This window comes from Haliotis rubra, unplaced genomic scaffold (genome assembly GCF_003918875.1).
Source record: "Haliotis rubra isolate DU_JTF1 unplaced genomic scaffold, ASM391887v1 Scf4, whole genome shotgun sequence".
NCBI lineage: Eukaryota > Metazoa > Mollusca > Gastropoda > Lepetellida > Haliotidae > Haliotis > Haliotis rubra.
Window position 1 is genome coordinate 262691 of NW_025767079.1, and position 68830 is coordinate 331520.

Below are 68830 nucleotides of genomic sequence, written 5' to 3' on the forward strand. Positions count from 1 at the left end.
TTATGCATTCTCCCCCAGCATTAGCCCTTCTACCCTGGGGACTTAAGTCATTATAATTAACGATGTACTTAACCTTGCACTTAATGCTGCAGCAGCTGAAATTGACGATCAGCTGATGAAATCGATGTCCTCTTCATGCACTCTGGAATCTGTTAAGTAGTGTAGGTAAATAACTGTGCTTACTTGTTTTGTGGTAATCTGAAATGGAAAAAAATCTCTTTCCTTATCGTTGTAGATGGTTGAAAGAAATTCCAACACAAGGTTTATGAATGACAAGATCTTCCGCTCGTATTGATTTTGGGAATAATGCGGGCTTTTTTATCTCATTTCTTCACAGCAATTGAATGTGTGGTTAATCCAAACTGTCACTGTAAGATATACTGGTCATATTAGACTTGTCAGCCTGTTAAAGGGGCAGTGCCCATCTCTTAGTTGTGTGAACAACACTGTCAGTGAAACACTGGGAGTAACAGCTCTCATTTAGACACAAATTGCTGTCATCTTTTGACACAGGTGATGTGGTCATTTAGAAAAAAGAAAAAATATAATTTTTGCTTAAAGGCATGTATTTGATATATTGTGCTTGATGAGATTGTTTTTGGGATAATTCAGTTGGTTTGCGTATCTAATGGCACTCATTTTTATGAAAGGGGATCAAATTAATAATTTCAAGAAAGGACTTGTTTCTTTCTTTACCTGATTGTAGTTTTGTAAAATAATTTGCAGTTTTCAAATAGGGACTGATTTATCAGTCATTGATACATTTACCTTCAAATTATATTTCAATTGCAATACCTGTTTGTGAACACTTTAACACACTGAAATCTTTTTTGTGATATCCTAATTTCCATGTATCCAATGTTTTTTAGAGAATTATGTTTGTGTTCCATGTGTGATGGTATGACCAATATACTGTCCAAAGCTATATATGTTTAGACTGACTGAGTTTAGTTTTACGACGCTTTTAGCAATATTCCAGCAACATCACGGCGGGGGACACCAGAAATGAGCTTCACACATTGTGCCCATGTGGGGATTCGAACCCGGGTCTTCGGCGTGACGAGCCAACGCTTTAACCACTAAGCTACCCCCCCGCCCCAATACATGTTTAGACCTCATTGGATTCCAGTTAAGAAATGTGTTAAAAGGTAGAATTTGGGAGTTAATGCCATGTGTGGTTGTTTACAGATTTGAATATCATGTTGAAGCAGAGTCAGTAATGTTCCAGGCCGTGGTCGATGCCTTGTGTGGTTGTTTACTGATTTGAATATCATGTTGAAGCAGAGTCAGTAATGTTCCAGGCCGTGGTCGATGCCTTGTGTGGTTGTTTACTGATTTGAATATCATGTTGAAGCAGAGTCAGTAATGTTCCAGGCCGTGGTTGATGCCTTGTGTGGTTGTTTACAGATTTGAATCTCATGTTGAAGCAGAGTCAGTAATGTTCCAGGCCGTGGTTGATGCCTTGTGTGGTTGTTTACAGATTTGAATATCATGTTGAAGCAGAGTCAGTAATGTTCCAGGCCGTGGTTGATGCCTTGTGTGGTTGTTTACAGATTTGAATATCATGTTGAAGCAGAGTCAGTAATGTTCCAGGCCGTGGTTGATGCCTTGTGTGGTTGTTTACAGATTTGAATATCATGTTGAAGCAGAGTCAGTAATGTTCCAGGCCGTGGTTGATGCCTTGTGTGGTTGTTTACTGATTTGAATATCATGTTGAAGCAGAGTCAGTAATGTTCCAGGCCGTGGTTGATGCCTTGTGTGGTTGTTTACTGATTTGAATATCATGTTGAAGCAGAGTTAGTAATGTTCCAGGCCGTGGTTGATGCCTTGTGTGGTTGTTTACAGATTTGAATATCATGTTGAAGCAGAGTCAGTAATGTTCCAGGCAGTGGTCGATGTCATGAGCATCGGGGAGGATGACACACATTCAGACAGAAATCCTTTTCAGTGGCTTTAAATGTTCACCTTGAGTTTGTTTCTAGGTTTGTCAGCAGTACACCCTGCTCAGTACAATACACTCTCACTCACTCACTCACTCACTCACTCACCCCAATCCACTCACTCAGATCCCTGTGAGGTATGGCAGGTATGACATGCTGTGAGGTCCATGTGTTCTAGAGTCCAGTCAACCCATCAAGCCCAGTCAACTACTCACTCAACCACACACCCATTCACTCGCTCTCTTGGTACAGCCTGCTCCAGCCCCCTTCATTCACACACTCTGTACATCACCTCAGCATATTGATGCAACTCTGATCATTTGTATCAAATTACAGATACCTGTCAGTCATCCTGTATTGATGTTTCTATTATTTTGGAAAATCAAAAACATTCTCACCAATTAATGAAATAACATGTTCCTATCATTCATACATTTCCATCTGTGGTGGATTGATCAAAAAGAAAAATGAAGCCCTTTTGCCATAAAATTAATTTAAAGGACCTCTTCCAATCTTATTGCCTGTGATTGATGAAACCAAGTTACAGAGCAGTGGCTCAAAAACATTCCCTCAAATCATTTCTTGTCCTTTTTGTTATCAGTTATCAGATGTTTCTTGAAAGCTTAATTGCATTTGAATTGAAAACTAATTGAATTCTAGATCTCCTCAAAATTATAAAAAATGTTTGAAACATGTGCATCTTTAGCTCATTGTTTGCCAAGTGATATTTTCTTGTTTTGATGCAACAGCTGTTTTTATTAGTATAGGTGAGCTATTTGTATTGTTAACTGGAAATCCAGGGTAGATAAAGTCGTTCATTTCCCATGTTTGCTTTAATAGATTTTTAAAAGTGTTGAGGAATTTCACTTTGTGATCTTACCCGTGAAGATCCGGGCTAGAATTGATCTTCAGTAACCCATGCTTGTCGTAAGAGCCGACTAATGGGATTGGGTGGTCAGGCTCGCTGAATTGGTTGGCACAAGTCGTCGTATTGTATTGTGTAGATTAATGCTCATGCTGTTGAACACTGGATTGTCTGATCCACACTTGAGTGTTAACAGACCGCCACCATGTAGCTGGAATATTGCTGAGTGTTGAGCTAAACAATGAAATCACTGTGTGACCTGGTTCAGTGTGTGTCATTGCATCCCAAAGATGAAGAGTTTGTGTTCATACTATCAACCACTGGTTTACTTGAACATGATTTGTTAATCATGCAACTTTAAGTGCCACAGTGGGGATTCATGGTGAAAAGTGGTCTCCAGGAATCTCTGATGGTTATAAAAGGCAACAAAGTGGAATAATGTTTAAAACAACTTCAGGCAAATGTCTTTAATCTGTGTTAAGGTATAGAGTTACAATCACAATAGTGCTATGATCACATTGTACGATGGTATTAAATTATGGTAACTGGATTGTCCGTCATTGCACTCCAAAGGTGGAATATATATATATATTTTCTCATAATTCAGGGCAGTGGGGTAGCCTAGTGGTTAAAGCGTTGGCTCGTAACGGGAAGATCCGAGGAATGGAGTTGTGTGGTTGGGGTCCATGGATACTGGGTGGTGTTGAATGGTGTGGTTGAATGATGTTGTTGTGGCTCAGTGATGTGGGCATGGTTGAATGGTGTGGTGTGGTTTGAGTGATGTCGACATGGTTGAATGGTGTGGGTGTGGTTTGAGTGATGTCGACATGGTTGAATGGTGTGGGTGTGGTTTGAGTGATGTCGACATGGTTGAATGATGTTGTTGTGGCTCAGTGATGTCAACATGGTTGAATGGTGTGGGTGTGGTTTGAGTGATATTGACATGGTTGAATGGTGTGGGTGGTTTGAGTGATGTCGACATGGTTGAATGGTGTGGGTGTGGTTTGAGTGATGTGGGCATGGTTGAATGGTGTGGGTGTGGTTTGAGTGATGTGATGGTTGAATGGTATGGTTGAATGGTGTGGGTGTGGTTTGAGTGATATTGAATGGCATGGTTGAATGGTTGAATGGTGGGTGTGGTTTGAGTGATGTTGACATGGTTGAATGGTGTGGTTTGAGTGATGTCAACATGGTTGAATGGGTGTGGTTTGTGATGTAGGCATGGTTGAATGGTTGTGGTGTGTGGTTTGAGTGATGTCAACATGGTTGACATGGTTGAATGGTTGAATGGTGGGTGTGGTTTGAGTGATGTCGACATGGTTGAATGGTGTGGGTGTGGTTTGAGTGATGTGGACATGGTTGAATGGTGTGGGTGTGGTTTGAGTGGACATGGTTGAATGGTGTGGGTGTGGTTTGAGTGATGTGACATGGTTGAATGGTGTGGTGTGGTGTGGTTTGATGATGTGGACATGGTTGAATGGTGTGTGGGTGAGTGATGTCGACATGGTTTGTGGTGTGGATGTGGTGACATGAGTGAATGATGTCAACATGGTTGAATGGTATGGGTGTGGTTTGAGTGATGTGAACATGGTTGAATGGTGTGGGTGTGGTTTTTGAGTGTTGAATGGTGTGGGTGTGGTTTGAGTGATGTTGGCATGGTTGAAGTGTGTAATGGAGTGATGTGTGACATGGTTGAATGGTGTGGGTGTGGTTTGAGTGATGTTGACATGGTTGAATGGTGTGGGTGTGGTTTGAGTGATGTGGACATGGTTGAATGGTGTGGGTGTGGTTTGAGTGATATTGACATGGTTGAATGGTGTGGTGTGGTGTGGGTTGAGTGATGACATGGTTGAATGGTGTGGTGTGGTGTGGTTTGAGTGGACATGGTTGAATGGTGATGTGGCATGGTTGAATGGTGTGGGTGTGGTTTGAGTGATGGGGTGTGGTTTGACATGGTTGATGGTTGAATGGTGGGGTGGTTTGAGTGATGTCGGACATGGTTGAATGGGGTGTGGTTTGAGTGATGTCGACATGGTTGAATGGTGTATGGGTGTGGTTTGAGTGATGTGACATGGTTGAATGGGGTGTGGTGTGGAGTGATATTGACATGGTTGAATGATGTGGGTGTGGTTTGAACATGGACATGGTTGAATGGTGTGTGTGGTGAATGGGTTGAATGGTGGGTGTGGTTTGAGTGATATTGCCATGGTTGAATGGTGTGGTGTGGTGTGGTTTGAGTGATGTCGACATGGTTGAATGGTGTGGATGTGGTTTGAGTGATGTCGATATGGTTGAATGGTGTGGGTGTGGTTTGATTGATGTGGGTCTTGTTGGATTATGTAAAGTGGGCTTCAGCTTTTCTTCCAACATAAGCTGCCACATGGTAAGAAAACTGCAGTCTTAAAGCCAGCTCAATCACTTATACAAGTACTGAAATACAGCGTTCTTCCAAGTGATGTATACAGTGTTCACGCGTTCACGTTACACTCAACACAGCCAGTGAAGAAGTAGAACTCAGCAAAAGCCACCATCATTTGTTGCTCATCCAACAGCAATGTGCAAATACTCAGTCTGACCTGTTTGTACCTGGGGACAAATCCTGAATATAACTATTTGCGAGAGTCATCTGAAAGACATGTATTTATTTGATCGGTATGATTTAAACATAGGTTCTAGTGCCCTCGAAGTCATATGACCTGTGATTCTGATGTGATTGTCAGATATCATGCGAAGCTTCTTTGACAATAAGCTCTAGGGTATGGCTGTAGCAGGCTGCATTTGGTCTTAGATGGATGATAGATATTAGATTCAGATAGATATGACCAATTTCAGTGATTATGATGCATCTTTCTAAGAATAGCTGAGAAAATGACATATCATCCATATTCAAGCCCAGGTTATGACATATATATTGAAAATTGGCATTCATTTCAGTTCCTTTCCATTGAGTTTTCGAGAAATATTTATTCACTTGAAAATGTCAGTTGCCCGATTTTCCTCTCTAACCATGCCCATAACTACTACTCCTTTCCCCCAGTGTATTCAAGGTTGCTGCACATTCAACCTACAGGCTATCCTAGTAAAAAAATGGATGATATGATTCTGGTGGTCAGGCTCCATTTATCCATTCTTGCTATCCACCCATCTCTTTTCTCTTCACTCCCATTATCCATCTGTCAGTACTATCCCCATGTCAGGTACTCATATCCATCAGTCCATATGACCATCCATCTGCCATTTGACTCCCCATGACCAGCACAGAATCCACATCCATCCATCCATGCTATCGCCATGACAACAAGCATTTCCACATCCATCCATGTTATCACCATGACAACAAGCACTTCCACATCTATCCATCCTTGTTATCGCCATGACAACAAGCACTTCCACCTCCATCCATCCATGTTATTGCCATGACATCAAGCACTTCCACCTCCATCCATCTTTCATATCTCTATGACAACAAGCATTCCCACCATCAACCTTCCCGTCTATTTTATCCCCATGGCAACAGAAACTTCTCTCTCCCTCTGGCTGTCCAGGCATGAACAAAACCTTCCTGACAAGGAGTGTACCATCCACTGCTGCCTCTTGGCTCCAAGCGTCTGCCACTAGACTAATGCTTAGTCTTGGAACATGTATATTTTTGATAGTAACAGCCCCAGTCAGATGGCAGATGAACTTGAGGAAATCTAGACTTGCTTCATTAAGGGCTTCACCATTACAGGAAGGGCTATGTAACAGGGAAATGCAGTTGAGGCAATGTGAGACAGACTGGGTCAGGGACTGAGACAGATTAGTTCTGAGACTAAGAGACAGACTTGTTAAGGGACTGTGAGACAGACTAGCTCAGGGACTGTGAGACAGACTAGATCAGGGACTGTGAGACAGACTAGTTCAGCAACTGTGAGACAGACTAGTTCAGCAACTGTGAGACAGACTAGTTCAGCAACTGTGAGACAGACTAGTTCAGCAACTGTGAGACAGACTAGTTCAGGGACTGTGAGGACAGACTAGTTCAGCGACTGTGAGACAGACTAGTTCAGCAACTGTGAGACAGACTGGGTCAGGGACTGTGAGACAGATTAGTTCAGAGACTAAGAGACAGACTTGTTAAGGGACTGTGAGACAGACTAGCTCAGGGACTGTGAGACAGACTAGATCAGGGACTGTGAGACAGACTAGTTCAGCAACTGTGAGACAGACTAGTTCAGCAACTGTGAGACAGACTAGTTCAGCAACTGTGAGACAGACTAGTTCAGGGACTGTGAGGACAGACTAGTTCAGCGACTGTGAGATAGACTAGTTCAGCGACTGTGAGACAGACTACTTCAGGGACTGTGAGACAGACTAGTTCAGCGACTGTGAGACAGACTAGTCCAGGGGCTGCGAGACAGACTAGTCTGCCACCCACCCCATGTACTTGACACAGGTAATATCCACTGTCATGTCTAGTATTGATTCTCAGCCAAAGGTCAGACCTGCATATTTACAAGGAAAGTTGTGAATTGCCAATTTATGAAGCAGTTGAGAAGATTAGCTGTTTTAGTGCCGTGAGAGAGTGAGTTAACTGCTGCTCATGATTAAATATAGCTGGAATGTATGTCATATCCTCTCAGCTTGATGTGAGGAAAGCCAAAAAGATGCAGGTACTTTTGATATACTTTCCAGATTACAGTTGACCTTCAGTAACCCATACAGAGGCGGTGGGGTAGCCTAGTGGTTAAAGCGTTGGCTCATCACGTTGAAGTTCGGGTTTGAATCCCCACATGGGTACAATGTGTGAAGCCCATTTCTGGTGTCCCCTGCTGTGATGTTGCTGGAATATTGCTAAAAGCTGCGTATAACCAAACTCAGTCAGTCAGTCAGTCAGTCAGTTACCCATACAAGTCACATTAAGCAGTAGGCAGGAAGACGCTACAAATATTATGCATTGATCATGATAAATAGGCAAATTATACACCTATTTGATGTTAAAATGGTGTGGTCTTTTGGCAACAGCCTTACTCCTAACATAGCTTGGCGGAACAGGACTCTGGTATTGGTTTTATAAATATTATGTCTGTAGCAGATGGTACCCTGTGTGATTGTACAGATGGGAACTGGTGTTTTTCTGAAAAGGAAGAGAACAGTTCAAGCAAATCTTTTTACTTTTTTTCACTTTCAATTTCATGGCATCCATCAAGTTTTGTTATAAAATGCAGATTTGTTTTGCAATATTGCTTGAATGTGCATGTTTTTATGCGTTGCGGGGGGTATTATTTTGGACTTCGTCTGTCCATCCATGCAAATTCGTCTTTTCCAGAGCAGAACATAAAAAAAACGTTCAATATTTCTTCACCAAACTTTGTACACAGATATGTCTGGTGGTGAACTGATATCTTTTGGTAGTTTTGAATTTCTGAATAAGATGTTTTTTAACATTTACATGGCAACAAGTTTGACTTTGACTGAAATTGGTCTTGGTGCTCTTTTCCGGAAACAGTGAACTTTAAAACCATTCAATGTTTCATCACAAAACTTGGCAGATAGATATGTCTGGTTGTGAACTGGTGCCTTTTGGTAGTTTTGGATTTCTGAATAAGATAAGTTTTGCATTTCCATGGCAACAAGTTTGCCTTCGACTGAAATTGGTGGTAGTGATCCTGTACGGAACAGAAATTAAAAACCTTTCAGTGTTCTCTTTCCACTTTGTGGGTATCCAAGAACCTAATGACATAAGTCAACAGTATCACTCTATATCAACATTGCTGACGTACATCAAACTGTACATTCGACATAGTTTTAACTAGTTAACATATTCATGAAGAGTATTTTACCATTGTGGGTGATGTTGATGACTTTGTCTTCTTGTTTTCTTCTTAAACACCAAGCCCCCAAATATTTCATGACTTCGTGATGACAAGGTGAGCTTCATGGTTCCCAATGGTGCGCTCTCTGGTTTTAGGTGTGTCTGCTGCTTTTAGGAATGTCTGACAGGTTCACACGAAGACAATTAAAACCCTGCATCTTGGGTTGGTGGGCCTCTTCCAGTTAGAGTTAATGCAGGAAATTAGTCTATTTTACCGTGTCGTTTTCCACAGTGAGCTAACCAATGTAACCCTTGCATAAACACTTCTCAATCTGGTATATACCTCTCCAATCTCCTGTGTTAATACCTTGATTATCTCCCTTGATGGACTCTCCAGACAAATGTGATATTTGGCGTGTGCAGACGATTTACGTCTGGAGACGACTGTCGAGAGACATCATCTCATTTTGCTGTGTCTTGGTGTCTGGGTTGGTGTGTAATTAGTCATAATTGATACATTGCAACAAGAGTGGTGTGGTATACAGCTCTCAACTGTAACACCTGTCATTGTTCGTAATGAAAGTCAAAACTGCCGTGTTTGTGTCGAGGATATGACTTTACTGACCCCATGTTCAGACCTCATTGGGTCGGTGGGGTAGCCTAGTGGTTAAAGCCGTTGCTTGTCACACAGAAGAACCAGGTTTGATTCCCCACATGGGTACAATGTGTGAAGCACATTTCTGGTGTCCCTGCCATGATATGGCTGGAATATTGCTAAAAGTGGTGTACAACTCAACTCACTCACTCGCTTCAGACCTCTTGGGGAATCCAACATAGAAATGTCTTAAAATGTGGAATTTTAGAATAGATGCTAATGTGGTTGCTTACAGATTTGGGTATCATTTTCAAGTAGAGTCAGTAATGTTCAAGCTAGTGGTTGATGTCATGAGCAGAGGGAAGGATGCTCAGTCAGCGAGGTCACACATGTTGTTAACCATGTCCAGTCAAAGAGGATGGGTGGTCTCTTGTTTAATAGTCTTAGGTGCCACAGAGTTGCATCCTTTTGGCTTGCCAGAAAACCATGATGGCTGATTTATTTTGTTCACCCTGAATTGTTTCTCACTCACTCACCCACTCACTCACTCACTCACTCACCTACCCACTCGCTTACTCACTCCCTCTTATAATCAAAGCTTGACTATAGAAAACTTCACAAAATGTTTCAAATCAAACATTTTGACAAGATTTGCCAGTCAGGTAATGCATAGTTCAGCAAATGCAGCTGAACACGGAAATAAGAAATATTCCAGTTAAATCCTGATAATATAAATGAACTAGTCAGGCGAGAATATACAAATGAATAAAAATGTGAGCAATGATCTTTCCTATCGGAGTAGAATGACAGCCATGTCTCCATTTTTAAATTACCTTGAATTCGATAACCTTCTCAAAGCTCCATGAAGCAATACAGCGAAAAAACCCAAAGAGGAACCAAGAATTTCAATTGCTTGTTGTTTTTCAACTTTTACGACATCAAGTAAATTATCATTTTCCATGAAGCATCATTTTATCGTCATTTTACATGAAACTTTGATGGGAGACATTAGACCCGATTACACTTTGTGTTTTTAATCATTTCACACCGGTCAGTAAACCAACCAGGATCTATTTCCCAAAGTTGCTCAGAGGTAGCGGTTGAGGTGGTTTGACATGGAAATCCATCATGGCAGTGTTAGTACCAGGATGAGTGAGTGACTTTAGTTTCACACCGCAATATTCCAGCTATGACGGCAGTCTGTAAATAATCAATCCTGGATCAGACAATCCAGTGATCAACAGCATGAGCATCGATCTACGCAATTGGGATACGATGACATGTGTCAACCAAGTCAGCGAGTCTGGCCACCCGATCCCGTTAGTCGCCTCTTATGACAAGCATGGGTTACTGAAGATCAATATTCTAACCCGGATCTTCACGGGTCTAGAACCAGGATGAAGTAAGGTTGAAATTACAAGATGATATGTAAGAGCTTTATGATATAGCATCAGTCCCTGTTCCATTCCCTAAAGGACATGGCATTGATCTGACATTTGTGGCTGCTGTTTGAATGCTCCTTCATTCAACATGAATGTTCTCCTCAGTACGATATGTCTTAAGGGATCTTCCATATTGTTATTTTTTTGGATTGCTGCGAGATCTCTTGAGGATCTCACCTTTTGTCGGTATTTATGAAATATATAACATCAGGGGCCCAATCCACAAAGCATTCACAGCATTACGTCGTTTATAAGAAAGTGATATAGTATAAGTCGTGACGTTACGAACGCTCTGTGGATCAGGACCCAGATCGATCAGCTTAAAGTACATAGGCTTGCTGAAGGGTTTTAAGATTTTATCAAGTGTTTGATATATTCATCAAAAGATACAGGTGTGATTCCATTTATTATCTTAAATCATCTTTACAACTTTTTCACTTTGTTATCAGTTTGAATCAGAGAAAGGAAGGATAACAATCAAGGAATGAACAAGTTCTTATTACAATGACAGCTACGTTTTGGTGTAGGTTCCAACACCGTCATCTAGCATTGATAACAATCTATGGATGAACAGCTTCTTTATTATAGTGATGCTTGATAACAGATTTGCGTGATAATGGCGTTAGAAGGCTCCAAAATATCGCTGACACTGTAATATAGAAGTTGTTCATCAGGGCTTGATAACGGTGTTAGAACCTGCTGACACTGTAATATAGAAGTTGTTCATCAGTGCTTGATAATGGTGTTAGAGCCTAAACCGAAACGTTGCTCTCACAGCAAAAAAGAAGTTGTTCATCCATAGCTTGTTATCCTTCCTTACTGCTCCAACTTCTAAACACATCTCAAAGACGAGCATTCGCTCGTCACACCGAAGACCGTGGTTCGATTCCCCACATGGGCACAATGTGTGAAGCGCATTTGTGGTGTCCCCTGCCGTGATATTGCTGGAATATTGCTAAAAAGCGGTGTAAAACCACTCACTCACTCACTCTAAAAGAAGATGGTATTTTATTACAGCTGCAGTGACTGTTGTGCATTTAAATGATTGGTTGTTTAACGCCACACAATATTCCAGCTATATGGTGGCTTTAAATGATTTGATCCTGATTTGTTCCTTAAAAGACAAAATCCAGATATTTAAAGGGAGCAGTAAATGAAACAGTTACAGTGTTTACAGCGAACAGACGGATATAACAAACTTACTTTTCGTCCTGTACGCTTACTTCATTGTTTAGTGAAATTGAAGTTATCTAACTACAATTAAAGTAAACGGTAATGATGGGACCCTTTTATTATTTTATGACCATAGTTTAAGGCACTGGTCTCCGTTCCTCAAAGCGATCGTAACCCTAAGACAATTGTAACTTCTATACTTTAACATAGACTTTGGACAGTTGTAGCATTACAGTTGCTTTGTGGCATGAGGCCCACTAGCTATAAAACTATATGATATGATATAAGTAGGTGTAAGTAGTTTATTACTCGTGGAAGATACTGCAGTGTAATATTTTTCGGGCGATATTACACTAATGTAATACCGCCAGATTTATGACGTCATAATGGTTTACAGTTATGACATCACAATGCTAATACCTCTGTCACAATGGTATAAGACCTTGCTTGACTCGTGGAAAGCTGAGAGCCATCACACTCTAGGCAGTTTTTATCAATGTATGTTGGAGCGTAATAAACAGAATACTTAACTCGCTTCCATGAAGTACCATTTCTATTAAACTCGCAAAAGATTTAGTATCAAACTCGCGATACCAAATCATTAAGTCATTGAATAAAAATAGTATTACACGGAAGGTCGTTTAGTATCCTCTATATATCTTACCAGCCTCAGTGGCTGTAAGACAAGTGATGTCATTTGATTGTGATGTCATTTGTTACCATCACAATGATCTCCAATTGATACCCGTGAAGGTCCGGGTTAGAATTGATCTTCAGTAATCCATGCTTGTAGTAAAAGTCGACAAACAAGATCGGGTGGTCAGGCTCGCTGACTTGGTTGACACATGTCATAGTATCCCAATTGCATAGATTAATGCTCATGCTGTTGATCACTGGATTGTCTGGTGCAGACTCGAATATGTACAGACCGCCGATATAGCTGGAATATTGCTGAGTGCGGCATTATACAACCAACCAACCAATGATACCACACATCATAATCCTGTAGAACCAGTTCGGGATAAAGGAACCTGATGGTTTGTGTGATTAAACATTAATCTACCTGTTATTGTTGTTGTTTGAATATTCCTTCATTCAATGCGACAAATCTCCATGGTATCATAGATCTAAAGAGAGGTCAGCTTGTTGTTGTTTGATTGCTGTGAGATCTATCGTATTATCATGCTTGCGATGAGTGCCTGTAATGAAACATTCATCGGTATTCTCAAGGGGGACTATTATACCAAAGTAACATCCCACTGATGGATGTTAAAGATGGACTTGGGTTGATGTCAGACACCACTTTACAATTCAGTCTAGACATATAATGTATGCCTTTAGAAAATCTGAGACCTTGTTTCTGTGTAGTTGGGCTAATCGTCATCACAAAATTGGGCGCAAAATGGAAGTCACAGACAAACAGGGAATCAAATTTACTATGACTGCCAATTAGCCTGGGAAAGTGCACCTTTAAAAAGAGACTGTTCGATATCCAAGCACCTTTTCCACTATCAGTCATGGTGTGTAATTAATGCCTTTTGTTAAATTTGAACTTTGAAGTATATATAGGGTTATAGTTAACAAGTGTACATCTTAAATGAAATGCTATGGCATGCTAGAACTTTGGGAAATGCGTAAATAACCTGGGCCTAGATTTTCGAAGCTCTCTTAGCGCTAAGATTGTCATAACTGCCATACATTAACATTACATTACGACAATCTTAGCGCTAAGAGAGCTTCGAAAATCTAGGCCCAGTTTTTTTTTATCAGTTAGTTTCAGAAATATGTCAGCGATATGAAGGCTGCCTGTAATTGAATGACCATCATTGAGCCATTTAACCAGTGGTGGATATCATGAGCATCAACACATGCCTGTGGGATATTATGACAAGCATCAGCCAGAAGAACAAATCTCATCACCCGATATCATGTTGGTCAAATATACTCTTACAAAAAAAGTAGGGAAACCTAAACTTTCAATTTGGATAGGAAGTGTTAGCTTTACCAAACTTGCCAAAGACAGACATCATATGAATGCACCACCATTATTCTTTATCATCGCCCATAAATGCAACGCATGGGATGCACGTGCACAACGCAGTAGCCCCATATATACGTGCATGATGTGTAATTCTTGATTTTGACGGTTTTCAAGAGGGTTGATAAATCACTGTAGACCATTAATTTTGACAATCATCTTGCATGACACACTTGTTAGTGTTTGTTTCTAGCCTTTTTTTTGTTTGAAAATGAAAATCGTACACTTGCATATTTCACGCAATACACCAATCATCTTTCAAGAGCGATTACTGTACAAACAATTGTGGTCATAAGGTAGTGTAAATGGTGATGTGCTCTCAAAACATTTATTATGATCATAGCAACATTGATTGACTCCAATATTTCAACAATCATGGGTTGCTAAAGACTAGATGAAAACTGGATCTTGACGACAACATAAAAAAAACATTATACAGAATGGTCAAGTATTCATGTGACAGACGGTGGTGTCAAACTTCTATCAGAAAGTGCACATCCAAAACTTGAAGGTTGCATTTGCCTTGTCTGTCTTAAAAAACATCAAAGTAATTTTCTCTGCCAAATGAACTTCTGCCATTTCTCATTGAAGAATTCATTCTTGAACTCTAACAAATGCAAATGTTTCTGGAGAATAGAGCAAGGATGTGTTGTTTTTCAGCAAAATGCATCAGATGTTTGTCGAATGGTTTATTCGCCATGGAAACAGACTGCTTTAGTTTTTACAATAATACAGCCTGTTGTTGCTTGTTCATTTGAAATGTGGCCAGATCATGTTTTGCCAATTAAGATGCAAAACACGAACTGGATGTCAACTGCAAAATTAATTGTGTTGTTCTGTTACAAGTTGAGTAAAACATGGTGATATCCGATCAGGCAAGGTATCCAGTACCCCATTCTTGTCAGTAGAGCAAGAAATGAATCACTCACTCACCCATAATTGTTTCTTATGAATTACCATATTCTCGGTTCCAGACGCCATTATTTACATGTTGCCATCACATAGTTGTTACACTACTGAATGTGGGTGTGGGTGTGATGTGTTTAGACTTTCTGGTGCTTGCCACTGTGATATTGCTATGATATTGGTAGAAAGGCAGTGTAAAAACATATGCAATATATCTTTCACTCTCCCTTCATTGTGTCAGGATCTGCTGAGCAGGGGTTGAATCCTAGGTTTGTCCCATTGATACCTGGGTTTTTTTTCAGTTTTTAATACAACTGATTTTATTATTTAATTTGCTGATCATCTAATTATCTGAGTTAGATACTGTTCAAAAGATGTAAATGTCCAAGTGACAAATGTTAAAGTGACATGAATGTTCAAGTGACAAATGCTAAAGTGACATGAATGTTCAAGTGACAAATGCTAAAGTGACATGAATGTTCAAGTGACAAATGCTCATATGAGAAATCTCCAAGTGACATAAATGTTCAAGTGACAAATGTTAAAGTGACTTAAATGTCCAAGTGACAAACATTTAGGTGACAGACGTTAAAGTGATGAATGTCCAAGTGACAAATGTTAAAGTTATTCTCATGATCCCATGTTATTCACCCCAACTGAGTGAAATCCTCTCTCTGTGCTTACATCACAAACACTATCACAAATATCTATCAGAAAGATTCAATCCATAAATGAAGTCTTACGGATGGGAAAATGAATAATTCGACCTGTTAATTTAAATTCCAATTTTTATTCAAGTAACATTATCAGTTCCAATAAGATATATGATTTACCGGTATGTTATTAATAATTCTGTGATGACAAAGACTTAATGCATAAATTATATTAATGTAAAGTCAGTGATCATATGGTCAGGTTTCTAACTTGTGAATCTCAGTGCTTGCATTTTCAGTGTGATCTCATTTGTTGACCCTTTGCCCTCTCTCCTGGAGCCTAATTGCAATTGACATTTGTGTGATTTGGAATCTGTTGATGGCATGTTTAGAGACGGGATCGCATATGTAGACTGATGGATGCTACTGTTTCATCCCCATGGGATTCTGGGTGACAATAATTCCTACGTCAGCCCCTGGTCATTAGAGATAAGGATCCTTGGTCAGTGGAGATCTGTAGGAAAATGTTGGGATCAACAAACGGGGATCTCATCCAGAATATTGCTGATTGCTGACTCTGACTAGATTGAGTATTTTGGTTGTCAGTGTCAATTGTTGCTCCTGCTATCCATCATTGTATTCTACTTTCAGGGGGCCATGGGGTAGCCTAGTGGTTAAAGTGTTTGCTCGTCACGCTGAAGACCCGGGTTTGATTACCCACATAGGTACAACACATGAAGCCCATTTCTGGTGTCCCCTGCCATAATTTTGCTGGAATATTGCTAAAAGCATCATAAAACTAAACTCACTCACTCCAAAAACATACTCACTCATTCACTACTTTCAGTTTTGGACAAACATGGACTCACCCTTCTCTACTGGTGATTGGGTCAAAATTGACCACTGGGAACAATTGGCAGACAAATTAATGGGATAATAGTCCACAGTTCAATTCTTGGGCACAAGTCATTCTTGGTTCAGATCAATGGGAGAGATAAAGAAGTGTCAGCTGGAACTAAATTGTCTGTTGTGACTGTCAGATTGACTTCTCACTGTCCTGATCCACATGAGGCGGTGGGGTAGCCTAGTGCTTAAAGCGTTGCCTCTTCACGCAGAAGACCTGGGTTCAATTCCCCACATGGGTACAATGTGTGAAGCCTCCTTTCTGGTGTCCTCCACAGTGATATTGCTGGAATATTGATAAAAGTTGCGTAAACCCATTCACTCACTTCCGATCCACAAAGCATTCATTACGACCTGTCGATAATTATTTAAAACATATTCCAGAAAAACCTATTTAGCCGCACCTTCGTATAAGAAATGAGAAAACCTTTTTTGATGGTTGAAATATTTCTGAATGACAGTGTATGGAAAAGAGGTACTCCTGTTTCTGGGTTTGGTGAAGTTGCCTACAGTGTATATTCTTATACGGGTTAGAATTTGTCTTCAGTAACCCATGCTTGTCGTAAGAAATGACTAAAAGGATCGGGTGGTCAAGCTTGCTGACTTGGTTGACACATATCATCAGTTCCCAATTGCGAAGATCGATGCTCATGCTGTTTATCACTGGATTGTCTGGTCCAGACTCGATTATTTACAGACCGCCGCCATATAGCTGGAATATTATAAGAGGTGACTTAAAGGATTGGGTGGTAAGGCTTGCTGACTTGGTTGACGCATGTCATCATATCCCAAATGGATTGCTTGGATTGAAATCCTGGGTTGTCTGGTACCAATTATTTACTGACTGCTGTCACGTAGTTGGAATGTGACTGAGTGCAGCGTTTTACAACAAACTAATCTTATCACCCCAAAACACACTAGATCACCTCTTTATAAGAGGCATGTTACTGTCTCTGTTGTAATGAGAAGTTCTCAGACAAATATTTTCAATGAAAACTGATAATTTGTAAATCTCTGGTTCATTGCTCCATTCCACAAAGCTGAGGCTGAGATAACTGTTACTCCCATACCCCGTACTTCCATATGATTGTTGGACCAAGATTGCTTTCTGGAATGGGGCCAAAGTATTAGCTCTTCCTGGGTTCGAATCCCTGAGTCCATGATGAACACTGTTGTTGTTTCCACACCATCATCATCATCATCATTGTTATATCACCAAGATTGCTTTCTGGAATGGGGCCAAGGTATTAGCTCTTCCTGGGTTCGAATCCCTGAGTCCACACCATCATCATCATCATCATCATCATCATCGTCGTCATCATTGTTGTATCACCAAGATTGCTTTCTGAAATGTGTTTGAATCACTGACACAATGACAAACTCTCTTGGTGTTTCCATGCCATTATCAGGTGAAGAGTTCTGACCATATTTGGATATTTCTGAAAAGTAACATTTCAATTCACCACCCCACCCCCACCCCCGACCCCCAACGAATTGTGAACATCCATTCCCAAACCTTCCATTCTGCATGGATCTGACATTTTGCAGTTTTATGTGTCAATTCCTGAAGGATTATGTCGACATGAGTGTATTTACTTTATATCAACATTACTCTCAGGGAATACAGGGCTGCTAGCTGAATTACTCAGCTGTCCACATGCACAATCCAATGATTCAGGGCTGTACCCATGTGAGGGATTATAGTTGTGAGTTGTCCGTCTGCTGCAACAGATTGAGAATATTTGAGTGGGGATTTTATTTCACAGCATCAGTTGACATAAATTTGAATATGTAATGGAGAAATCATTTGAATCTGTCTGTTCCAGAAGTAGAATTAATGAACGACATCATTTTAGATCCAGGAAACAGATTCATGTCATTTCTCTGACTGAAGCCATGGTTGACAAATATTTTCTCTGTACTTTTGCATGATGAACCATAGTTGCTCCTACTTGTAAATTGCACACTCAAAATGGCTAATATTGCTCTTGTGGCTTACAGCAACGTTTACTCACTCATTCAGAATAGCTTGTTAATTCCTGGCTTGGAATCAGCTGCAGTTTAAATTAAAACTAAAAGTTAAAAATTATAAAAATAAATTTTGCTTTGTAATTTTCGGTAAATTTCAGTTAGATTTCTGTCCATAATGTTATGGCAAAAATGTATTACAAATATTCTCACTTTTAAATGCACCCTCCGCTGACCTCATTACAAAAGTTGTGAGACGCTCAGCATGAAGCTGAGTTCTCAGCATGTTTCATTATGGCAGAATACAAGAAACAGATACAGCACCAAATTATTGACCTAATTTGCCCCGGATTTTCTCAGCTGTTAAAATCAATTTGAAGGGAAGTGTTCCCATTTTCGTCTTTGTTGTGACAGGTTCTTCATTTCCGTATGGAAATAGTTTTGTCCGAACCATTGCTGCCCAATCCTTCATTTACACTTGTTGAACAATTTGTTTCCATGTCAGCTTTTTTCAAAGCCTGAAATTGATTTTATTCATCTTCATATCAATTTATTTAATTTTTTCCCCTAAAACATGTTTATTAAAGTTGATCGATAAACGGTGGCATTAACTTTTTTGTTTAAAGGAGGATTATGGTGTCTGGGGGTGGCTGGAGTGATTGCTTGGTTAGAGGGGAGATATTTCGGGTTGGCGGAAAGTATCTGTCGAATGTTTGTTTAATATGATTGCTTTGCTGTACCAGGTGTACTTCCAATATTTGTATGGCTTGAAATAGGTTCAAGATTCCTGATGAGTGTTATGCAATAATCACTCACTCACTTACTCAGTATTTGTGAATAGATTTGCTTTGACAGTCAAGATGTGTTCTTTGTGAATACAAGATTTCTAATGCAAATGTTTGGTGTGTCTGTAAATGTGAATAACAGTGTCAGGAGGATGTGAGTGTAGGTGCCTTACTGTGTAAATAAAACATGAGGCCCATGGGTCTAAGTGAGGACTGAGTGATGGAAGATAAAAAAGGGTAAAATTAATAGAGAGAGTAGCAGGGTGAGTGATTGCATGTTGTTTTATGCATGAGATACAGTGATGATGCATTATGGCTGCGATGAAAATGATGGCAGATATTTTAATGCGAGAAGTTTCTTTTGAATGAAGGAAGATGGAAAGAAAAAATAAGAGGTGTTTAGGAGAGACAGTGCTTAATTTCAGTTGTTCAATTCAAGCCATGATGGTAGGACACTTGTTCAGTTGTCTCTTATATTTCAGTCTTCATTGAGCCAATCCCTATGACCCAGCGCCGTTGGGCACTGCAAGGGATCTCAGCATTCTGACACAGTAGGAATTCTTGTCTGGACATTCTGTGATCAAACTTATTTTCTGTGTTGTTTTCAAGCATTTTCAAGAAAAAGAACTCAGGAAAATTTAACCCCACTACAAAAGTTGATTTTTTTTCTGGCATTAGCAAACAGTGTTGAAGAAGAAAAGGCTTTTAATTATATTTAACTGTAGGTGAGCTGGTGTGTAACCCAAGTAATATTTAAACAGGATGTCATGTCACGTCTAACATTGGGTGTCTTTCGATGGAGAAGAATTGGGGTGGAAATGGGCTCTTGGAGATGGTTCTGGTTGAGGATGAGAGTTGACATTTGAAGGGTGGTTCTGGTTGAGGATGGGAGTTGGCATTTGGAGGATGGTTCTGGTTGAGGATGGGAGTTGGCATTTGGAGGATGGTTCTGGTTGAGGATGAGAGTTGGCATTTGGAGGATGGTTCTGGTTGAGGATGGGAGTGGGCATTTGGTGAGGATGGGCATTTGGAGGATGGTTCTGGTTGAGGATGGGCATTTGGAGGATGGTTCTGGTTGAGGATGGGAGTGGGAGGCATTTGGAGGATGGTTCTGGTTGAGGATGGGAGTTGGCATTTGGAGGATGGTTCTGGTTGAGGATGAGAGTTGGCATTTGGAGGATGGTTCTGGTTGAGGATGGGAGTGGGCATTTGGAGGATGGTTCTGGTTGAGGATGAGAGTTGGCATTTGGAGGATGGTTCTGGTTGAGGATGGGAGTTGGCATTTGGAGGATGGTTCTGGTTGAGGATGAGAGTTGGCACTGGAGGATGGTTCTGGTTGAGGATGGAGGATGGTTCTGGTTGAGCTGGCATTTGGAGGATGGTTCTGGTTGAGGATGAGAGCTGGGCATTTGGAGGATGGTTCTGGCTGAGGATGAGAGCTGGCATTTGAGGATGGGAGGATGGAGCTGGGCATTTGGAGGATGGTTCTTGAGGATGAGAGTTGGCATTTGGAGGATGGTTCTGGTTCTTGAGGATGAGAGTTGGCATTTGGAGGATGGTTTCGTTTGAGGATGAGAGTTGGCACTTGGAGGATGGTTCTGGTTGAGGATGGGAGTGGGCATTTGGAGGATGGTTCTGGTTGAGGATGGGAGTTGGCATTTGAGGATGGATGGTTCTGGTGAGGATGAGAGTTGGCATTTGAGGATGGTTCTGGTTGAGATGAGAGTTGGCATTTGGAGGATGGTTCTGGTTGAGGAGGATGGCATTTGGAGGATGGTTCTGGTTGAGGAGGATGAGGATGAGTTGGCATTTGGAGGATGGTTCTGGTTGAGGATGAGAGTTGGCACTTGGAGGATGGTTCTGGTTGAGGATGAGAGTTGGCATTTGGAGGATGGTTCTGGTTGAGGATGAGAGTTGGCATTTGGAGGATGGTTCTGGTTGAGGATGAGAGTTGGCATTTGGAGGATGGTTTCGTTTGAGGATGAGCGTTGGCACTTGGAGGATGGTTCTGGTTGAGGATGGGAGTGGGCATTTGGAGGATGGTTCTGGTTGAGGATGAGAGTTGGCACTAAGAGGATGGTTCTGGTTGAGGATGAGAGTTGGCACTAGGATGGATGGTTCTGGTTGAGGATGAGAGTTGGCATTTGGAGGATGGTTCTGGTTGAGGATGAGAGTTGGCATTTGGAGGATGGTTCTGGTTGAGGATGAGTTGGCATTTGGAGGATGGTTCTGGTTGAGGATGAGAGCATTTTGGCATTTGAGGATGAGGATGGTTCTGAGGATGAGGAGTTGGCATTTGGAGGATGGTTCTGGAGGCATTTGGAGGATGGTTCTGGTTGAGGATGAGAGTTGGCATTTGGAGGATGGTTCTGGTTGAGGATGAGCATTTGGAGGAGTTGGCATTTGGAGGATGGTTCTGGTTGAGGATGAGAGTTCTGGAGTGGCATTTGGAGGAAATGAGGATTGGCATTTGGAGGATGGTTCTGGTTGAGAATGGGTTGGAATGGAGGTGAGGGTGCGGTTGTAAAGATGTTAGGAATGGCGATAACAGGTCACTGAATGAATTCCCGGTCCATTAATCCATTATCACTCAATGTTGTTCCTGACAAGTGTAGTCCTGAGTGAACATATTTTAAAACTGTGACACATCTTCTCCAATAATGCTGTTACATAACTCCGCTCTTCATGATACGACCATTAAGCTGCGAACATGTCTGTAAAATTACCCCAGTGCATCATGGGATACCTGTTCAAACACAATCAGTCACGACACACTGTCTGTCATTAGTTATGTAATCTACGCTAATGCTGAACAGGAATTTGATGCCTGACCCACAGTTCAGCTCGCCCCAGGGGTATAGCAATGTTTTATGAGTGGATTAAAGCACTGTGGCATGTTTCCATGCATTTGTATATTTCTTATATGCTCAAAACCAAAAGTTAATTGTACCTTCATACATCGAATGATTCCCCATGTGGGAAGATGAAATCATATATGATTGATATTTTTAATGTATCATCTTATTTGTACAAAAGGACATATTCCAGGTTATGAAAGGTCGCCAGGAATATATGCTTGTGGTACAAGGTGACTAAATGGTCAGATGGTGACTTTGTGGATTGGGTGTCATCGTAGCAATAGGAGTGACTGAGTGAACATGGTTTTACGCTGCTTTTAGCAATATTCCAGCAATATCACGGCAGGGGACACCAGAAATGGGCTTCACATATTGTGCCCATGTCGTAGCAATATTCCAGCTATATGGCGACGGTCTGTCAATAATCGAGTCTGGACCAGACAATCAAGTGATCAATAGCATGAGCATTGATCTGCGCAATTGGGAACCGATGACATGTGTCAACCAAGTCAGCGAGCCTGACCACCCCATCCCGTTAGTCGCCTCTTACGACAAGCATGGGTTACTGAAGATCATTATTCTAACCCGGACATTCACGGGTCCCTGGAAATACATGATGTAGGTTGACTCCTGTTGGCTCAGTCATTGTTGGATGGGAAATATTCTTATTATCAATTCTAAATGCCTTTGCACACCCGCCCTATATATTTCAGACCATTTGAACTAGTATTTCAAAACCTTTGTACTCGTATCAATTTTGAAATTAAATTTTGAAATTTTCTGAAATAAATATCAGGTTTAAAAGTCAGATTCAGGTTTGTCTTGGGAGCAAATGTCAAATGCATTACTGATGATATTTTCCATACTGTTGACAGAAGCTGAATCATGAGACGAATATGAAAAATGTTTGGGTAAAAGGTTTTGCCCTTTAGGTTATAATTTTCTGGTGTCCCCTGCCGTGAGAGTGGAGTAAAACCATACTCACTCACAGTCATTATGATGCTTTTCTGCAGTTTACATTGATCATCAAGAGTTACATGCCTTAGCCATGACAGGATCTGCTGAATGTACCTTTATCCCATAATTGGCCAGTTATGCTAACTGGTTGTTGCATTCAATAGAAATCAAATACCATGCATGACTGTCATGTTATTGTGTCAAATTGGTAATTTGAATATATTTGCATATTAAGGTTCCAGTAAACCATGATGTGGAGACCCGTGAAGATCCGGGGTAGAATTGGTCTTCAGCAACCCATGCTTGCCATAAAAGGCGACTTTGCTTGTCGTAAGAGGCGACTAACGGGATCGGGTGGTCAGGCTCGCTGACTTGGTTGACACATGTCATCGGTTCCCAATTGCGCAGATTGATGCTCATGCCGTTGATCACTGGATTGTCTGGTCCAGACTTGATTATTTACAGACCGCCGCCATATAGCTGTAATATTGCTGAGTGCGGCGTAAAACTCAACTCACTCACTCATGATGTGGATATTGGACTGACATATTATCTGTAACCACATTTCTCCATAAAAAGAATACCATCTTTAGTAGTCAAGTGTAGTATATCTGCATTCTATAGTGACAAATACTCTGAATTCATTCACCAATTAAGCGCTGTTTTAATGGAAACACTAAAACGATCATTAATATTACATCAGAGATTTACCTTGAGTTCTGTATTTGAGGGTCCTTTGGACTCATACTCTTTATTTTCAGGGGTCCTGGACAACAAAATGGGGGTCCCAGACACTTAAATATTTTATTGATACTGTTATTGTATTGTGTATCATGATCATCACATTAATTGTTGCAGTAATCAAATTGCAAATGATACCATAATTCAGCTAATAAGTAGCAAACTCAGTGATAACTTATTGTTACTTGATTGGAAGTTTTACAAAAAGTATTTGAACTTTTTCCGTGCCCCTGTGGATGCGCTAATAAATTTCCTTGCGTCCATTGTTAATTTTTATGCGCAGAAATTTGCGTCCCGTAAATCCCTGATTACATGGCTGTTTAAAAAAGCCAAAGAGTGCAATAATTTTGAGAAAAGTTTGAGACACAGAGTTGGTAACAGTAAAGTCACTCCCAAAAGAAAAGTATGATTGTGAATGAGTCAAGGGTATTTATTGTAACATGATGCAGAAATAATAAACTGTATTATCAAGACGATAACAAAGTCTTGTGTTTCAACTAGTGCAGTGTTTGACCAGAACAGTTGGTGTGAATAATGCATCAGTATGCAAATCTTTTTGAGGAGTGAGTGAGTTTAGTTTTGTGCCGCTTTCAGCAATATTCCAGTAATATCACGGCAGGGGAAACCAGAAACTGGCTTCACACATTATACCCATGTGGGGATTCGAAGCTGGGTCTTCGGTGTGAAGAGCAAACATTTGAACCACAAGGCTACCCCACCACCCCTCTGTTTGAGGAGGTGAGTTTTCTATATATAAAGGGCGGTGGGGTAGCCTAGTGGTTAAAGCGTTGGCTCGTCATGCCATTTCTGGTGTCCCCTGCCGTGATGTTGCTGGAATATTGCTAAAAGCGGCATTAAACCAAACTCAGTCAGTCTATATATAAATCTATATATGTGATCTATAAACCAAAATGAAATTGATGTAGTGGAAATATTCATCATGAAAATGGTTACACAGTTCTGTGTAATGTTGAACCTTTTAATCTATTGTAGTCAGGTAACCAGGTGGCTTTTCTCATATATATAGCGCAGACCCCAAAATAGGTTAACTTCCTGAGTTAAAGTGCATACATGATTTTTTCTCGTATCTTGCCCAACTGTTTGTTTTCATAATTTTCTGGTCTGGAAATAAACAAAAAAGAAAAATCATTTTTGATGCTGCTACACATACCGTGTTCAGAAACACTGGTTTCATATATATTGCAGTTTAGCTGGTTTTATTTGTACTGTTTAATGCCATACAGAAGTCTTCAGTCAGCATTAAATATTTTATATATTTTACTGCTTTTCTGATTGGATTCTTTGTTTCATTTCTCATTTCTGGGACATTATTCATGCTCCTGATGCTGCTCATAAACTCCCCCATACTGTGGCAGCATCTCGGCTTGAATGAAGGGATGCTGTCTCTAGACAGATGTGAATGCTAGGCAGAAGTGTTAATTTCAAATGGGAGCTTGTTAAAAGTAAGAAGACAGAAATGAGGTATTAGTTTCACTTGTTGGGGTAAACCGATCGCAGTTGAACACGCATGTGCCATAAATAAAAATGACTTGCAATTGAAACCAGGAGTTGTTATGTCTGCAGAATCTGCAGCCTGTACAGAAATATGGGTGAAATCTGGTGGTCATAAACGTGAAGGTGGATAGAATTTGTAAGTCATGACTATGATTGTCCATGAAAAGTGTTGGTCCTGACTGAAATTGTCCATGTCATATGGTGTGAAGGATAAGTGGTATTCGTTGAATATCTTGTTGTCATGTAAAACATTGTCCATTGAAGTTGTGATGATTGCTGAAAATCCTCATGAAATCTAATTGGTTGTCAAAATGTAGTCGTAGAATCTAGTTTTAATGTCCAAGAACGTTCATGAAAGGAATCTTGTGTAATCATGATTCTCCATAGAATCTAAATGGAGTCTAATTGTCATGCCAATCCATGAAGTCTGGTTGTCAAGGAGGAGTCAGGATCAAGACTGACCATGAATTCCAGTTGACACAGAATCTATATGTCATACCCAGTAGTGACCATGACATCTGGTGGTCATAATCAAACATGACCATTGAACTTGGTTACAGTTTCTTAATGTCACTGGATGCTGCTCACAGTTTGTGAATCTGCATTCACATCTGAACAGGTTCTGATTTTCAATGACAAAATTCTCTCTGGTTCCATGTTGATATGACAACTAAAGCGGTTGATGTTCCATGCATTTGGTCATGGTGTATTGGCAGACTTGGAAATTGGATATACCCCAAGAGATTTACTCAGCCTGTAGGAAAGAAATATATAAAGCAATGGTCAGAGAGTATTTCAGACTTGGAATGATCAGTCATATTGGAAAAGATCAGTGAATTACCACAAACAGTGATGGAATTTGTGGTCATCAATAAGAATGTCCACATAATATGACCATCTTTTCCACAAATTCCATGGATTTTGACCAGAATTGATCAGGAACATTCTTGTAGTCATGGTGAAAATGTCAGTTGATCCTGTGAACATGAGCCTCATTGAATTCTGATGGTTAATTTTGTTACAAATGCAACGGATGCATTTTGTCAATTGGTAATTAAGTGCTAATATCTTTATTTTATTTTCCAGATATACCTTACAAGAAGCCAGAGCTCCCTAAGAAATGTGAGTAGACAAACTAAACATTCATTATCAAATTGTGTTTGGTGTTGGTCATGTCAATAACATTGACGATGCTTACAGATTTGTAAACGATGGCCAAGGATATCTACTGAATGTAATGTTGAAGATCACAAATGTCCATGGAATCTTTAGGTGATCAGCACAAATGTCCATGGAATCTGTAGGTGATGGTCAACAATGTCCAAGGAATCTGTAGGTGATGATCAACAATGTCCATGGAACATGTAGGTGATGATCAACAGTGTCCATTGAATCTGTAGGTGATGATCAACAATGTCCATGGAATCTGTAGGTGATGATCAACAATGTCCATGGAATCTGTAGGTGATGGTCAACAATGTCCATTGAATCTATAGGTGATGGTCAACAATGTCCAAGGAATCTGTAGGTGATGGTCAACAATGTATATGGAATCTGTAGGTGATGGTCAACAATGTCCATGGAATCTGTAGGTGATGGTCAACAATGTCCATGGAACCTGTAATTGATGGTCAACAATGTCCATGGAATCTGTAGTTGATGGTCAAGAATATCCATGGAACCTGTAATTAATGGTCATTTAATGTCCATGGAACCTGTAGGTTATGGTCAAGAAAGTCCATGGAAAATATATAATCTCTATATCTATCTGCCAAAGATAAATGGTATCTGACAGACACTTGTCTTGTAATCTCAATTTCACTGACCTTGACATTGTACAGCAAAGTTTTTCCTTTTTTTAAAAACACATGTCTTTTATGAAAGCAGAATGGAAGTATACAGAAGCACTCCAGTCTGACATTACTTTACATAAATATGTCGAGAGTGTATGAAAATCATTACACTAGCTACAAAAGTACATCCTCAAACATCGAGGTGATCATATCACATGCTATATCCTATATCAGTGTCTTCACAATGAACCATATCACAGATGTAAAATGGAACTAAATATGTATATGAAGTAAGTGTTTCGTGTGTTTTGACACTTTCTCAATATTATATTATGATAGGATATTTATATAGTGCACATATCCACCTAACTAGTGCATGCTCAAGGCGCTGGTATTTTCCCCTCGATCATTGGATGTCAATCTCAACGGCACATCGTGTTATCAATCTCAACTCCCTGGGGAGTATACAACTCTTGCAGCCACTAGGCGCACCGAGTTATTGTGGCTTTCTCACCCTAACGAGGTACCCATTCACAATTTGGTGGACTGGGACACATAGTCACAGTACTTTGTCCAAGTTCACTGCACGTTGCTGTACCCGCAACTAGGTGTTTGCACGTATTCATGTGGCCACCATCTGGTCATATACCAACGGAATCGTGGGTTCTTTTTTAAGTGCACAGGGTTGTGCACTGAACACTAGGTGTTGTGACAACACTGAAAGATTCTGCACACAAAGTTGACTCCAAGGGTTTTACACCCATTCACAGGTGGGCTCGATCACGACACCTCAACCTCGCTGGATCACTAGCCTGGCTCATTAGCCAGCTCGCTCACCGCGCCCACAATACTACCAATCCTTCCACCATACATATTATCAAATATTACAATTTTCAAGACTAAAATGGATGATAAAGAAATGTTAGAAGTCAATCATGCAGGACTTTACCAAGAAACTTGGGTAGAAGAATGCAGCTGCATGACATATGTAATGATTCCACCATGTTTTTATGAATGATTCTACCATGTTTTTATGAGTGAGTGAGTTAATATTTAACGTCACATCGGCAATATTTCAGCCATATCGTGACGAGAACATATGTGACATTGAAATGGAAGACATGTACATTACAAAAAAAATGTCAACGAAGGACAGTAAAACAACTAGAATATCACGATTACAACTAAAACTAGTGTGGAAAGTTAAAACTGATAGCACTATTGAGACAATACAATATAAAAAACTGGCTATAGATCGCCAACAACTGAAGGTAGATCACCATACTAGGAACCATGGGGACTTACATTACTTTTGCTACCTGCATGAACCCTACCATGTTTTTATGAGACATTGAGGAGTATATAAGTGAATGTAAGCAGAGAAAATTGCCTTGATGCCATTCATTCCACATGAAGCCTGTAAGGAATGAGGAACTATAAACCTTAGTGCAGACAGAGGGAAAGGTGACCTTCAACTTCCTGGAGTCCACGCACCAGCAGGAAGTTAACATGAATGTACGAGGGTGTTATGTGAGAAGACCAGTTCGCTGGTGATAAAATACAATTGATTTTAACTTAAGAGTTCATCAGTACGAGTCAATCCCGTAATTGCAATTCTTAGCTCAATTGACCACCTATAGATCTCCAAAACTACATCCGAACCGCTTAAAACACTGGTCGGAATAGCAATATGTTCGATGACCAACCATGCACTTTCAATGTCGGCAGTATATAAATTTGAAGCAAAACTACTTCCTTGGTCAGGTATTTCAGGATTGGTATCATTGATGTATGTCATTTGGGTGTCTTAATGACTCCAGTTAGGTATTGGCCTCTAATTTATAGTTCAATACGGGATCTTCAAGTCAAATGTTCTTGACCTCAGAGCCATCTAACTTGGACATCACTGAAAGAGATACTTTTGTTTTCTTATCTACAAATATTAGACTCTACTATTTTTTATCTTTGTTCTCCTTTTGTAAAGATTGTTCAATAAACATTAATTTTTGAAAATATTTAGAAAATGTATTGCTTTTGAAGATTAAGAAATAGTTTCTTTTGACACATTTGAGTGAGTGAGTTTAGTTTTACGCCACTTTTAGCAATATTTCAGGAATATTACAGAAGGGGACGGCCTACCAGAAATGGGCTTCAGACATTGTACCCATATGGGGAATTGAACCCGGGTCAGCGTGACGAGCAAATGCCTTAACCACAAGACTTCCCCATGGCCCCTTTTTTGACACAAGTTAATAAGGAATCAACAGATAGAACAGCAGCCAGGACTACAGCAAATATTTAAAAATACATATTGCAACTATATGCAGATTTTGGTTATTCTGATAATAAATAATGATTTCACTTTAAAAGGTGCCATGTGTTTGCTGATAGCAAGGCAATAAAGAGAAAATCGCCTTTACATAATGGCATTGAAAATACCGCTATATTTAAGGAAATTAGGATTTGAAAATAATTCGCAATTTAAAGTTTTGTACCCACTTTGCCTGCCATGGATTCTTAGTTTACAAGCTGAGGTAAATTCAGGGCCATGAATTTCTTTATTACCTCTTTATTTTGCTGTTCCGAGTGTTTGAACTCATGCTAATGGTAATCAGTTACCCTGCAGCTGTTGATATATCAAACTGGGTTAAAGAGGATTATTGTTTTTATGAAGCAGCATGTTTGTGTGCATATTCTTGACCAGTCCTTGTTTTATCCTCTGAATGAGGGGGGTGATGGGGTAACCTAGTGGTAACAGCGTTGGCTCGTCATGCCGAAGACCCGGGTTCGATTCCCAACAGAGGTACAATGTATTAAGCCCATTTCTGGTGTCCCCCACCATGATATTGCTGGAATATTGTTAAAGGCAGCGTAAAGCCATACTTACTCTGAACGAGGACCTTTTCAAAAGTCACTGATCACATCTGACCACTAAATGGACAAAGGTTTGTGGAATATAGTATCTTCAGGAAAAGTGAAAATTATACTTAACTGTTAATTTACCTTTGAAAGAATTATGTCCAAAATGTGTCACCATTGTAAACTAGTGGTGTGACGATTCACAAATACACATCGATGCATGGATCCATGGGCTGCCGATAGAGTGGATCAATACAAAGTTTTACATTGTTGTATATCCCGATACGATACTTCAAATGGGCCACGATACATCGATGTTTAACTTTATCTATTGTCGAATCACAATATCTGTCAAGAAAAAAGATTTACTTTTGTTTGATGATTAAAATATATGCTTACTCATTTTCCCTTCTTAAGTAAATGTTTTCTCGGAAATCCTTGCGTCGAAAACTGTGTCAGGCATAGCGCTCCCAATGTTAATAACATTCACAAAGTCTGTGTATAAACTTAATTATCTCATTTCCAAATAAGCATTGAAGAAACGCTGGCTGAATTTGACACAATACTTTAAAATGGTTTTGTTTTGAACTTATGGTGTTTTATAGTTGGTGTTAGAATTAAAGATTATAGTATTGTGATACGTATCATATCGCCATTCTTAAATTGGGATTCGTATTGTTTTGCAGCTTCAGTGCACAATACTTTGGCAATATATCGTTGTTACTAAAATTTTAGTATCGTGATGTATCGTATCGCAGGTTGTATGCCAATACCAGCGCTTTTGTAAACCTTGCCTATATGCCCATGATACTGTAGATTGGATGACCATGATGTGTGACTAGGTTCAGATCACGCCCAAATGGTAGGAACAGTTGTTCATCTTGCCAACCACTAGTTGCCAGTCCCAAACATTTTCATTTACACACTGTCAACATGTAGCTGCAATTCTGAGTTTGAAATCATCCCCAGTAACCTATAAATGACATACATGGCAATTAGAAAGAATGCTTGGTCAGACTAAAGGATTGGTTTGCTTATGATATCAATCACTGATTTGAACCTGTCACCTGTTTTCACAGGCTAATATTGTATAGCTTGGGTGTTGCTGTGGGTGGTGTTCAACAACATTAAATGAGTGAGTGAGTTTAGTTTTACGCCGCTTTTAGAAATATTCAAGCAATATCACGGCGGGGGACACCAGAAATGGGCTTTACACATTGTGCCCATGTGTGGAATCGAACCCGGGTTCTCGGCATGATACCCGTGAATATCAGGGTTAGAATATACTGTAGCTGGAATATTGCCAACTGCTGCATAAAATAACATGCACTCATTAATTCATATGATCCAAGGTATGTTTGCCGTATTCTCTATGTTATATTCATCTGGTATGACACAGTGCATAAAGTGATAGTGTTCCTTGTCTGAAATGCATAGCGAATGGTGAAGTGGTAGACTGACGCTTAATCTCTAAATATTTATAATTTTGATGAAAACAAATAATTCCATATAAATTGAAAAGAAGATGAGGTAGGAGATTCAGAACCTGAGGAAATCTAGACTTAGGACAATTTTTATGGATATACAACTTCTTTATTGTGTATAGGCAATGCTTCGACATAGATTCTAATGTCGTTGTCCAGCATTACAATCTATGTTGAAACGTCGCCGATACACAATAAACAAGTTTATCCATAAAAATAGTCCTTGTTCTTCGTCTACCCAACTTTAAGAATGCCAATCAAAGAAATCTAGACCTGCTTAATTTAGGGTGCTGAAAGGGCTAGCCAGAAGGGAAGGGAAGTCTGAATTTGGGCAGACTGGTGAAGTGATTTAAGGATTTGCCTATCCCTCTGATAACTTGGTTTGATTAAAAAAATGGGTAAAATGGATGAAGCAAATCTGTCTCAGTATTAAATTGCTGCGAAAGCCATTTAAAATGATTTATCTCCCACACGCAACATATATTATTAATATTTGTGAGTCAGTCCTTTCAAGACGGAGAAATAATCACTGATAATTCTTCGATATGTCTAAGAATATGTGATCTATTCAGTTATCATTTAAAACTTCCTGTGTTATTATTTCTTGAAATAGAATATATACTTTCTGAGATATTTCAGTTTTCTACAAAAACATATTGCTGCATGATAGTGATCTTTTCTTCAATATTCAGAAGACTATTTATCTATGACAAAGATAGAGTGTTCAGAAACCTGAAACTGGGACAGAGGAATTTGATGGGTTTTTCTAAAAATGCTGGAAATTGAATCGCAAGTCCTGATTCAACCATCCAGTGTGTTGAAATCCAAGGCGTTCTTGGCCGTACCATTGATGATGAGAAGACACAGTTGGTTTGGAAATGATATGGCCAATTAACTTCCTGTTCGTGTCTGGCTCTGATAAAATCCCCTTTGAAGACTCTGACAAGAAATGATGAAGACGAGATGAAGACACTGTCTGTCAAATATTACCTTATGAAAAATGTCAGAGTATTCTGGGAAATCCCAGAAATGATCTATGGAGTAGCACTTGTTTCAGAACTTACCAACCCAAAAACCTATACTAATATTTTGAAAAATGTCTGCCATGGCAGACGACAAATTTCCTCAATTGCTTCCATAACAATACTCTTGATATTGGTTTGTGTGCTTGGTGCTTTGAGAGGCCTGATTATTCCTCATGAAGTTCCTCGTCATTGGCAGAGAGCACACAATACCAACAATTCTATTTTCCGAGTTTTCGAGCATCTAACTCAATGACAGAGATGCACTGTAGACAAACATGGCCATTTGAGATGTACAATCGTAGTCCATTAGTGTTAAATCATGCTACGTACCAACAATATCACCGAGGACCACTCAGCTACAGGAAAAAGGGATATTATTTATGAGAGTTGTCCCAAACGCTGCATTGAATTCCCAGATTCCATATATACACCATTCTCAGCGATTGTCAGGACATTTTGGTAGTAATTTTTTGTGACCTTGCTCTGAATTCATCTGATACCATGGAGCAGTAATCTGTTTTTATGGGCCAGCCCCAGCTCAACATAAGGAATATCATGTGGCCAGTAATTCTGTTTTATATATATTATATTGCAGGATTCGTTTTAGGAATGATTATTTATATGGTGAATAGGCCTCTTTATGGGCTTGAAAGTGGCATAAATAATACAGCATCGGCATTGAAGTTAGTATGAAAGGCTTTTGAAAACTCTTGAGGAGTTATGTTATTGTATTCGGTTCCGTTTTAAACCTATTCTTTTCAAATGAATTGAAACTGAATCTCCAAAGCTTATATGTCAGCTTGAGTCTAGGCAAAATATGAAATACATCTTGAATAAAGAAGCAGTATGTGGAGCAGTCATCAACAATGAGAAGATAAGACATTTGATTTACACTCTTCTTGATAAAATTGTATTTGGCTTTTTTACACTTGAAATCATAGGTCATAGTTTATCTTTTTCTGGTTCAAACTATTATTTCAACTATTATCTTAAATTTAATGTTTTTTTAGTTGTTGAAAGAATTTAAAGCCAATAAAAAGATTATCTTTCTGTTTTCTTGGTACAAACACATAAAACTATAATTCTGTTGAGGTTAAAGGATCAATGCTTATCCATAAAGTTTGCCTTCAAGCTGATATTTTTATTTGGAAAATTTTCTGAAACTTTGTGAAAAACCTCAGGACATGACATAAATGCTATCTTTAGTAGAGATGATGAAAAGGTTACCACATACCTTGTTCGTAGTTCTCTTCTGATAATGGTTTTGTAAAAACAGCAACCTCATAGATGAAGTGTATCTATCAAGTACAGCTGCACTTCGTTAAGTGAAACGCTGTTGACTCAAATACATGGTTTAAGACAATGTAGTCTTGTGGAATCGTGGTCAAGTATATGCCTCTGCTTGTTTATTTGGTATCAACGCTACCATCAAGTTATCTTTTTTCTGATTTGTTAAATTTTCGTTTAAAATTTAATAAGATCTTTATGAAGGACATAAGATCATAAGAATATTATTGAGAATATTGTGATTAATTTAATCTTTATGCAGGACATAAGAACATTCTTGAGAATATTGAGATTAAAGGGAAGTTGTTGTTTTAACATTTGTTGTTTAATGCCACACTCAGCAATATTCCAGCTGTATGTCAGTGGTCTGTAAATAATCGAGACTGGACCAGACAATCCAGTGATCAAGAACATGAGCATTTGATCTCGTTAGTCGACTCTTACGACAAGCATGGGTTGTTCAAGACCAATTCTAACCCAGATCTTTACGGGTGTTTCATTAATGATAATAATAATGAAAACAACAACAATAATAATAATAATATAATACCTTGTACCCAGCTCTAATCAGAGATGTTTGAATGTATATACAGTTGTAATCAATTAATATGCATTTTTAATCCATTATGATGTAACATCAGGGTTCGTTGTTCCTTTTGATTCACAGAAATTAATTCATCCTTCATATTGTACGTTTATTTTAACACTTAATACTGATTGGATAGGTCATTATGTAGAATTACAGAGAAATGCTATACAAACAGTAGCATGGTTAAGTTGAGAAATAGCTAATTCTGTTGAGTCTCGAATACAATGAACAGATTCTCAAGATTTCTCCATTGCAGAGTTCTTCAGTAACCCATGTTTGTCGTAAGAGGCAACTAACAGGATCGGATGATCAGGCTCGTTGACTTGGTTGACATGTCATCGTATCCCATTTGTGTAGACCAGTGCTCATGCTGTTGATCATTGGATTGTCTGGTCCAGACTCGGTTATTTACAGACTGCCACCATGTAGTTCAAATACTGGTGAATGCGGTGTAAAACTAATTTTCTCACTCACAGACGTAAATTTATCTCCAAAACCCAAAACAGTTCTTCAGTAGACCAAATGCTTCTTTAAATGGTATTTTGAAGTTGGTGTTATGAAGAAGGGAGATAGGTTTGTGGACATGCAACTTTTATATCACAATTAATTTGATGCTTCAGTGAAGACTCTGAACGTTATTGAGGGAGTGATGTGAGCGGATTTTCCAATATGGACATGGTTCGTTGAGAAAACATTCAACAACCAGGAAGAGTCTGAGAATTTTCAGCTTTTGTATTGTTGAATCTACACTACACTGCAAATGTCTCTGAGAAGTGTGGGTTTTGTATGTTCTCCAGAAAGTTTCTATACATTTAAGACGTGTTCCAGTTCAAGTGGAATCGGATTCTATTGTGTTTGGTCTTAAGGCCACACAGAGATAAGGATTCCACTGGGACCAGGATGTGATAGCAGCTTAAAACAATATGGCTGTTTCAACAGCACCACGGTCTACATCCTGGTAGACATTAAGGAAGCACTTTCTCAGATGTTGCCGCCAGGGTTTTGAGATTTGAGGTGCTTGCTTCCTGTCTGGTCAGTTGGGTTTTCGAATTATTCCATTATGCAAACGGAACATATTTGCGATTCAGGCATTCTGCCCTGGACACTAAATATGGACCAAGGCCCACGTGCACAAACTGATTTTAAGTCTGTGTAAGAGTATAGGTGTTATGGTCATCGTACTGCTGAGATGATTTTTGGGTAACTGGGCCCTGAATTGGACAAATGTGCTGGGCTCCAATGCACGAAGCTGACCTAGCACAAAGGGAATTGTAACTTCCTTACTTTAACTTAGGCTTAAGATAGTCTCAGTGCTAAGATCACTTTGTGCACGTGGGCCTTGAATTGGATGAATGTGCCCGGTTCCTTTGCACAAAGTTGATGCAGACCAAAGGGAATCGTAACTCCTATACTTTAACATCGGCTTAAGATAGTCTCAGTGCTAAGATCACTTTGTGCAAGTGGGCCTTGAGTTGGATGAATGTGCCCGGTTCCTTTGCACATAGTTGACGCAGACCAAAGGGAATCGTAACTCCCATACTTCAACATTTCCAATTGATTGGCTTAAGACAGACTTAGTGCTAAGATCAATTGGTGTAACAGGCTCTCGTCTGCTCAAGACCATTTGTCGATGGAACTTCTGCATTAGAATTGTTTCCTTACAGCTTATAATGGTTGTAAGAGGCAGTTTAATGGCTGGATGGTCAAGCTCACTGACTCGGTGACTCGGCTGAAGACGTGTCATCGTAAACCAATGAGATTGATAGTTGCTCATAATATCGACCACTTGTTTGTCATGTCCAGATTTGATTATTCACAGGTCACTATCACTCAGATTATTTAAATGGTACTCCACAGGTTCACAGGTTTAATTTTCTCTCCAATTGGAAATAGATGTCTGGTACACAATCAGCATCATAAATGTTCCTGTGTAGTATAATGTTTTTTCTACAGAGATTAAAAAGGATTCAGTCAGGATCAACGTCAGAGGTGGATTTGTCTGCTGGTCAGCTGGTCTGTGTCAAGCACTGTCATAATTTGCCTTTTTTTAAATATGCAAGTTTAAAGAATGTTTTTGACAAAATCCAGATGTGATGGTAGTGTCATGGTTACAGTGGAATGATCATGTCTAAATTGGCCCAGTTTCAATTCATTATGACCCATACAGATGGAGAAGGAAATTCTTCCATTAGTTTGATTTTGCTTTTGAACTGAAACCTTTAAACTGGCTGGATGCCAATATTTTAGGAACAAAATATATTTTTATAAAGATTCCCCAACCTGAAATATTATCAATGGAGAGCAACTACTTCTACACCCTGACTGATTTCTCAAACATACACTCTGACCCCTCCTCACTCACACCCTGACCCCGTCCTCACTCACACCCTAACCCCCTCCTCACTCACACCCTAACCCCTCCTCACACACACCCTAACCCCTCCTCACTCACACCCTAACCCCCTCCTCACTCACACCCTGACCTCTTCACACCATGACCCCTTCCTTAAACACACCCTGAAACACTCCTTACTCAGACCCTGACCCCTTCCTCACCCACCTTGGCCCTTCTTAACACGCCCTGACCCCCTCCTTCCACTCCCTGACCCCTCCTCACCAACACCCTGATCCCCTCCTTCCACTCCCTGACCCTTCCTCACCCGTACCCTGACCCCTTCCTTCCACTCCCTGACCCCTCCTCACCCGTACCCTGACCCCCTCCTTCCGCTCCATGGCCCCTCCTCACCATACCCTGACCCCTCCTTCCACTCCCTGACCCTTCCTCACCTGTACCCTGACCCCCTCCTTCCATTCCCTGACCCCTCCTTACCCATACCCTGACCCCCCCTTCCGTTCCCTGACCCCTCTTTCCACTCCCTGACCCTTCCTCACATACCCTGACCCCCTCCTTCTGCTCCCTGACCCCTCCTCACCCATACCCTGACCCCCTCCTCACCAACCCTGACCCTCTCCTTACCCACACTGTACCACGCTTCTCACACCCTGACCCTCTATCACATGTTTGATTAAACAGTCTGACCCCTTCTACCACAACCTGACCCCCTCATGACACACCAACTCAAGGGTATGAAATGTTGGATGATGTAAGGGAAGGGGGGGAGAAGAACTAAGGGAAGGGGCCTCACAGAAAGAGTAATTAGTCTGCGTTAAAGACCAGCAGATGCAACAGGGACAGCACTAACTTCACTGTGTTGGATGAAATGGGCCCTGGGCTCATCATATAATGATGACTGGCACAAGTACGCGCAATGGTTCTGGACCTTGCAGGAGCGTTTATCATAGTTTGATGGTCTTCCTTCCGACGATAGTCTGTCTGGATAAGTTCAAGATTTCGGCCTATCTTTATTGTGTCCACATACAATGTGATTGATTGCTATGGCTCCATGTATTGCGCTGCAAGACATCGATAGATATGAAATGCATTGCTCTCATTCTGATTGGGATACAGCAGAAATTAATTGGTGCCAAGTGATGTTTGATACTGGGCAGACGTTTGACAGGGCACACTAATATTACATGTATATTGAATATGTAGAAAGGCCTTTAGGTGCGTTTGACCTTTTATATGTTGCTGTATTGAACAGGATCTTGTGTTCATGACTTTTGATTACATTTAAAGGTGAAGGTCACACATAGGTCATAATTATGGGGAGTCCATTATATAAAGTCTATTTCAGTGCAAATGTATATTGTTTTTGAAAATGAGCATTTACTTATATGCATAGTTGTAATTCAATGACCCCAAACTGTACACAAGTTGGATGGAATTGATCGAATGTAGTTCGTGAGAATACATGTACAGTGTGTTAAATATGGAGGTGGTGGTTGAGGCATTCTCTGTCGCCATATCGGAATGTCACTTGTCTTTTTGATGGGTTTATATATATTTTTTCTTACTAAAAACAATACATAACTGAGGAAAATTAACATATTAAATTGTTTCTGCTTGTAATTTGCCAAATGTCTTTCAGTGTGCCTCTGTCATATATGGTCAAGTAATATCACAATAGTTTGCAAACTGTCAAGTCAGGGCCAGCAAATAGGTGATTGATAGAATGAACATCTACCCACAATGTTTGGCTTGATAAAACACAGTCATTGTAATCAAACAAGATTTAATCATACACCTCTTTCAGTGGGGATCCTTGGACCCCAGAACCCATGAAGATCCTACTTGATACAATACAATGAACAGATTCCCAAGATTTCTTCGTTGCAGAACTAGAATTGATCTTCAGTTAGTGAATAACAGGATCGTGTAGTCATGTTCGCTGACTTGGTTGACACATGTCATTGTGTCCCAATTGCTTAGATCAATGATCATGTTGTTGATCACTGGATTGTCTGGTCCAGACTCGATTATTTACAGACTGCCGCCATATAGCTGGAATATTGCTGAGTGTGGCATTAAACCAAACCCCAACCAAACTTGGACCCTGGTCACACCCAAAATCTCAAGGGGAAAACATTACGTTTAACCCCCCATCAATGATGCTCTCAGAACAATCTCGTACGGAGTGACCTCCCCTCAGGTCCTCTTCTCACTGCACACCGCAGCCTTTGCTAAAGTGAATTTCATGTATATATTAGTTGACACACATCCAGGCTGTATAGACAATTGAAGTTTATTCTCTTGTCTGATGCTGAAGGCCAAATTGGCTTTCACCGTCACCTGGAACTGCCAGACATAGAATTTCCCTGTCTTGTCTCCAGATGATGGGGATATTTAATAACCAGGCTGGTCAGAAACTGAAACCATGACCTTGACTGTATTCCTGTCTGTGAAGCTCAACTGATATAAATGAGGGGAAGCCCATCCAGTGACAATAAGTAGCCTCATCTTTGATGGGGAAAATAATTATTGCTTGTCTGCTGGTCTGACTCATGAAAGAGATGGTTGCATCAAAACTGATATATTGAGTCATTCGGAAGTCATCCCGTTGTTTGTGGGGATAGATCTGGTAATAGAATGGTAACTGTGCTTGAATAATGTTTTGTCTTGGAAATGGCAGTCTGTTTCTTCAGTGTGGTATTTGCTACACTTTTAGCATAGAAAGATCCTAGAAGGATCCGAGATGGAGAAGAGTCTGGTAGTGATTGCTCAATGACCAGACCTTAATTGCATGACCAGGGCAGATGAGTTTGGACAGATCCTTGTTTCTGATTTATATATAATCTACAGAGTGCAGATGATAGTTCATATTTTTCAGTCACCATGGTGATTCCAGGTCCAATTAGGTCCCCTTCATGTCATATTTGAAAGAGTGAGTGCGGTTAGCTTTACGCCGCTTTTAGCAATATTCCAGCAATATCACGGCGGGAGACACCAGAAATCTGCTTCACACATTGTACCCATGTGGGGAATTGAACTCAGGTCTTTGGTGTGACGAGCTAACACTTTAACCACTAGGCTACCCCACTGCCCCTATATTTGAAAGATGATTGGGTGGTTGTGATTGGTCATTGTGCCCTTTTGTTGTGATTTGTGCTCACACCATCAGCCACTGGTGTAGCTAACCTAGATTATCTCAAACCCACTGGAATACTTCTATGGCGTAAAACAACAGTTTATTTTTATCATGGTGGTTTGTCTGTTCGTAAAAAAAATTAAAAAGTTTTGGTATATTTCTTATTCTTTTTGTTTTGGGCTTGTGTTTAAGGCTGTTTTTAGCAATATTTTAATATCAAATATCTGGGTACTATCATTGATAGTAAACTTTCACGAACATCAAATTCACAGCCCATTGGAATACCGGTATGGTGTAAAACAACAGCTGTGTGTAATTTTGTCCAGGTTTTGGTGTATTTCTTATTCTTTTTTGTCTTGAGTGAGTTTGGTTAAAGGCAGTTTTTAGCAATATCCTAATATCATGATGTAACAAGACAAATGGGATTTACACTTTGCCTCCATGTTGGGAATCAAACCCAGACACAAGCAAACACCTTAAATACTAGACTGTCCTCTGTTCTGTAACCTTCATGGTGAAGTGGGGTGGTGGGGTAGCCTAGTGGTTCAGGTGTTCGCTCGTCACGGTTTGGGTTTGGGTTTGATTCCTCACAGGAACAATGTGTGAACCCATTTCTGGTGTATCCTGCCGCAGTGTTGCTGGAATATCGCTAAAAGCAGCGTAAAAACATACTCACTCACTCACTCACTCACTCACTCACTCACTCACTCACTCACTCATGGTGAAATGTTCTGATTCCATCTTTTTTTCACTTTACAGGTTAGATCTTAAAATAAAATGCTTTTGTATGAAACAGAATTATTTCTTTAATCTGTGCGAAAATAAATACCAACCCAATATGGCTGCACAAAGAATGGCTAAAAGCAAATGTGAATGAATACTCTCAGTCTGGCTATTCCTGGAGGAAGTATAATGATGATAGCTCTGAGGATTATGTCAAACACTGTATTTATAATGACATACCAAATTAAGTCCTTTTCTATGGCAGATGGCGATGTCTGGAAGATCAGACCTAGGGAAAGTCAACATTGTTACAGTTTTCCTGGGAAATTCTCTCTCAAGTTGTTCCTTAAACATGCTCTTCGAAGCTTGTTTAAGGGAACATCTAAAAAAAAAGTGGTATTAGTCGATAATTTATTCGAAGCTGATGAAATCGATCACTCTGGGCCGTGATCAGTGTCTAGAGAACAAATGTAATTAACTTTCAAAGTCATGTTCTTTGATTTGCCTGCCTCAGCAGGTTTTGAATTAGCAGGAACGCTGAGAGCCTAAGTCTAGTGTACGTTTTCTCTGACACATTCCCAATTGACATTTGTCTTAAAAAAACCATCTCACTTTTGTAGCCAATAAATGCACGTTAGGCCTTTGAGATCTCAGCGCTGTGAGTAGAAACGTCTTGTAGTTGAAATAGAATCACCAGCTGTATTCAACACCTATCCATGTACTTGTGTTACGGAAATAAGTGTGTTTTTATAGGACTCTTACTGCTAGTATTGATAAATCAACAGAAATGGGTTATTTATCTACTAGAAAAGAAGTGAGGTGAAGTGGTTTTTTAGGTTGGCATTTCATTGCTACTCTGGTAATTCAATATCGACATTGTTGCTCACTCTAACTCGTGGCTTTTCAGCTGGCATTGAAGTCTCTGTTCTGTTTTTTTCACCCATGAGATGTGTTTTTTAAGATCTGGCGCACGACAAGACCTTGTTTGACATCTGTATTGTTTTACTAATTAGGTTTGGGTGATTGTCACCTGTGTTTGGCAATTGTTCTTTATGTGTTAACTAGGTTTGGGTGATTGACACCTGTATTTGGCTATTGTACTTTTTATGTCAGTTGGGTTTGGGTGATTGTCACCTGTGTTTGGCAGTTATACTTTATATGTTAAATAGGTTTGGGTGATTGACACCTGTATTTGGCCGTTGTACTTTTTATGTCAGTTGGGTTTGGGTGATTGTCACCTGTGTTTGGCAGTTTTACCTTTTGTGTTATCTTGGTTCAGGTGATTGTCACATGTGTTTGGCAATTGTTCTTTATATGTTAACTAGGTTTGGGTGATTGTCACCTGTATTTGGCTATTGTACTTTTTATGTCAGTTGGGTTTGGGTGATTGTCACCTGTGTTTGGCAGTTTTACCTTTTGTGTTATCTTGGTTCAGGTGATTGTCACCTGTGTTTGGCAATTGTTCTTTATGTGTTAATTAGGTTTGGGTGATTGCCACCTGTGTTTGGCAATTGTTCTTTATGTGTTAATTAGGTTTGGGTGATTGTCACCTGTGTTTGGCAATTGTACTTTTTATGTTAATTAGGTTTGGATGATTGTCACCTGTGTTTGGCAATTGTTCTTTTTATGTTAATTAGGTTTGGGTGATTGCCACCTGTGTTTGGCAATTGTTCTTTATTTGTTAATTAGGTTTGGGTGATTGTCTCCTGTATTTGGCAGTTGAACTCTTTATGAAAATTAAGTGGAAAGCTATGAATTCACAGTCTGTGACTTAGACTACCAGTTGTCTGACTTCCATTTTTTAGTAACATTTGACCACTTTCTAAATGGCATTGTGTATTCATATGTTGCTGAGGCTTTGTTCTCACCCAAAACTAAGGAGATATGGAGTTACCACCCAATACTCATTATCTTAAAAGTTAACCAATCACACTGAAAAAGAATCAGTTAAAACCACACAAGGGGGTTATCAAATGACACAGGGAAAATGATTGGAAGGTCCTGATTTAACCAAAATCCATAAAGACATGGAACTACCACCCAAAACTCTTTTGTCATCAGTCTTATGTCAAGAGCTACCAAATCAAACTGAACAAGAATCAAATGAAACCACAATAATAGGCCTCTTATCAAATGACAAAAATGATTGGACATTGGTGTGAAGAGACCATTATCTGATGTTGTTCTGTAAGGCACAGACAGATATATCGTGTGCTTATTCCCATCTCCAAGAATGGCTGTGGAATATCAGCGAATATACCCTGGTCATAAGGGAATATAGGTAATGATGGCAAGCATGCAAACCTTCACAGGAGGCTGTCTCACTGGAATAGCAACTGACAGGTGGTTGTCTGTGGTACTGAAGAAATATTGGAATTATGATAGTGTGTTGGTATGTTAGACAAACTTGAGGTAAATGTTGATTTTACAGTCTGTAAATTTACCTGTATTAGGAAACATTGGAATGATGCTGTCAGTAATAGACTGTAGATAAATGTTGATGATACAGTGGGAAAGATACATTAGACAAACTGGCTGTAAATGATGGTACAGATCTAGACTGTAGGATTTTACCTGTATTAGGAAACATTAGAATTATGGAGCCATAATTACAGACAGCCTGCAGATGCTGATGGAACTGTCTGAGGTTACCTGTTAGAAGAATCACTGTAATCATGCAACAGAGAGAATGTTGGTAAATGTTGACTGTACTGGCATAACCTGAGGTTTTCCTGTATTAGGAATGAGTGAGTGAGTTTGGATTTACACCTCTTTTAGCAATATTCAAGCAATATCATGGTAATTGGCTTCACACAAATGAATGTCTCACTTCACAGAATCTTCATTTCAAACATTTCTATTATGAGAAGTGACAGAAACCAGATCACCATGACAGGTGTGAAGAACACAACATTTGCCTGCCTGACATTGAAATTTGAATTATTGCAATGTCAATGTAAAAATATTAAAAATAGACCAGTAAACATCTCTTTCTTTGCCTTGTTGCACTGGTTCTAGCTTTCAGTTGAATGTCCCATCACGTCCTGCATGACTGTTATGAAAAGACATCATGAGGTTTTAGTTGATTGTGTTAACAGTGACAGTTTGAAAGACACTTGTTCAAGTGTGATATGCTGACAGTTGCATTCAAAGGCATTGCTTCCATTTAAAACCCGTGAAGATCCAGATCAGTATTGGTCTCCAGCAACCCATGCTTGTAAGTGAGTGAGTGAGGTAAGATTTAAAGTCACATCGGCAATATTTCAGCCATTTTAGTGACGCCATGCTTGTAAGAGGTGACTAAAGGGAAAGTAGCGAAAGAGTGATTGATTATAGTTTTATGCTGCTTTTAGCAATAATTCCAGCAATATTCCAGCAATATCATGGCAGGGGACACCGTAAATGGACTTCACACATTGTACTCATGAGGGGAATCGAACCCGGGCCTTCGTCATGACAAGCCAACGCTTTAACCACAAGGCTACCCTTCTGCCCCATTATCAAAGGAAAACCCAAACTGATCACAAATATACCCTCTATGTTGCACCCTTTGTGTAGATTCCATTGTGGTGTTGAGTCCATATGTTCAGTAACAACAGAATGTACATCATATACCTAAGAATATAACAGATTTATTATTTAGCATTCAGAACTTACTGTTTATGTTCATTTTCAGAAATCAGATCTGTCTAAATGTTTGCTCTATCATACCTTGTTGCTGTAGAATCTCCTAAATTGTTTCCACAGAGATGTCTTGTCCAAGTAAAAGATGTAATTGGAATGAGAAGGTTCGAATCAGCAACTGTATTTCAGGATATCTAGTTCTGGAATTCAGTTCATTGTCTTTTCGTCTTTCCTAACCAATGCTTATTGCGAAAGAAATATAATCTATTAGTTTGTATTTTCATCGTATTGAAGAATTTCTTTCATCATATAATAATATATATCCAATATTCCAGTTCTGTTTTGTGAAGAATGCACATGTCATTTGATAATACAGAGTTATCTACCTTTGCTTTGATGGAAAGGTCAACTGAGCTGTAAAGATGGATTCCTTGGTAATCTTTATTACATAGAAGGACCTCAGTGGAACCCTCCGAGTATTTGTGTTTGAGCTTCAGGATAATCAGACATCATGACCAGTGTCCTGCTGCCTTATAATTGTGTATGGAGGGATTACCCTGGTTTTAAAGAACAGGTCATTTACCCTATTTCCTCGTGCATCTCGTGTGTATTACACCTAACGCCAGGACTTCAGACAGTGTTTTTTAGTGACTTTGTATTTTACTCACAAGGCTTTATTTACATTGGGCATTGATGTTTTAACTTTCTTGAGTAGTTTTACTCGAAAGTGAATTATTTTCTGGCTAATATTTTTTAAATGTAAATTTGGCGAGAAAGACTGATAAACATGGTTATTATAATTATTTATGATCATGATGGTATTCCCCACTTTTCTGCTAGGCATTTTATATACACAGATATAAATATTACGGTATGTGATGTTTCATGAAATAACAGAGAAAGCTATTACTGGTGCATGTTCGTCCTGTGTTGTCTTAGTAAATCTTTGAGAGATTCGTGGCAGTGGGGTAGCCTAGTGGTGAAAGCATTCACTCATAATGCCGAAAACCTAGGTTCGATTCCCCACATGGGTATGATGTATGAAGCCCATCACTGCTGTCCCCAACTGTGATATTGCTGGAATATTGCTAAAAGTGGCAAAAAATCAAACCCACTCACTCACTATAGCGATTTGATTGAACTTTATTGGCTGTAGATGTTATTGATGTCTGCAAACAAACATTCATAAATATCAATTATCTGACAGATTAATTGCAAGGTGTCAATACTGATAATTGGATAATCAATCTACTGTAAATAATCATGTTTTTTTGTAACTTTGGTACAGATTTGCGGATATGTTTGTCCTGTAGAAGCAGTAACATGTTTGCATTGGGAAAATAATTTTAAAAATATTCTTTTGAAAAATAATTTCTCACAGAAAGCATTCCCCTAAAATCAGTAATTTGTCAACAGAGACATAAATTAACACTTGAAATTAAAACTCATTGTCAGCGTACATAATACCAACACACATACATTGTCTTCTTCTGTTGTACCTCTTGTTACATTATTATTTAAAAAATTATTAAATTTGAATATGTTGTAAAATATTTGTCATAATGAACGATTGAATAATTACCTTATGCTGATGCAATGATTAACTGAAAGTGTCCGTTATTATTTGGATTGAAAAGGAGAAACGTATGAGGAGGCCCCTGTCTTGGTCAACTGGAAGTGTCAAACTTTTAAATTATGGAAAACTTTGAAATATTGGTATGAAGTTTGTTCCAGCATCTGACTGATATTTTACTTTCCTAAAGAAGCAACACCAGCATGATCAAAGGCATAGTATGGTTAAATATGTGAAAGAGGCTGATTTTTTTATCTGCATATTTTGTTTTGTTTTTTTTCTTGGTAGAGTTTTACTTTGTACTGTTCCGGTGAAAATCACCTTGGGTAAAAACTTGCCCATTTTCAAATATTTGAAATTCTCTTGTTGAAAACCAAAAACTCATCCTTTTTGCTCTATTTTATCTTCAACTATTCATTTAGTGTTGCTATAAATTCAACATATAAACCTTGATAAAATATTTTTGATTGATAATTGAAATAAGTTCACACTTAAATGAACACATCAGCTTAATCAACACATCACAATTGGAAACAATTGAAAACAATCTCTAAAAGTTCTGCTAAGTTCTTGCTTTCATAGCTGTAGGTCTCTAAGGAGCCGTTATCCTATCTCGTCCTTGAAACAAATGATTCTCATTTTCCTTTGATCCGTACATGATACATGAACACTATCATAGAGTACAATAATGATTATAATCAGTGGCTGATTGTTAAGAAGACAAAAACCAATGATTGATGATAAATGAGAAACTTCCAGTGACCTCCCAACACAAATAATCAGTCATATCGGATGTCAGTGTTCAGTGTTCTCACAAAGGACAATAACAAATGGCATTTAATTGAAGGAGTCCTGTTTTCTTAACAGAACAGTTTGGTACCAAATTTAATTAAGTGCTTTTAAATCTACAGTGACCCTTGATGTACACTGAATGTAGAATGTTAATAACTGCACTCACAGACTTCATGCCATCCCAAAAACTGGAACCATCTAAACCCCTGAATCCTTGTCAGTATCATTTCAATTCATTTGAGGGGTGGGGTGGGGTGGGGGTGTTGGGGAGGAGCCAAAGTTGGCATGGGTTCTGTTTTGTTAGTTGTCCAATGAGTCACGCGCGATTCTGTACCCCACCGTTGACTTGAGAGGTTCTCTCTGTATATTGAGAGAATGGCTCAGAAGAACATAGTTTAAGAGTTGTATAAGAAATCAACGAGTTCATCCAGGAAGTGAATATGTGTTGTGTGTTAACCAGGAAAACTAGGCAGTATCTGAGGACCTTTGTGTTAGAATTCATTCCAAAATAAAAGGACTTGAACAACATACCGGACTTATCCTTGACTATCCATCTTAGCTACATCATTCCCTAACCAGACTGGTCGGACAGATTGCCTAGGGAGAAGGGTATAACACCCAGACACCCTCAGGTAACACAACCATTGGTTGGAATTGGTTTTCAGTTACCAAAGTTTGTCGTGGGAGGCAACTTGCAGGAATGAGTGATCAGACTTGCTAACTTGGTTTGTGCATGTCATTGTGTGACAAATGCATGGAATAAGAGACTCATGAAGATCCCAGGTTAGAATTGATCTTCAGTAACCCATGCTTGTCGTAAGAGGCGACTAATGGGATCGGTTGGTCAGGCTCGCTGACTTGGTTGACACATGTGATTGTATCCCAATTGTGTAAATTGATGCACATGCTGTTGATCACTGGATTGTCTGGTCCAGACTTGATTATTTAAAGACCACCGCCATGTAACAACAAACAAAAGAGCATGGGATGAGAGCTCATGATGGTATGTATTGTCTGTTCCAAGCATTGTCTGGTCTGGTTGAACAGTGCAGTGTTCAACCAAAAGAGAAAAACATGAAAAAAACAGTATCACATCAGTATTCAGATAGAGAAATTTGCAGATCCTTACTGTGAACGAGTGTCTCATTATTTACCAAAATGTGTAAAACTATCTTACCCATTCCAAATAATTTAATATTGTACGACAGAATTAATTCCCAATTCATGAGTTTCTGTGGTTTGTCACCAAAACACATTAATCATTAAGAAAGTCTTTTTTATTTGAATTTTGGTTGACTTTTTGATTTATTGATCAGACAAGTAATATCCTGTTGGTTCCTTTTCAGTAAAGAACAAAACATTGTATCTTTGGTATCCGTGTTTGAGCACTGTGTTCAGAATAAACACTAAGATATTCCCCTCATAAATATTATTCCATCGACATGATTATAGGAAGGACATTAACTGCTCTGAAAGATTGTGGGTTTTCGTGTCCAATGCAACCCAACACACAACATCATTTTGGAAGAAAGGAAATTTCATCTTTCTCGTCAGAGTCTGAAAACCAATGGATCTTGATGTCTCAAAACTTTAAAATTTAAACCTGTTATAAGCTGATTGTGTGCAGTTAAAATATTCTTGATTAACAATGGAGGACAGTTAATGGACTGATCAGAATACTTTTATTACCTTCAACAAGACGCTTGTGCGAAATGTTCCACTGCAGATGACGTCTGCTCGACGTTATACCAAGAAAGATATTTTATGACCTAATTGCAGTCGTGAACACCAACAATGTGTGGAGAAAATGTTTTATTTGCCCGATTATTGACGTATCGACTGACAATGTGAACTTGGCCTCAAATACAATTTGGAATTAACGGCAACTTTCGCTTTCCGTTACGAGAAATATTCTTTGAGGTTTACAGTAATGGACCAGGTGAAGTGTGTTTTTTATGTTTATTTCCAGTGTAGTGAAATGGATTGTTGAATGTTTGATAAAAAAATCACAATGAATGGTGACATTATCATATGGGTTGGCAAGCTACCTTCGCTGACACTGGAATTTTCATGTTCTTTATTTTGTGATAGGCAATTCAGCTCCGAAATGGACATTTTCAGTCCTGACACAAGGAGTATGGATTAAGCGAGCCAATGAGGAGGACACAGTTTGCCTTTAAGATTAATCCCAACCATAATCATTTGGCAGAAAGACTTGTTTGCTGTAAGGATTGGTCCCGTTGAAAGTAGTTCCCTTTCCGATTATCCCTGATTAAAAATGAAATTCTGCTCAATTTTTTTCGTAATTTGACCTGTTTTATTGCTGGTTTTCATCATGTTTGAAACATGTGAGCTAATTCAGAAGAAACTTTTTCGTTCGCTTCTATCACAATTATATGTTGTCAAAGAGTGTGTCTTTGAAGCTAAAGGGAGGATTAACAAACTCATGGAACTACTTACGGTGGGATCAATGTCATGATCATCACATGCTGAACTTGTGCTGCGTATATTTGTTTGCTTGTTTCTTGTTAACTCTGCACTCAGCCATTTTCCAGCTGTATGGCAGCGGCAGCGGTCTATAAATAATCAAGTCTTTACCAGATGATTCAGTGATCAACAGCATGAGCATTGATATTTGCAGTTGGGATGTGTCAACCACAGCGAGTCAGTGAATCTAACCATGCAATCACATTGGTTGCCTCATATGACAAGCATGGGTTACCCTCATCTTCACATTTTATTTGTTTGAATGATACAGTATACTACATTTATGATAAACACATTTATAATGATATAACAATCTGGGTTTTTTTAGTCCATGCCAGTATCTGTATACTTTAATGAAATGCTTATGATGAATTATGTTTGTAACGAATTGAAATTTAGTCTGTTTGAGTTGATAATAACCACTGTTTACTTTAACATGATGATGTAGCTTGAGTTTAAATCAGTTTGACATCTAGGTATTTTATTTAAGTTTTGAGGTTTCGTTGATTTTGTTAAAAAAATAAAAAATTGTAACAAGAGTGAGTGCGTGAATTTAGATTTAAGCCATTTTTAACAATATTCCAGTAATATCATGGCGGGAGACACCAGAAATGGGCTTCACACAGTGTACCCATGTGGGGAATGGAACCCAGGTCATTGACATGGCGAGTGAACGCTTTAACCACTAGGCTACCCCACTGCCCCTGGTAACAGGAACCGGTGGGGATTATGGGAAGGAATATAGATTCCCAGCAACCTGTGCAAGTCGTAATAGGTGACTAAACAGATTGGATGATCAGCCCCCCCAGTGATTTGGTTGACTGTGTGTCATTCATTCTCAGTTCTGACTGGTCAATGTTGATGATGTCCGTCAGTCAGTTGTTTGTTTCAGACTGAATTGTTTACAAAGCACTGTCATAGCACTTGAATACTGCAGAGTGCAGGGGTTTAGACAAACAACCACAATGGTGTAGCATCTGCAATACTTTAATTTATCATCCTAAACTGTGTTCCACAGTAGATATCGCTTGTGTGAGATCAGACGATATCTCCTAGGAGATATCGTTTTGACAGTAGATTTTGTACAATGCCCTGACAATACTATGACGTCATGAACTTGTTGACGTCACAATGTTATGACATCGCTGCACTGCAAATCTAATGGCAGTACTGTGTTCAGAGATGTACATTTTTCATTGAAAACTAATGAAGAGTGATTTTGATGATAGAATCTCACCTCAGTGTCTTCTGATATCAAATATATCAACACTCGTTGATAAAGTAAAAATATCTCGGCAAGCCTCGGATATTTGTTACTTTATCAACTCGTGGTGATATATTTGATATCAAAAGACACTCGGGTGAGATTCTCTATTTTGCCAGGGCCTGCTGCTGCCTGCTGGATTTAAAATGTACAGGCCCTGAATGAAATCTGCAGGCCCATTTTGTTTAAGTCAAACCTAAAAACCAACAAAATAGACTACACTGTACCCAATTTCACACAGTTTCTACAAAATCAATTAGCCAAGCCTATGGCACTGTTTCTATTTGTAAAAGACTGGTGTTGACATTCATATGAACAAAGCGCTGAAATACCAGGAAGTGAAACTGAAAGTTACCGTAACATGATGGATCATGGATGATTCCCGAACATTAATAAAAAAAGTATGGGAAAAATTCTAGTTGAAATAAAAAATGACAGATAATTTACTGAAGGCCACAAGAGCCTGCAAATATCAGAAACTTCCAGCCCGATACAATAACAACCGGCGGTGGGCCTCCGGGCGGCGGTTATTTCGAACGCTGCATTGGTGTAGATGACGATGATGTGGGTACTCACTCACATATTATGTGTAATCTTTCGTTAGGTCGGGGATGCTAAGTTCCTCTTGCACAAGCATCAGTTCAGGACTGCTCTTCTGTACCGCATCATAGATATATGGATGTCCCATCTGAATCGGGCGATTATTCTCAAGTTAGTCCATCACAACGCATGATGGTTGGTTAGCCTAGTGGTTAAAACATTTGCGTGTCACACTGAAGACCCAGGTTCGATTCCCCGCCGTGATATTGGTGGAGTATTGCTAAAAGTGATGTAAAACCACACTCACTCACTCACTCACTCTGAAGTACCTACTATGACGAAAGTTTTGTGTGTCACCAGCTGTGACTGAGTGTTGGCCAACAAACAGTCTGGTCCAGCAAACAGTTTCCAGTTAGTGTTGGGAAATGGAAACCAAATCCACTGTTGATTATCAGAGGACTTGTGGTGAACGATTATCGATTATAATAAAAATATATACATTTTGTAATGTAATCACCAATCTTAAGGGTGAGAGATGCATGCAAGAAAGACACTGGAATTGTAATTAAACAATAAGAGTGGTTACAATTTTACAATGCTCATAGCTTTACACTGTTGAGTGCATGCTTGTTCATGAATATTCATCAAATTTAATGGTTACTTTACTTCAATCAAGTGTGTTATACTAAAACAACAAAATTTCAAATGATCAAAAATATGTTATTTACAATCGATAATTATTATTAATCCTCTTTTGATCGATTTTCGATGATTTTCGATCATCAGAACACCACTATTTTACAGTACTGTTCTCACAAAGGATAATAACAAATGGCATTTAATTGAAGGAGTCCTGTTTTCTTAACAGAACAGTTTGGTACCAAATTTAATTAAGTGCTTTTAAATCTACAGTGACCCTTGATGTACACTGAATGTAGAATGTTAATAACTGCACTCACAGACTTCATGCCATCCCAAAAACTGGAACCATCTAAACCCCTGAATCCTTGTCAGTGTCATTTCAATTCATTTTGGGGGGTGGGTGGGGGGTGTTGGGGAGGAGCCAAAATTGGCATGGGTTCTGTTTTGTTAGTTGTCCAATGAGTCACGTGCGATTCTGTACCCCACCGTTGACTTGAGAGGTTCTCTCTGTATATTGAGAGAATGGCTCAGAAGAACATAGTTTAAGAGTTGTATAAGAAATCAACGAGTTCATCCAGGAAGTGAATATGTGTTGTGTGTTAACCAGGAAAACTAGGCAGTATCTGAGGACCTTTGTCTTAGAATTCATTCCAAAATAAAAGGACTTGAACAACATACCGGACTTATCCTTGACTATCCATCTTAGCTACATCATTCCCTAACCAGACTGGTCGGACAGATTGCCTAGGGAGAAGGGTATAACACCCAGACACCCTCAGGTAACACAACCATGTAAAGATCTGGGTTGGAATTGGTTTTCAGTTACCAAAGTTTGTCGTGGGAGGCAACTTGCAGGAATGACTGATCAGACTTGCTAACATGGTTTGTGCATGTCATTGTGTGACAAATGCATGGAATAAAAGACTCATGAAGATCCCAGGTTAGAATTGATCTTCAGTAACCCATGCTTGTCGTAAGAGGCGACTAATGGGATCGGGTGGTCAGGCTCGCTGACTTGGTTGACACATGTGATTGTATCCCAATTGTGTAATTTGATGCACATGCTGTTGATCACTGGATTGTCTGGTCCAGACTTGATTATTTAAAGACCACCGCCATGTAACAACAAACAAAAGAGCATGGGATGAGAGCTCATGATGGTATGTATTGTCTGTTCCAAGCATCGTCTGGTCTGGTTGAACAGTGCAGTGTTCAACCAAAAGAGAAAAACATAAAAAAACCAGTATCACATCAGTATTCAGATAGAGAAATTTGCAAATCCTTACCGTGAACGAGTGTCTCATTATTTACCAAAATGTGTAAAACTATTTTACCCATTCCAAATAATTTGATATTGTACGACAGAATTAATTCCCAATTCACAAGTTTCTGTGGTTTGTCACCAAAACACATTAATCAGTAAGAAAGTCTTTTTATTTGAATTTTGGTTGACTTTTTGATTTATTGATCAGACAAGTAATATCCTGTTGGTTCCTTTTCAGTAAAGAACAAAACATTGTATCTTTGGTATCCGTGTTTGAGCACTGTGTTCAGAATAAACACTAAGATATTCCCCTCATAAATATTATTCCATCGACATGATTATAGGAAGGACATTAACTGCTCTGAAAGATTGTGGGTTTTCGTGTCCAATGCAACCCAACACACAACATCATTTTGGAAGAAAGGAAATTTCATCTTTCTCGTCAGAGTCTGAAAACCAATGGATCTTGATGTCTCAAAACTTTAAAATTTAAACCTGTTATAAGCTGATTGTGTGCAGTTAAAATATTCTTGATTAACAATGGAGGACGGTTAATGGACTGATCAGAATACTTTTATTACCTTCAACAAGACGCTTGTGCGAAATGTTCCACTGCAGATGACGTCTGCTCGACGTTATACCAAGAAAGATATTTTATGACCTAATTGCAGTCGTGAACACCAACAATGTGTGGAGAAAATGTTTTATTTGCCCGATTATTGACGTATCGACTGACAATGTGAACTTGGCCTCAAATACAATTTGGAATTAACGGCAACTTTCGCTTTCCGTTACGAGAAATATTCTTTGAGGTTTACAGTAATGGACCAGGTGAAGTGTGTTTTTTATGTTTATTTCCAGTGTAGTGAAATGGATTGTTGAATGTTTGATAAAAAAATCACAATGAATGGTGACATTATCATATGGGTTGGCAAGCTACCTTCCCTGACATTGGAGTTTTCATGTTCTTTATTTTGTTATAGGCAATTCAGCTCCGAAATGGACATTTTCAGTCCTGACACAAGGAGTATGGATTAAGCGAGCCAATGAGGAGGACACAGTTTGCCTTTAAGATTAATCCCAACCATAATCATGTGGCAGAAAGACTTGTTTGCTGTAGGGATTGGTCCCCATGAAAGTAGTTCCCTTTCCGATTATCCCTGATTAAAAATGAAATTCTGCTCAATTTTTTTCGTAATTTGACCTATTTTATTGCTGGTTTTCATCATGTTTGAAACATGTGAGCTAATTCAGAAGAAACTTTTTCGTTCGCTTCTATCACAATTATATGTTGTCAAAGAGTGTGTCTTTGAAGCTAAAGGGAGGATTAACAAACTCATGGAACTACTTACGGTGGGATCAATGTCATGATCATCACATGCTGAACTTGTGCTGCGTATATTTGTTTGCTTGTTTCTTGTTAACTCTGCACTCAGCCATTTTCCAGCTGTATGGCAGCGGCAGCGGTCTATAAATAATCAAGTCTTTACCAGATGATTCAGTGATCAACAGCATGAGCATTGATATTTGCAGTTGGGATGTGTCAACCACAGCGAGTCAGTGAATCTAACCATGCAATCACATTGGTTGCCTCATATGACAAGCATGGGTTACCCTCATCTTCACATTTTATTTGTTTGAATGATACAGTATACTACATTTATGATAAACACATTTATAATGATATAACAATCTGGGTTTTTTTAGTCCATGCCAGTATCTGTATACTTTAATGAAATGCTTATGATGAATTATGTTTGTAACGAATTGAAATTTAGTCTGTTTGAGTTGATAATAACCACTGTTTACTTTAACATGATGATGTAGCTTGAGTTTAAATCAGTTTGACATCTAGGTATTTTATTTAAGTTTTGAGGTTTCGTTGATTTTGTTAAAAAAAATAAAAAATTGTAACAAGAGTGAGTGCGTGAATTTAGATTTAAGCCATTTTTAACAATATTCCAGTAATATCATGGCGGGAGACACCAGAAATGGGCTTCACACAGTGTACCCATGTGGGGAATGGAACCCAGGTCATTGACATGGCGAGTGAACGCTTTAACCACTAGGCTACCCCACTGCCCCTGGTAACAGGAACCGGTGGGGATTATGGGAAGGAATATAGATTCCCAGCAACCTGTGCAAGTCGTAATAGGTGACTAAACAGATTGGATGATCAGCCCCCCAGTGATTTGGTTGACTGTGTGTCATTCATTCTCAGTTCTGACTGGTCAATGTTGATGATGTCCGTCAGTCAGTTGTTTGTTTCAGACTGAATTGTTTACAAAGCACTGTCATAGCACTTGAATACTGCAGAGTGCAGGGGTTTAGACAAACAACCACAATGGTGTAGCATCTGCAATACTTTAATTTATCATCCTAAACTGTGTTCCACAGTAGATATCGCTTGTGTGAGATCAGACGATATCTCCTAGGAGATATCGTTTTGACAGTAGATTTTGTACAATGCCCTGACAATACTATGACGTCATGAACTTGTTGACGTCACAATGTTATGACATCGCTGCACTGCAAATCTAATGGCAGTACTGTGTTCAGAGATGTACATTTTTCATTGAAAACTAATGAAGAGTGATTTTTGATGATAAATAGAATCTCACCCTCGTGTCTTCTGATATCAAATATATCAACACTCGTTGATAAAAGTAAAAATATCCTCGGCAAGCCTCGGATATTTGTTACTTTATCAACTCGTGGTGATATATTTGATATCAAAAGACACTCGGGTGAGATTCTCTATTTGCCAGGGCCTGCTGCTGCCTGCTGGATTTAAAATGTACAGGCCCTGAATGAAATCTGCAGGCCCATTTTGTTTAAGTCAAACCTAAAAACCAACAAAATAGACTACACTGTACCCAATTTCACACAGTTTCTACAAAATCAATTAGCCAAGCCTATGGCACTGTTTCTATTTGTAAAAGACTGGTGTTGACATTCATATGAACAAAGCGCTGAAATACCAGGAAGTGAAACTGAAAGTTACCGTAACATGATGGATCATGGATGATTCCCGAACATTAATAAAAAAAGTATGGGAAAAATTCTAGTTGAAATAAAAAATGACAGATAATTTACTGAAGGCCACAAGAGCCTGCAAATATCAGAAACTTCCAGCCCGATACAATAACAACCGGCGGTGGGCCTCCGGGCGGCGGTTATTTCGAACGCTGCATTGGTGTAGATGACGATGATGTGGGTACTCACTCACATATTATGTGTAATCTTTCGTTAGGTCGGGGATGCTAAGTTCCTCTTGCACAAGCATCAGTTCAGGACTGCTCTTCTGTACCGCATCATAGATATATGGATGTCCCATCTGAATCGGGCGATTATTCTCAAGTTAGTCCATCACAACGCATGATGGTTGGTTAGCCTAGTGGTTAAAACATTTGCGTGTCACACTGAAGACCCAGGTTCGATTCCCCGCCGTGATATTGGTGGAGTATTGCTAAAAGTGATGTAAAACCACACTCACTCACTCACTCACTCTGAAGTACCTACTATGACGAAAGTTTTGTGTGTCACCAGCTGTGACTGAGTGTTGGCCAACAAACAGTCTGGTCCAGCAAACAGTTTCCAGTTAGTGTTGGGAAATGGAAACCAAATCCACTGTTGATTATCAGAGGACTTGTGGTGAACGATTATCGATTATAATAAAAATATATACATTTTGTAATGTAATCACCAATCTTAAGGGTGAGAGATGCATGCAAGAAAGACACTGGAATTGTAATTAAACAATAAGAGTGGTTACAATTTTACAATGCTCATAGCTTTACACTGTTGAGTGCATGCTTGTTCATGAATATTCATCAAATTTAATGGTTACTTTACTTCAATCAAGTGTGTTATACTAAAACAACAAAATTTCAAATGATCAAAAATATGTTATTTACAATCGATAATTATTATTAATCCTCTTTTGATCGATTTTCGATGATTTTCGATCATCAGAACACCACTATTTTACAGTACTGGTACAGTTGAGTGCAAGTCGTGGCTTCACTTGTGAATACTTTAGCCCAAGGACTGGGGATGAAAGGACTATTATTCACGGTTGATACAATATTTTTACAATCTTAAAACAGACTCCGTTTTTTATTAATCTCAAAGGTTCAGGAGACAGATTATTGACACAATCCGAAAAAAATAAATTGATAAAATGACTTGATGTTATTACCTATCATCAAAAAATTAACCGTTATATTAATGCATTCATCACCAGATAGGCAACTGACATGTTTGTCAAGTTAGCAGCGATGTATCTGTTTTTCTCGTGTATTCAGTCTGTTAACCGTTTAAAAAAGAAATAGGTTTCAACAATACCATCATTCCCTGAGAGTCACCGAGACTAATAGCTATTTGTGATGTCCAGCACACCGGGATCGGAACTCTGGTAACTCGTTTTGATTGGTCTTCAGTGAGTCTCCATTTTATCTCAGGATGTCAGTATGTTGCCAAAACATTCATCATCAGATTGGACATGAAAGCTTTAGGGGATGAGTTATCTGGTTATGATTTGGAAGCCTTTTAACCACTTAGAAAGGAGATTCGTTTTGTTGAAAGCTGATGTGATAACAGTGAGCATGTTACAAATAAGATTGACCACAGTGAATAAAGAAGAAATCAATTGAAATTTCTTTTGAAGATTTTACAATATTGTTCAAAGTTCAATGACTATGTGTTTTGGGGGTTGGTGAAAAGTAGTTCTTTACAAGGTATGTTTGAACAAATTCAATGACTTTGTTTTTTAGGTTTGGTGAAAAGGTGGTATAGTCCATTTGACTTCATTTTAGAACGATGAATTGCTCACTAACACAAAATCTAACAAATGCAACAAAATAAAACTTTGCACAGTCACATGAAATCAACAGACCAACTCTGATGATTTGTGTCATAATTTTGGACACCCGAATAAAAAAGTAGTTTCAGAAATGATCATTTTGTTGTTGTCAGTTTTTGCTATTTCTAACAAGGGGGGACCACTTGCTGCTAGAACAGCCAGGTAATCAACAAGTGTGTGCAGTGAAATGTCAATTTCAAGGTACAAGTCACTCACCTGGCTGTTCTACCATCAAGCTGTTCCCCCTCATAAGAAATAGTGAAAAGTGACAACAAAATAATGATCGTTTGTTAACAACTTTCTCACCCTGGTGTCCAAAATTATGACACAAATCATCAGAGTTGGTCTGTTGATTTCATGTGACTGTGCAAAGTTTGATTTTGTTGCATTTATTAGATTTTGTGTTAGTGAGCAATTCATCGGTCTCAAATGAAGTCAAACGGACTATAGTTTGGAATGCAAATAATGTTAATATATAATCAGTTATACCTCTTGTATCTCATGGTGTCTAATTTCCTTAAATTATGTAGTTTGACTTTATCTGAAATGGTTTCGTTGTCTCTCCTAGATGAACAAACAAGGCTAGCCTAGTGGTTAAAGCATTCACTCATGATGCTGAAGACCCTGGTCCGATTCCATATATTTGTGGAGGATGGTGTTGTAGTGGTTAGCATGCTGGCCTCTCACGCCAAAGGCCCGGGTTCGAATCCCGGTAGAGACACCAAAATTTGTGACCTGGGTCTCATGCTGTGTTGTGTCTCTGGGCAAGGCACTTCGTCCACATTGCACTCAGTCCACCCAGCTGTTCAAAATGGGTACCTGAGAAGCGGATGTACGGACCTACACGGTCGCACAAAGCGCTTAGTAGCAGCTTTGAAAGTACAATTCCATCAGGGTAATAATGTAACGCCAGAGAGCAGCAGCGTGTTGGATTCTAGGCGCAAAAATTAACATTATTATTATTATTATTATTATTTATTATGTAGGTACATTGTGTGAAACCCATTTCTAGTGTTCCCCGATGTGATATAGCTACAATATTCCTAAAAGTGGCATAAAACTCAACTCACTCACTCACTCTCTCATTCACAAAGACATTTGATTCTTTGTTCAAATTTTACACTTGGTTCTTCATCAAACTGGTACAGATTTCAGTTCCTGACAGACATCCTGCCATGATGCTCTATATGTCAGAATGCATTTATTGTTCAATGAGACTAAAATTCAGTTCATGCCCTTCTGACATGTTTGATAAATCTCTTTTTATATCAAATGGCATTTTAAAAAATTAAGCTTTCCCTGCAAAATTAAATTTTTTAGATGATTTACCATTCCAGACTCATCATTATCAGGATTTCTGGCATTGTTCGTTAAGGAAGTGCCATCGTCTTGACAGTTTTGGTAAAACGACTTGATAACACAAGTTCCAGAAATAACAATGCAAAAATTATATCATTTTATTTGAACAATTAATAATTCATGTTTGACAACCGTGAATGTAGTTGGCATTATCGATTATTTTGTAATCTTTCACAGATTCCTGGGGTAGAAATGTCCATACACTGCACACAAAGACATTAGGATTTGTATGATGTTTCAATTGATTTGTTTGTCTGGTTGCAAACACAACTGTAAGCTGTTCTGTCATGCAAATTCAAACTCTGTGGTGATATATTCAAACTATAAAAAAAAGTTGCTGAAGGAAAAAATAACACATGTCAGCAAAAAAGTCATTCATTTTGATCAAAGCAAATTTAATTTTATCTTTCCTGAGTTCTTTCCTGAACTTTTGAAAATGTAGAAAGAATCGATATTCTTATGAAATAAAATTCAATATTTTGCTTCAAAATAGGAAATAAATCTAAAATTGGCTTCTATTTTAATCAGTATTCTGACAGTGTTTGGACACACAATGCTTTCCAGTGACACCCAGTCCAACAGGTTTAAAATTGTTACCGGTAACAGTCAGGATCAAAAAAGATTTATTTTCATTTTGGCGAAACATTCAGGACAGCATGGAGACTGAGCGACTTCACCAACCTGCAAATATATCCAATTTAGAAAATCTTATACTCATCCATGGAAAGAGTCATTCCCAGGAGTTATTTAGTCCTGTGTTTGCTAAATTCTGATGGTTTCGTATTCCCAGTCTGGTGTGGTATTGTCATAATCCACGATCTGCTGGCAAGACGAGACATATGATTATAGCTCTGGTAGAGAGTAATTGTTTTTTGGCCATACGTGGTAGATTCGTTATTGTCTCGAAATTGCACACTGGCTCTTAAAGTGAAATCCTAACTCTTATGGAATCAATGATAATTTCTGCTGGAGATGAAGTTTTGGCCTGTGGTTCTATTGTTCCTATTGTGTGGTATTCTTGCATGTCTTGCATCAAATGATCCGTTTGTGGGATCAAGTCAAGTCATTGCAAGAGTGGGAGTTTCTGAAATAAAGAATTCTGCTTTCACATATGGAAAGTTGATCAGGGGTGAACTATTTGTGTGGTCAAGGGAAGACATTACAAAAGAGTGAGTTTGTGAAATAAAGAAATCTTTTATATATGAAAACTTGATCAGGTGTGGTTTGTGAGCCATCAAGGGGACAAAGAATCATGAGAGCTTCAATACAGATTTTTGCGTGACAGAGACTAAAGGCTGACTTGCCTTCATAGAAGTCGGGAATTACAGTTCCTTGTAAGGTAGACGGGCAACCATGGGTGCCAAGATCAGATTAATGTTCCAAAACAAAAAGAGTTCCTGAAGGTTAAGAGAAAAACAGCAAAGTCTTTCTGAATTTCTGTGTCTGTGTCTGTGTCTACCCTTCTTCCTTCCTGCCTTACTAGCCCACTTCCATTATTTTTACTTTTCTACTTTGATTTCAATTTCCTTCTTCAGTTCATTAAACGCCTCCTTTCTTCATCCTTTCTTGTTGGCCCATCTTGTTAGCCCATCTTGTTGGCCTTATATTCAACCACGTTTCCCTTTATAATTTTTTACTGTCATCTGTGTAACGGGGGATAAGTATAATAGGTGCTATAGATATTAGAAAGGGGTGGGCTAGGGCTAGTAACTTAGTTGGGGGTATAAATTATAAATTCTGGTATATTAAATGGATTTTTCTTACTGGTTTTCACAGAGACATGAGGGTTACGGCTTTCGCTGGTTTGTTTGGTTTAGCCCGCCGTTTCGGCGCAACGATTGGTTGCACGCACTGGAAGGTTCCATTCCAAGGGTGGGGGTGTGCTCCTCGCTAAGTGGGACAGGCCCACTATTGCGTATATAAGGAGCATGCAACAGGTGTTTTATTGTCTGAGTTGGAGAAACCCAAGGATAGGTGAGCCCTTGTTTTGAGACGAAACAGCTTCCCAGTTTGCTTTGTGATAAAGTAGAATTTGCTCCATGACGGACCAGTCCTTGTTTCGAGACGAAACAGTTGACCCCCCCCTCTCACGGCGAAGCACTTAGGAAATAGGAGGGTAGACATAGGTATAGGTGTTTGGGGGGAATATAGGTATTTAGTTTTAGGGATATATTTATATATATATATATACAGGGTAATTGTTAGGAAGCGGGAAGGACAGGTGGTTTTACAAACCAACTACCACTGTTAAGAGACAGTTGTAGTATTCTAGATTTATATTAGGTCGGGATGAGGTGGGGATTGTGGTTGTTAATTTAATTTGGATTTTGGTTAAAACTTCCCAGAAATATATTTTGTATCGATTGTTCCGTTTGGAGTTTGTGTTCTGGTGTAAATTAAATGGTGATATGAATTTTGTCTTATGTCCTAAATCGCAAGGCTACATCTTGTAACCGGGAAACAGCTTGGAGGAGAAATCTGCTCAGGGATTGACAGGTTTATACCTGGAGCATACCCTCTTGTGGTAAACATGCCAGTTCAAAGGGAAAAAACACAACGCAAAGTAGAACCACACATTTAACAAGTAGTTTCCACAAGACAGAGCAAACCACGCCTGTTACATCTGTATGTCATGTCCTTCCTAATATATTCTCTCCTTTGTGTTCCATACCTCCATTCATTCCTTTGTCAGTCCTTCCTTCAGTCATTTCCTCGCTCAAACTGCTTCTCTCGACAATCTTAGATCATCAACCATTTATGCTACCTTGCTATTACAACTATGCCATACAACTATTTGGACACGAACCCACCAAAACACAAACTGATTTCTTTTTTCCGCCCAAAGCTTAATGTATTCCTTTGCACAAATTCACATCTGAAATGATCAGTTATTTGCTACTTCTTTGGTTCTTATCCTGGACTTAATTGACCCTTGAGATGTTATTAGCCATATTTTGTTGGCTCTTGCGGAAGGAACATATTGTCACTTCCTGAAGAAGGGTAACACATCATATTTTTTTATGCCCTGCAGAAAAATAATACATCCTTGATAAGGCCCTACACTATGGCTCTCTGGCCCTAACTCAGTATTTTGAAATGGTCAGTTGGATATTTGAGTTGTGAGATAGTTTTCAAGTGTTTGTACACCCAGTGGGAACACATATATTGAGTGAACAGAGGAAGCTTTGAAATTGGAGACTAAAAGGAGAATAGGTTTGGAGTTGTTTTATTTATAGTTTCTACAAAATTGGTAAATAAGCTATCCTGTCACTGGATTGTCTGGTCAGATTGTTTACAGGGCACCATCATGCCACACAAGTGTTGTTGTCTTGTGTTAGTTGACAAACAAACACTTCCATTTGTATGAGATTCTTGTGAATGGTAGGTGCTACTAGTATTATACAGAATTATGGCAATTTTTCGCTGATCCGCAGATTTAGGGCAGATTTTATTTGAAATTGATCAATTCTGTGAATCGTCTAAACCTCCCATTTGATGACATAATATTAAGATTTAGCTGAAAATAGATTTTCCTGTTGCCATCCCTGAATGCTTAATTTTTCCTGCAAAGGGGCAGTGGGGTAGTCTAGTGGTTTAAGTGTTCCGAACATTTGGGTTTGATTCCCAAAATGGGTTCAATATGTGAAGCCCATGGTGTCCCCTGCCGTGATATTGCGGGCATATTGCTAAAAGCAGTGTAAAACTAAACTCACTCACTCTCCCTTCTTGCAATAATACTAATCATAACTGTTATTAAGCCTTTGATTCTTATAGTTTTCACCAGTTTTGTCTCTGACATTGATTATTCTCAGAAGTTGACGATACATATTTTCTTGTTTCCTGTTTGAAACCTAAGAAAGAAAACATTGTGAATGGAGTAAGTCATCATTGCTTGGTCATTTTATTTGAGTTAAAAATATAAACTAAAATGGCGGTTGAACGGAAGGTGAGATGTCAGAACATGTTTCAGCACAGAGACCAATCCTACCCCTCCCTATAATAAATTACCGGTACCACTCCCTCAGCAAGGCAGAAGGAAACATGGGCTTCACACTTTGCACCCATATGGGGATAGAACCAGTGTCCTTGGCATGACAAGCAAAGCCACTGAGTGAGTGAGTGAGTTTAGTTTTATGCTGCACTCAGCAATATTCTAGCTATATGGCGGCGGTCTGTAAATAATTGAGTCTGGACCAGACAATCCAGGAATCAACAACATGAACATCGACTACGCAATTGGGATACGATGACATGTGTCAACCAAGTCAGCGAGCCTGACACCTGATCCCGTTAGTCGCCTCTTACGACAAGCATGGGTTACTGAAGATCAATTCTAACCCGGACCTTCACGGGTCAGCAAAGCCACTAACCACCTAAGTGCTCCATCTGTTAAATACTTCATCACCAATCTCCATTGGTGACACCAGGAGCGAGTGAGTGAGTGAGTGGAGGGTTAAGCTGCTTTTAGAAATATTAAAGCAATACCACAGCAGGGGACACCACAAATGGGCTTCACACATTGTACCCATGTGGGGAATCAAACCTGGGTGTTCGGCATGATGAGCGAATGCTTTAACCACTAGGCTACCCCACTGCCCCTGGTCACTCCAAGTAAAGGATGAAGTGGTTACAATGTAATAATGTGTGTCGCCAGGACAGCATGGATTGTTGCGGTTGGCCATTTGTTTTCCAGGCAGCTGTGACATCCCCATGTTGAATAACATATATTGTTTATATTTCAATATTGCTTATATTTCATGAACATTTTCAATAAAGGCAAAGTTCAAGGGTAATTGGACCCACTCCTAGCACAACAGGTAAACCTCGACCTGTGGAATCCTGAGGGCTAAAGGTCTTGTTATATCCTCATCAGCATGTACATTATGTTCAGTAATTATATACTTTATAGCCCAGAGCACTGTCTGTATGTCTCAACATCCAGGCTTGGATTACCTCCCTTAGCTGTGGGCATGACATTAAGTCTCTGGTCTAATTGTGACTGAAAGGTGAGCTGGAAACAGACCCCTTCATCCCAGACTATTTCTCAGACACAATTCATGGTCGTCTTGGCGGTGTATTCTAAATTTGATATTATTATTATTAATGTCAGGGTGCAGGGGTTTTGTCTTTAGTCAGGCACAATTACAAAGTTTCATGTTTGAAAGTCATACTCTGTTAGACTGGACTCATTGTTGATATAGGTCGTGTATTCAGATAATTATGTTTTGGTGAGGATAATGTTGGAAATTTAACAAGTGAGGGACTCACTTGGTCAGATATTTCATTTGCAAGGAATCTACTCACTCACTCACTCACTCACTCACTCACTCACTCAAAAGCCACTCACTCACTCACTCACTCACTCACTCACTCACTCACTCACTCACTCACTCACTCACTCAAAAGCCAACCACCCACAGTCGTTCGCATGCTCAATCACTAACTCAGAATATTTGTCAAAAGATTCACTGAGCACACCTGGTTTTACATTGGTAAAATGTGTGAAGCCCTTTTCTGGTCTTCCTCCACCATTATATTACATGAATATTGCTAATAGCATTGTACAACCTCATTGACTCACTCACCAACACAGCCACCCACTCACTGACTCACTCACTCTATATGTATAACATCAGAATCAGTCACACACACACTCACTCACTCACTCACTGACTCACTCACTCTATATGTATAACATCAGAATCAGTCACACACCCACTCACTCACTCACTGACTCACTCACTCTATATATATAACATCAGAATCAGTCACACACTCACTCACTCACTCTATATGTATAACATCAGAATCAGTCACACACTCACTCACTCACTCACTCTATATGTATAACATCAGAATGAGTCACCCACCCACTCACTGACTCACTCACTCACTCTGTGTATAACATCAGAATCAGTCACTCACACATTCACTCACTCACTCACTCTATATGTATAACATCAGAATCAGTCACACTCACACATTCACTCACTCACTCACTCTATATGTATAACATCAGAATCAGTCACACACTCACACATTCACTCACTCACTCACTCTATATGTATAACATCAGAATCAGTCACACACTCACACACTCACTCACTCACTCACTCTATATGTATAACATCAGAATCAGTCACACACTTACTCACTCACTCTATATGTATAACATCAGAATCAGTCACGCACTCACTCACTCACTCACTCACTCTACATGTTTATCATCAGAGTGAGTCCATGTGCCAGATCTACATGTATATATGTATATACATCACCGCTGCCTTGTCAATACAGGCCTCACTGAGCCAAGTTGGTGCATCGTAGTTCATCCACTCCAGAAATGAAAATTCAATCAGATGATGCACAGTGCCATCCTAGTATGGAATGAAATGGCAAGCGCCAGATGATAAAAGCTTGTTGAAGTAAGAACGATGATGGAAATGTATCTGGGGATCATAGAAGCCGACCCAAGGATAATGGATATGACTGATCCTGATGCTTTTCACATCCCTGGCCTGCATCCATCCTTGTTGCAGAGTGTATTTTAAAGTATTAACAGTGTACTGTCAAACCGTTCTCACTGCGTGGATCAAGTTCAAATAGTTATATGAACATTTATCCTGGAGTACAGGATTGGTGAAAAACATCTTTTACATTCAGGACGATATTATTTAGTGTAGCCTATGTTTGTATTTGTGAAACTCACTCCTTCACTCTTAACATGGATCATACACAAGAACTTATGGATAGCCTTTTAATGGTGAATATTACTCAGCCTATGTTACATTTCTGGTGTTCTTTGCATCAATATTGCATGGGGATTTGCTAAAAGTGGTATAAAACTTCACTCAATCACACACTCACTCACCAAGCCACCCACCTACCCATTCACTCACTCATGCACACTCACTCACTCACTCACTCACTCGCTCACTCACTCACAGTGTTCTGATTTATTTGGTGTTTGAAATAAATTTGTCCTCTAGTTGAAGACAAGTAAAATTCAGGAAGGCCAAGTGACTTTCTGTGGTTTTGCTCCAAGGAACTCTTTAGCAATTTCTCACACTTGTGAAAGCAGAAAAAATATTTTCCAAGTTTGTTGGTGTCAAATGAAATTTCGTGGCATAGAATACTTAATAACACATGCAACACCGAAAGTTTTTCGTAAATGTTAAGCCATGTAACCACACAACACATGTCCTTGAGTTTTTTAGTCAACATTGTTCGCAGAAAATAAAACTTTCTTGAAGTTCCTCTCAAGATGGGAGATTGGAGATGCGTCATGTTTTTACTGAGAAACAAATTAGTCCGCGAAGGATGTTCAGACTTTTTTCACCGTCCTTCTCATCCGTGAGACTATTTGCAAAGGTGAGAATTTCAGTATTTAATGAACATCTCCTGTCAATATGATGGTGTGACATATTCTATTCATGAACCTATAACCTCAGATTGTCAATATTGTGTATGAGATATGACCATGTGGGTTTTCTTCAGGAGTTATTACAGCTCGGCTTGTCGTGCGATAACTCTCTCTACAAGTAATCAGGCAGAGAGTTAGTGAGTCCCTGGTGGGTCGTAGCTCTCTCACCAGACAGGTAATCTTGAACTAAACAGAACCAACTGGAAATTACCTGTCTAGACTAACAGACTCAATGCTACAGCAGCGAATAGAACAGACAGGTGTGTATATATATTGGACCTCGTAAAGAATTTTCAAATTTGTAGGTTCATGACCAAATAAACTTGTTTTGTTGCAACCTTTGAGGAGGGGGAAAAGGTCAGGGCATTTAACAAGATGGTTAATTCTTATCATTTCAGGCTATTTTTTAACAAAAAGTCCCTGAATATTTTTGTTGTGTGATTCTCTGCACACCCATTAGCAACATCCTTGATTCTCTGTCCATGACTAAGTAACATCCTTGAATCTCTCCCATACCTCAGCAACATCCTTGATTCTCTGCCCACACCTCAGCAACATATTTTATTCTCTACACACACCTAAGTAACATCTTTGATTCTCTGCCCACACCTCAACAACACCTTTGATTCTCTGCCCACACCTCAGCAACATCTTTGATTCTCTGCCCACACCTCAGCAACATATTTGATTCTCTGCCCATACCTAAGTAACAGCCTTGATTCTCTCCCATACCTCAGCAACATCTTTGGTTCTCGTCACACACCTCAGCAACATATTTGATTCTCTGCACACACCTAAGTAACATCTTTGATTCTCTGCCCACACCTCAGCAACATCCTTGATTCTCTGCCCACACCTCAGCAACATCTTTGATTCTCTGCCCACACCTCAGCAACATCTTTGATTCTCTGCCCACACCTCAGCAACATCTTTGATTCTCTGCACACACCTAAGTAACATCTTTGATTCTCTGTCCACACCTCAACAACATCTTTGATTCTCTGCCCACACCTCAGCAACATCTTTGATTCTCTGCCCATACCTAAGTAACAGCCTTGATTCTCTCCCATACCTTAGCAACATCTCTGGTTCTCTTCCCATACCTCAGCAACATATTTGATTCTCTGCCCACACCAGACCAACATCCTTGATTCTCTGACCACACCTCAGCAACATCTTTGATTCTCTGCCCACACCTCAACAACATCTTTGATTCTCTGACCACACCTCAACAACATCTTTGATTCTCTGCCTACACCTCAGCAACATCCTTGATTCTCTCCCATATCTCAGCAACATCCTTGAATCTCTCCCATACCTCAGCAACATCCTTAATTCTCTGCCCACACCTCAGCAACATCCTTGAATCTCTCCCATACTTCAGCAACATCCTTGATTCTCTGCCCACACCATACCAACATCCTTGATTCTCTGACCACACCTCAGCAACATATTTGATTCTCTGCCCACACCTCAACAACATATTTGATTCTCTGCACACACCTCAGCAACATATTTTATTCTCTGCCCACACCTCAACACATCTTTGATTCTCTGCACACACCTCAGCAACATCTTTGATTCTCTGCCCACACCTCAACAACATATTTGATTCTCTGCCCACACCTCAACAACATATTTGATTCTCTGCACACACCTCAGCAACATATTTGATTCTCTGCCCATACCTAAGTAACAGCCTTGATTCTCTCCCATACCTCAGCAACATCCTTGATTCTCTGCCCACACCAAACCAACATCCTTGATTCTCTGACCACACCTCAGCAACATCTTTGATTTTCTTACCACACCTCAGCAACATCCTTGATTCTCTGCCAACATCTCAGTAACATCCTTGACTATCTGCCCATACCTAAGTAACATCTTTGATTATCTGCTCACATCTCAGCAACATCCTTGATTCTCTGCCTAAATCTCAGCAACATCCTTGATTTTCTGCCCACATCTAAGCAACATCCTTGATTCTCTGCCCACATCTAAGCAACATTCTTGATTCTCTGCCCAAACTTCAGTAACATCCTTGATTCTCTGCCCAAACTTCAGCAACACCCTTGATTCAGTGCACACACATCAGCAACATCCTTGATTCTCTACCCACACCTCTGCCCTCAGTAACCACCTTTATTTTCAGCTGATCCATCAGTGACTCATAGAGATGCATGTGGGAGGGGGATGTTGTTGTTTTTTCTTAAACAGTTAACTAAAAGAATATATTAAGTTTAACTTCAATTACAACATCTGTGAAAAAATGTTAAGTCTAAGACATTTGCTGTGACATGAAGTAATCTGACAAATTGGAAACGTTGCCTGTTTTTTATCAGCCGTTTTTTCAGTATTTTTTACATGATTAAAAAAATACAATGATTTGTTCTCTGGCAAGTTGCCAAATTGGAGAAGGTCCTTCATCAGCAGTTCTGCCCGCATTGTGGTGACTCCTCGTTTGTTGTGTAAGACTTATTGGTCGTGTGGTCAGGTGTCGGGAAAACGCTTATGGCCCTTGACTTTGTAAATACGATCATCAAAGAGAACCATGAGTATATCACAGTGTTTTTTTCTCTGTATATTCGAAGTGTATTGATTTGCCTAGACATTAAA

The 68830-nt window shown here is 39.3% G+C and overlaps 1 protein-coding gene and 1 long non-coding RNA gene across 2 annotated transcripts; one reads left to right on the top strand and one right to left on the bottom strand.

Annotated features, from left to right (window-relative positions):
* Window positions 1-19827: 19827 nt before the first annotated feature.
* Window positions 19828-21465, bottom strand: LOC124287067 (extensin-like). Its single transcript, XM_046723544.1, has one exon. It carries the CDS (start codon window positions 21463-21465, stop codon window positions 19828-19830), a length of 1638 nt encoding a protein of 545 aa, XP_046579500.1.
* An 8036-nt stretch (window positions 21466-29501) lies between these two features.
* Window positions 29502-51166, top strand: LOC124287316. The gene is made up of 3 exons (XR_006901251.1): window positions 29502-29512; window positions 30280-30282; window positions 51068-51166. It is a non-coding gene; the product is annotated as an uncharacterized LOC124287316 (long non-coding RNA).
* Window positions 51167-68830: the final 17664 nt, after the last annotated feature.

Excerpts from the sequence above, each read along its gene's own strand:
- LOC124287067 (XM_046723544.1), bottom strand. The coding sequence starts at position 21,465 with ATGCCAACTCCTCCAAATGCTCATCCTCAACCAGAACCATCCTCCAAA.